The sequence below is a fragment of the Scardinius erythrophthalmus genome, assembly GCF_964197995.2.
Source record: "Scardinius erythrophthalmus genome assembly, chromosome: 9".
Lineage (NCBI taxonomy): Eukaryota > Metazoa > Chordata > Actinopteri > Cypriniformes > Leuciscidae > Scardinius > Scardinius erythrophthalmus.
This window is the reverse complement of record NC_138229.1, coordinates 32,239,985-32,312,073: the sequence shown is the minus strand read 5'-3', so window position 1 is coordinate 32,312,073 and position 72,089 is coordinate 32,239,985. Positions and strand designations below refer to the sequence as shown.

General features: G+C 37.8%; 3 protein-coding genes across 11 annotated transcripts; 1 reads left to right on the top strand and 2 right to left on the bottom strand.

The window, feature by feature from the left end:
* Positions 1 to 13,240: 13,240 nt before the first annotated feature.
* On the bottom strand, positions 13,241 to 17,967 carry bambib (BMP and activin membrane-bound inhibitor homolog b). Its single transcript, XM_081374086.1, has 3 exons — positions 17,545 to 17,967; positions 16,407 to 16,688; positions 13,241 to 14,782 (listed from the first exon to the last, which is right to left on the bottom strand). The coding sequence occupies exons 1-3, from the start codon at positions 17,618 to 17,620 to the stop codon at positions 14,367 to 14,369; spliced, it is 774 nt and encodes a 257-aa protein (XP_081230212.1). The 5' UTR covers positions 17,621 to 17,967; the 3' UTR covers positions 13,241 to 14,366.
* A 3,539-nt stretch (positions 17,968 to 21,506) lies between these two features.
* Positions 21,507 to 40,081, bottom strand: wacb (WW domain containing adaptor with coiled-coil b). Of its 9 annotated transcripts, none has more exons than XM_081373392.1 (13): positions 39,494 to 40,081; positions 39,248 to 39,281; positions 38,403 to 38,589; positions 32,929 to 33,005; positions 31,051 to 31,166; positions 30,859 to 30,971; positions 30,516 to 30,752; positions 29,028 to 29,150; positions 27,859 to 28,010; positions 25,403 to 25,500; positions 23,543 to 23,711; positions 23,299 to 23,426; positions 21,507 to 23,212 (listed from the first exon to the last, which is right to left on the bottom strand). In XM_081373392.1, the coding sequence occupies exons 1-13, from the start codon at positions 39,532 to 39,534 to the stop codon at positions 23,143 to 23,145; spliced, it is 1,545 nt and encodes a 514-aa protein (XP_081229518.1). In that variant the 5' UTR covers positions 39,535 to 40,081; the 3' UTR covers positions 21,507 to 23,142. The 9 variants fall into 9 exon arrangements, with proteins under 9 accessions (XP_081229518.1, XP_081229520.1, XP_081229517.1 ...); XM_081373394.1 differs by having other exon boundaries at positions 27,859 to 28,004; positions 39,494 to 39,995; XM_081373391.1 differs by having other exon boundaries at positions 23,543 to 23,708; positions 39,494 to 39,757.
* An 18,805-nt stretch (positions 40,082 to 58,886) lies between these two features.
* Positions 58,887 to 70,573, top strand: LOC308695626 (MAGUK p55 subfamily member 7-like; the record flags this gene model as incomplete). The annotated part of the gene is made up of 8 exons (XM_081373811.1): positions 58,887 to 59,069; positions 61,838 to 61,918; positions 64,121 to 64,261; positions 67,016 to 67,097; positions 67,786 to 67,871; positions 68,998 to 69,093; positions 69,184 to 69,380; positions 70,489 to 70,573. 8 exons carry the CDS (start codon positions 58,887 to 58,889, stop codon positions 70,571 to 70,573), a joined length of 951 nt encoding a protein of 316 aa, XP_081229937.1.
* Between the last annotated feature and the right edge of the window lie 1,516 nt (positions 70,574 to 72,089).

Genomic DNA, 72,089 nt, shown 5'->3' with positions numbered 1-72,089 from the left:
TCATTGGTTAGAAGGGTCTGGGGTACCTTTTATCGTCTGGACCGATCATAAGAACCTGGAATATATCAGAACCGCTAAAAGATTGAACTCCAGGCAGGCTCGGTGGGCACTTTTTTTCGGACGTTTTGACTTTTCTCTCTCGTACCGCCCGGGTTCCAAAAACATCAAACCCGATTCTTTGTCGCGTATTTTTGACCGTTCCGAACGCCCGTCTACTCCCGAGTGCATTTTACCCGAGACCCTATTTGTCTCCACACTCACATGGGAGATCGAGTCGAAGGTCAAGACGGCCTTAGAAGGGGTAACGCCTCCGCCCGGTTGCCCACCGAATCGTTTATTTGTGCCGGAGGGATTACGGTCAGACGTTATTCAGTGGGGGCATTGTTCCAACGTAGCTTGCCATCCAGGGGTAAATCGCACCAGTTTTATGGTCAAGCAACGATTCTGGTGGCCACTTATGGCACGCGACATTCACAGTTTTGTTTTGGCTTGCTCTGTCTGTGCCACTGGTAAGACTTCCAATCGACCCCCAGATGGGTTACTCCAACCGCTGCCTGTCCCTTCGAGACCCTGGTCCCACATTGCGCTAGATTTTATCACCGCCCTCCCACCCTCTCAAGGGTACACGGTAGTTTTGACCGTGGTGGACCGATTCTCGAAGGCGGCTCACTTTATTCCCTTGCCCAAATTACCCTCAGCCAAGGAGACAGCGGTGACCGTTGTAGATCACGTCTTTCGCATACATGGCCTCCCGATAGACGTGGTTTCCGACCGAGGACCCCAATTTGTGTCCAAATTTTGGCGAGAGTTTTGTAGATTACTGGGAGCGACCGTTAGTCTGTCCTCAGGGTTTCACCCCCAGAGCAATGGCCAGACCGAGAGGGCCAACCAGGATTTGGAGAGAGTGTTGCGTTGTTTGGCTGCCAGGAATCCTTCCTCCTGGAGCCAACATATCTCTATGGTGGAGTACGCCCACAATGCATTACCAGTGTCATCCACGGGCCTATCTCCGTTTGAATGTAGTTTAGGTTACCAGCCACCTATTTTTCCCAGTCTGGAATCCGAAGTCGCGGTCCCCTCCGCTCACGCATTCGTCCAGAGGTGTCACCGCACATGGACCAGAGCCCGTGAGACTCTACTCCAAGTGGGGGCGCGCACCAAGGCTAAGGCCGATCGCCACCGGTCGAGGCCACCCGTATACGTCGCTGGTCAAAAAGTGTGGCTTTCTACTAAAAACATTCCTCTCCGTTCCGTCTCTAATAAGTTAGCTCCTAAATTCATTGGCCCGTTCACTATCACCAAAATTATTAGTCCGGTGACAGTCCGCCTCAACCTTCCTCTTGCGTACAAGAGAATTCATCCCGCCTTTCATGTCTCCAAAATTAAACCCGTCTTTCGATCGCATCTTAATCCGCCTGCTCCGGTTCCCCCCCCGCCGCGACTCGTTGATGGGGAGCCTACTTATTCGGTTAACCGGATCCTGGACTCGAGACGGAGGGGACGCGGATTCCAGTACTTGGTGGACTGGGAAGGTTACGGTCCGGAGGAGAGAAGTTGGGTTCCTGCCAGGGACATTCTGGATCACTCCCTTATCGATGATTACAATCGACAGGTAAGGGGGCCTGGGAACGCCAGGCGGCGTTCCTAGGAGGAGGGGTACTGTCACGGTTCACGGATTCATTGACTCTCCCTCGCTATGTGTGTGCGTGTTGAATGAATGGGCGCGGCTCATCAGATGGCTCGTTATCCACTGATGAGCCGATCAGCGCCAGCTGTTCTGAATGAGGATGTCCTATATATTGTTTGCTCACTCGTCTTGTCTTTGTCAGATGGTTGTGGAGGTTCTCCTGGGTCTGAGCGATTGTTTCTCCTGTTCCTGTTCTGTTTCCATGACGCTTCATTGAGGATCTTCGTCTCTACGTTGGATCTGCAGTCCGCCCACTGAGTCCCTGCGTTGCCGAGCCTGCCCGAGTTGCCAGAGGATTATCTACCACTCCGACCCTGAGTTTCCCTGAGGACCTTCTTTATTCTTCTCCGTGTTCACTTGAGATTATCTGCTATTTTCACTCTGAGTCATCCATGTGGATGCTGCCTGTCGAATTGAGTCTCTTGTCTTCTCTTTTTGACTTTAATAAATACTTATTCACTCGCATCTGAATCCTTGACTATTTTCCAGCCTACCATGACAGTAACTACATGTAACATGTAACAATGACACTGTAAAATAAAGTGTTACCATAACTTCTGCTAATTAATCAGTTTAAAATCAAATTATTGTAATAGTTTAACTAACATATAACTGTGGATGAGAACAGACAAAGAAACAACTGAAAATGAGGGCTATGTAACACAGAATGAGGGTACTTTCACACGACAACGATATGCTTAAAACTGAGTTTTTCCTTTGAGTTTCCGCATTCAGACGACACCATTGTTAAAACAATCCCCATTACACGGATCTGTGAAAACAACTTTAAAAACTGTATTCTGCTGCCAGGCCAGTAGATGGCGATGAAACACTATTGACTGAACATGTAATACGCATGTGCATGACGTCATCATCTTCAGAGATTTGTGTTTTTATTGTTTACATGGAGACCGTTTTCAAAAACGTGCACTTTGAAACCCGTTTTCAAAGGTTTGCGTTTTCAGGCAAAACGCATAAACGGCCAAAACGCATAAAAAGTTTTGTCGTGTAAACAGCCCCTCAGTGAAGTGTGAAAACAAGGAACAGGTGGGATTAATCAATTAGCACATGAGTAACAAATGTGAACATACCTGGAAACCATGACAACTAATGAACATGGAAAAAAGAAACAAGAACTATCACAAGTAAAAAAGAGACCTCATGTTACAATGCTAGCTTGCTTATTTAGCTCAAGAGAAAAATCTGTTTAGACCCACATTACACTATAAGTTATGGAAACATTATTTCTGAATGTTCAATGTTTTTTTTTACTGTGGCAACAGGGCAGGGCAGAGAGCCGTGGGAACGGTGGGAAGAATGTTAAAAAGCAACACCTGAACAAAACCAGTCTCGAGTCCCACATAGGAGCTCTGGAAGGATAACAGGAGGAGTGACGACACTGGAAGACAAGAGAGGACCAGGGGCCTGTACCATGATGGTAGTTGAACAAACTCAGGGTTACAGGATTTGTTTTGAGTTGACAAAACCAAACCAATCCAGCCAGGCTTTGTTAGTACCATGATGATGATCATCAACTTTCTCTGTCAGCTCAGGCTTTGATCCTGAGTTTAGGAGTTTAGATGTGACATCAGTAGCGAACAGCCAATCACAGGCTGAGAAATAGTGGACCTGCGATTCATTTCTCGCCAGAGAAGCAGCGCGATTCACTTTTCTCTTCTGCAGAATATTACGAGATTGAAAAATATTAAGAATTTAAACAAATTTACACAGCAAGAAGAAAATGAAATGAAACACAACAACTAAAAGAAAAAGTCTTGTTATATCGGTGCAAGTAAAAGTTGTGAAGTTAGTTTATGCATTTGATAAAGGTATATAGAGAGAATTGAACATTTAAGCTCACATGTAGTCATTTTATAGCTTTATCTATTGATTCTAAAGTGTATTTTATTACCTTCATATATTTATTCATTTAAACTGTGCATAATAATAACTGATAAACTAAAATTGTACATGTGTGATCGGTTAATAATTACATAAATAATATATAAATCATACAAAATTATTATTTGAAATAAGCGTTACTAAAAATCATTTGCTATGTAGTGACCTTAAATTTGGAGTAGAAACATGTGGAGTGACTTTATCGCATCAGACATGTGTCACTTTGCTCACAGCTGATTGGTCCAAGTTCGGTTTGCAACCTCTTACCTGGAACATAACCTGCCCCGGACAAGGTTAGCCGTGGAGCGTAAGTCACTATGGCGATAAACACTGCTAAAAAGCCAAACCACTTTCATGGTGCCTAAAACCCAGGGTTGGCGCAAACTAAACTGAAACACACCTGGCTAGCCACCTAAACCGGCTTCATGGTATAGGCCCCAGGCCTGGGAATCTATGTTGTTTTTTTGTTTTGTTTTTTGTTTTAGTTTACGCTTTACTTTCATTTTGTTGTTCATGTTTATTTTATTATTAATAGTTACGTTCATAGTTTGCAGGTTCCCGCCTCCTTCTTCCCTTGAACCTATAGTTACTTTTGAATGTTCTGCATTATGAAACAAGCAGTAACATTGAAAAAAAAAATGTTAGATGAACATCCAACTAAAACTTTTTTTTAAAATTCCATGAATGATATATAAACAATGTTTTTGTGCTAACATTTTGAGAACATTATTTAAGGCCAGAAAACACAAGTTCTAATAACATTACTGGAGGAACATTTGTAATTACTAACTTTGATATAACCTTGCTGAGTTCTGAGTATGTTCCCTTGTAACTTTGCAATGCTGTTGTATGTTAGAACTATGGTTTTGGGGAAATACCAAATCGCTGAGCTATGCTGCTAACAACGAAACTTGTGTCCATGGTTGGCTAACAATGCTTTTGGGGAAAAAAAAGGACAGGGACGTTTTCTTCAGAAATGTAAAGATCCTGTTATTTTTTGTAACAAATTTTCACCTTAAATCTACATCCAAAAAGCCTGCCAAATGGAAAGCCAATCATTTTATTGTTTGTTGTTAGGCTATTGCATTGATAACTCCTGTTAATACATAATTCTGTTAAATTTAGGCATTTGTACTGTAACTCTTGCAACACCCACCTTAAAAAAAAAGAAAAAAGAAAAAGACTGCGGGATGACAATCTTGCATTTCGAGCACATCTAAATACAGCACTCAGCAGAGAGTCTGTTTCCCCATGTTCTTTCTCCAGCACAAGCACAGATGCAGCACTGTAATCTTGGCTGGCCTGTGGAGATGACTTCAAACCCTACAATCTTCCGGCCCCATAATTAGAAGCACCGGGTGCTGGCTTGACTTAGCTTGACTAGAGAGGGAGAGCGAGAGAAAGAGGGTGGGAGAGAGAGAGAATGCTCAGCACATTGTGGTGGCTTCAAAGCTACTGTAATGCAATGCAGCACAGGGTAAGGACTAGTCAGGATGTATTTCAAAACCAAAATTACATTTTATTTCACCGGTTCTGCTGCGTCATCCCATTATCCTTCTTGTCCAAGTCATTTTGATTCATACTCTTTGATTTGTTTTTTTTGAGTCGTCTTGAGGCACACTCGCTCTCATAAATCTAGGACAAAAACTGCCTTGAAACATTGAAAAAAAGTCCCTTAATCTCATCAGCGGCCTGATTCCATGTCTTCCTGTCATGCAATCCAGCTAGTCTACATACCAAATATGTCCTATCAATTGTGAGCTTATTCACTGTGCTTCAAATCTTAAAATGTTACTGTTCATTTCTTCAACTGAAGACTGAAAATTATGTTTTAACCCTACCTCTTCTGATTAAATGACACACAAAACAAACAGAGTAACAAGAAATAATAACATCACAAGACACACTTTTATTTAATTAATATTTTATTATTTTTAAATGTTGTATAATCTGTAAAGTATACAATTAACCAAACTTATTTTTTGCAAGGGATATGATCCTTTCTTATGTGGAACGCAAAAAGAGAAATTTAGCAGAATGTTCATGCTGTTCTATTCCCTAAAATTAAAGTAAGCGATGGCTGTTGCTGGTTTTATGTGAACTGGTTTCATCTGTGCCTATGTGTCATATGAATACATAGCACATATTTGTTGTCTGTGATATCATGGTGTGCATTTAGGACCAGATGGTGTATAGTGGTTTAGGATACATCTGTTTGGTGTTGGTCACTGGTAGTCTTTTGCCATAAGGCAAAGTGACATCCTACGTTCAGCAACAAACATCCTGACCTGTTATTAAGTCCTCAGCCACTGGAATACCCTCCATCTCATGTGACTAGGAAATAAAGTTTAACGTCAAAGATATGTGGAAGTGTGTGTTTATCTTCTCAGTGTGTATCTTCGAGAGAGAGACATGATAGCGTGGAGTTTAAGGGCTTGGTTCAGAAGAAGACAGCTTTGTGTAATTACGAGCATGACAGGACATGATAGGAGAAGATCTGCTGTCGGCTTCAGTAAGCCTCTATGGAGCTGTGTGTTCCTTTGATCACCTACTATCACCCTATACTACACCTCCCAGAAGTCAACATAACAACTATTGACAGAAAGACATCCAGAATATAGTACAATGGAGGGGAAAAAAGCCTGACTACTAGAGCTAGTGACAGTACAACCTGCAGGTTTTGTTTTTCGGTATATCAAAAGATGACTTTTAAATGTGAATAAATTTTTAATGTGTAATAACAAATGTCCCACCTAAAAGCAGTTCCTGGCTTTTGTGTTCCAATGAACATTAGAAACACAAAGGGGAACTGATCCTAGATCCGCGCATATACTCTGAGACACTGCATGATAAAGATAATGAAAAAAAAATCGCATGATTTAAAGATATAAAAGTAAAAGATTATACCAAATTAGTTCACATTGTAGTTTGGTTCTCTCGGTTTCTTTGGTCTGAACCAAAAAAGAAAATGATACATTCAGCCCTGGTTCGCTTAGCATTCACACGTTCATTTGAACACTGAATCCAAAATAAAAAAATGCTTTTATGATGTATATTTTACAATGGAACTTACGAAACATCCAAAACAATGCTGTGTGGAGGTCAAAACACGCTCGTTGTATGTGAAAAAGAAGGTATTTTTACCAGCTGAGAACTCACAAAGATCTTATAAAATGTGTACAGAAGTCAATACAGTGCCAGCGAATTCTGGCGTTACACACACAAACAAAGATCTGCTGCAAGAAGACGCCATTCTGATGCCTGTAATGAACAAAAATTAACAACATTGCGACCATGACAAGAAAAAAGAACAGGTATGATTGAGCATTCTGTCCTTTTTAGGGTCACATCTTGTGACATCATGTCCTGTTTTTGGTTCATTTATGTCACGTATGGTCTGTTTGTGTTTTGCTTCAGTTGGACTTTGAGTTAGATTTGCACCGTTCTCAGTTCAGCTTCCTGTGTTTTCTTAGTTCTTGCTCATCTGTTGCCATGGCTTTTGATCTCACCTGTGTCTTGTTAATTATGTTATTTAGTCTGTAATGTTTCCTTGTGTGTATATTTAGCCCTCATTTTCAGTTGTTCTTGGTCAGATCTTGTTTCACTATGGGTGTTGTTCTGTGTCCTGTATTTTTGTTTCCAGATAGCCTGAAAAAGTGTAACTTTGAGTTTTATTTATCAAAGAACTGCCTGCAAGTAGATCCTTCCATTATTTCTATCATTTTTCAACCCCACGCTGAAAGAAGAAATGGCGGCATGCCATTTGTCGTACAAGGAGATCTCTCGTAACTCTTTGTCTCTTTGTCTATTCAGTTCTTCGGCCCTGTCTCTTCTGGCTCCCTTCAGCCCTTCAACTTATCCTTCTCTGCCTCCACCTAGCAGCTCAAAACCGCCTTGGGCTTCCAGTTTGTCAGCTTCACCCTGGTGTGTCGACCTTCTAGCTCCACCACAAACCTCCAACCCCGTCACTCCACCTCGGCCCGTCAAATGGTCAGCTCCACCTTGGCTCCTTGTTCCCTCAGCTTCACCTAGGACAGTCGTCCTTACGGCTCCACCGGGCTTCCTCATCTCTCCGGCTCCACCTTGGTCAGTTGTGGTTTTGCCTTCGCCATGGACTTCCGGGCCTTTATCTGCACCTTAGACCTCCACCCGCTCAGCTCTGTCGGGCTCCTCCTTCCCTCTGGGTTCACCTCAGTCCTAAGTCGCACCAGCTCCGCCTTGGCCGCTTGTCCACCTTGATCTCCAGGTCCTTCAGTGTCATCTGGTCTCTTCAACTCCACCTAGGTCTCCACCTTCACCTGCTCCATCTCTGTCTGTCAGCCCCTTGTTCTGCTTGGCCGCTCCACCATGGCTCCATCGGCTCCACCGTGGGCCTTAATCCTGTTATTACTGCTTGGGGTCACTCCCTGGATCCTCCCACCCCTGATTTCTCCCTCAACCTGGCTTGTCCTGTTTGCCAGCTCTGTGTCCTCCTCTTAAGTGCCCTCCTCTGTTGTCGTTGTGCATGTGGACGTGCCTTTTTGAAGAGGGGGAAAGGGACGGGGGGTGGTTAGTAATGTCACTGGTCTGTTTGTCTTTTGCCTCAGTTGGACTTTGAGTTAGTTTTGCACCGTTCTCAGTTCAGATTCCTTTTTTCTTTGTTCAAGCCCATACTTTGCCATGGTTTTTAATTGCCCTAATGTGTCTCACCTGTGTCTTGTTAATTACCTTGTTTAGATCTGGGCTGAATCCAAAATCCTAAACCCTCATTCACTATTCTCTACGTTAGTCCACAAATACAGTTCACTTGAAGGAGAGAATGAAAACGAGTCAGCGAATTCGAACAGCCGTTGACCATACATCGACTGTACACTTGTTATTGCGGAGTATTGTGGGATTGAATGAGTGCCCTCGATAATGTCCACTATGGTTTATATTTATTACAAATGGCTGTCCCCTCAAATGAATGCCCTATTTTAGGGGAATAGGGGGCAATTTCAGACACCGCCCTAGTGTTTCCCTGTGTATTTATTGCCCTCAGTTTCCCTTTGTCCGTTATTGTCTATATTAGTGGTTGTTCTGTCCATGATTTGAGAAAGTAGCCAGAGTTTTTGTTTTTATTTTGTTATTAAAACAACTGCTGTGCATAGATCCTGCTCTTTTTATTTATTTTTTTCATCTCTGCTGCACCCTGCAACCAGGCTGTGACAGTTTAGACCAGGGGTGCCAATCCTGTTCCTGGAGATCCAACCCTTATCCAACACACCTGTCTGTAATTACCATGTGCTCCTGAAGAACTTAATGAGCTACTTCAGTTGTGTTGGATCAGGGTTGGAGCTGAACTTTGCAGGGAGGTAGATCTCCGGGAACAGAAGTTGGTATTAATCGAACTAAACATGTCAAGTGTCAACTAACCCATAAAAAAAAGTTTTTCCTTTTTTTGATATCAAGACCAACATGAAATTTAATCCAGAAATTAAAAACATGCTCATCATAAAAGAGGTGTATTCAAGTATTTTTATGTTTTTTAATAAAAATAAAAATAAATCAGCTGTGCCACTACTACACAATAAATGCTCTTTCCTCAGCTCAAAACCTTATACCAAATAGCCAGTCTTTAACAAGGCCACAAAGAAAATGGAAGCCAGGAAGAGAAGTGCTTTTGGGGGAAAGGCGGTACTGTTTTACAGACAATACTGCTCAAATAAGAGGCTTCTCTGAGAAACCCATCATAGAGTCAATTTCAGTCTTCCCTCATCTGTTGGTTCAAAACCACCTTTATGAATATTGTTTTTCAGACGTTAGCATAAGGCTTTGATAAACAAGAACATGGTAGTTTCTGTGGTGCTGTGTGTCGCGGCTTTGTGAGATCTTTCATTTTCAAACTTGCACTCAAAACTTTAATCATCGTTCTGAAAATTACAGTTGTGAAAATCACCCCCTCGCTTAAAGAGGGGGCAGAAAATAGCTAGTCTGAATACAATTTGGTTTTTCAGTGCGGCTCCAATGTCTCCGGTTGTTTATTAGCTAAACACAATAAAAAACTTTTTTGCGATGCTTGTGTTGAAATCATATAAGATATGACCACAGTTACAGATCACTAGTTCTGACTAACACATAATCTTGTATGGTTGTATCCAGCTATATTTGTGGTTGTATCCATCAGTGTTATAGGAATGCTATATTTTTATTTCACTGCAAATATTCAGGAAACGATCCAAGTATTTGCTAGAATACAACAGATTATAGCTCCAGAGTTTCATGAGTGAACTAAAGGTTATATATGACTCCCAGTCCACATATCTCTCTGTTCTCATTACTTTTCATTTCTTGGGATACCAAACTTTCATTTTGAATCATAATTCAGGTGCAGATTCTAAATTATTGTTCTACTCATACAGTCCCTGCTTTGCCAGCATAATCCTTATCTTTCTATTGTTACATTGACTTCTATGTTATCTTTCTTAGAATATTATTTCTTCGTGTAATACAGAACCTCCAACCAATATTTTGACTGCACCCACCTACAAAACAATAAAAAAGTAACAAATATGCTTCAGCTGGACTCATACATGTAATAACAGTTGCTTGCTTATTCGGTCAAATATCTTATTTGAACCACCAAAATAAAATAATAAAACAGTCAAGCAGTTAAAGTTGAAAAATTACAGTAGCTACAAACTTTAAATGAGTTTCCCCTCTGCTCAGTGATGTAATATTTGCTGAATGTCCTTTGATTTGAGGATCAAGAGAGACTGAACTGAAAACAACATTTTTCCTTTTACTTTCTTGACTACTACAGTCAAAAATCAAAAGATGGACATCAAAAAGTTCAAGTGTGAGACCCCTTGGGTGTAGAGAGTCTGCTATTTCTGAAGTAAACATCAAGTGACTAAGTACTTCCTGTCTGTTGGCAGAACTGGCATGAGTGAAGGTTGGAGAAAAAAGGTCACCAAACATACGCCAGGTTTAGAAGCTGGTCCAGCTCTCTTTGAAACACCTGGCACAGGTTTTGCTAAGAAAAATCTTTCAAAAACACATTTGTACAGCTCCAAATTTTGAGATGATAGTGTGCTACAGAGATAAATTTGGGGCTTTTTTTGTTTTTTGAAAAACAGACCTGTTATGCAATCTGTCACTTGATACTCAGAACATGATCTCTTCTTAAACTGAGCTGCCCTGTTGTCTACAGTCTACAAAGTCATCTACCTTTCAAGGAAGCATCCAAACTGAAATGGAACCTCATAAGTGACTGATTTGAAATATTTTAGCTGCTTTAATGATCATTCATGCTCCTCACGAGAACCACATTGACTCCAACACTCATAGTTGATTCCAGTATAGTTTGCCATTAAACACAAAACACTATTAAACACAAAATTATACATAGCACACTAAAATTTTGGGTGAAGTCATCCATTTATGATTTTATATATATATATATATATATATATATATATATATATATACACACTCTATATATACACACTCTATATATACACTTTGATATATATATAATGTAGATTTATAGTTTACATTTACCATTTTTCTCCACTGTTCTGCTTCATCTTGGATGAAATTCTTTCAGTTTAAAATTATATTTAATTCAATTATTTATTTGTATAATTTATACACTGTAAAAAATTTCTAACCCTCCCAAATCAAAAATTTCAAGTGACTGATAACATCTAAGTTTTTCAATTGGCCCAAGTGAAATTCTGTAAATTATAAAATTAAATTTACAGATTTTCACTTGGGCCAATTGAAAAATGTAGATGTTATCGGTCACTTGAATTTTTTTATTTGGGAGGGTTAAAAATTTTTTACAGTGTAATTATTATTATTTACAATATATATTTTTTAACTGGGATTTTACAATCTAACCTTTCTCACTTCCACAATATACAAGGAGAAGCTAAATTACATTTACTTTTGGCCGTCCAGTATAAGTTTTTATCCGAATAATTCAATTCAGAGTTTTTAAAGCTTAGTAATTAAAACTTAGGCTAGTTATTGGTTAATGTTTATTTCTTTCATTTTATTTGTCTGCAGGGACACATGGGCTTCCTCCAGCCTCACTTAAAACACTTTGATATTATTTGACATGTTTGAGCAGGCACACTTTAACAGCACTTCACAGCATGAGAATGTACTGTAAGTATGACATGTTGTTGGCTTTTGTAAACAGGTCATAAAGATTTGCAGTACTAATGAAGATGTGACATCTGAAAAAAGTCTCCACTGACAAGTTTGTTTGATGTAAAATGCATGTAACAAGTAAAAAGTGTGTAAACACAGATCTTATTATAAAAAGGATCTGGTAATCATATACGTATCACAGCACAGCACATGTGCTCAAGGTATTTTTGAATCTTATTGAGAAAATAGTCATATTCAAGCATTTTTATCCTTTTTTTTTCCGGTTGATAATATAATTTCATGTCTACACCAGCCAGATTGAGCTCAATTGGACTGACTTTCCCGTAGCTCAAACAGTAGAGCGTTGGTGCTTGCAACCAAGGCCATGGGTTCGATTCCCAGGGAAAGCAAGAACTGATAAGAATGTAAATGTGTACCTTGAAATGCAATGTAAGTTGCTTTGGAAAGCTGCGTAAATGTAAAATGACTGGGGTGTTTAAGGCTTTTCAATCCGATTACTATTTTAGATTATTTGGGTGCATGTAAACGTACAGTAGCTCCTGTGCAATAACAAAATAAATAAAATTGCAAATAATAAAATAGCACCACCAAGAAGGCAAAAGAAAGGTTTATTCTGTTCTGATGTTAACCTCTGCAAAAATGCACATCAACGAATATTTGAGTATATGTTTTAAAATATGTGTGGGCCACAGAAGAAGTTCCCTGTTATTACTGTCAGAGGAACATGCCTTTTATCCTATTCACTGCAATAACGCTTGCATTCTTCTCCAGGGCCAACAATAACTGTTAACTTCTTGTGCGTTGAGCCAGAAGCCGAGTGAGCAGTGCCGCGATGACTTGGAAAGTGAATGGGGACAGATGTTTGGGGAAGCGTATGAAAGAGGCTGTTAAGACTGTAAGTGTAAAATGACAGTAAGTGGAATTACTGCAAAAGAAAATGGGTAAAGGTGCTGTCACAAGGGATTATTTGTAAAATGATTGTAGGATTGTAGGACCCACTGCACTACCTGTTTGCAATACAAAAGGAAGAAGCGAAGAGACTAGCATGAAATCAAATTTGCACTGGAAACCAGTGTCAACCGCACCTTCAGTCCAGTGGAATTAACAATAAGTAGTGTGAGATGGAACGTTTACACAGAGGATCGGAATTCTTTCCAAAGAAGCCGAGCGGTAACTGTGAAAGAGTTTGAGGCTGAGTGATTGTGGCCTGGGGACTGAGTCAGTCAGTGTAGCGCTACTGTAAAACAAGACATGATTGTAATAGCTACCACACTACACTGCCATGCCCTTATGCTGCTGCTAATGATTCCAATGCCTCAGTCGAGCGCTTGCAACTGTGCATGTGTTGACAAACTGAAGCATTAGCCAAGACTTTTCCCTCCGGGTGTAATGAGCTTGTCAATATCGTACACAACACTGAGTACTTTCAGTGCTGTTCAGCTTCACGGTTCCACCCAATGCGATTTCATTGAACAAGAGACAGTAAAGATGAAAAATACCACTATGATTACTTGTTGAACATTTAATTACAGTGAACAAAATCTACATGCAGGTCAGAGGTGACTAGAGAATGTTACAGGGTTAGTTCACCCAAAAGTAATCATGCCGTTCCACACTTGTATGATTTTCTTTCCTCTGTGGATTTTGGAAGTATGTTTCAAGTCCATAATGTCCAAAACTTTCAATCTCTTTAACATCATGACCAAAGGACCAATAAGGTTTGATGGTACTAATGTACCGGCATATTTGATTTATCAATGATTTGATTGGATCTGTGAATAATTACCACTTAAATGTTGCTTGTTCATCCTATAAAGTGATCATATTGCTTTAGAAGACTTGAATGAAACCACTAGAGTTGTATGGATTATTTTTAAGCTTTCTTTATGTCCTTTTTGGAACTTGAACGTTTTGGACCCTATTCACTTCCACTGTACAGACTGAAACAGCTGCAATAGTAAAAGGTTGAGTTTAAAACACCACGAGGGTGAGTAAATTATTAAAGAATTTTAATTTTTGGGTGAACTATAACTTTAACAGTGAAAAGTCACACATTCACACACCAGCAGACATTCTTCACAGTCAGAAAAAAAAAATCAAATTTTAGGGGTACAACAGCTTGTCACTGGGGAAGTACGCTTAAAGACACAATTTGTACCTTAACTACCCCTGAAAACTGTAAAAACAAGTAATGTGTACCCTTAAGGTACTACTATGTACCTTTTAGGGGTGATTAAGGTACCAAGATCTTTTAAAAGCTGGTTTACCCCTTAAATTTTTGCATTTTTTTTTTTTTCTGAGAATGTTGACACGCTGGTCTTACACCACTACTAAAGCAAATCAACCGTAGTTTCTTTATACAAAAAGTGCAAACGTTAAAACCAAAATATATTTCTTGGAATCCTTCGGTTATAAAGAATACCAGCACGAAGCCACTCCTCGTCGCAGCCTATAATACAAGCAGTCTTCTCCTCAAGTCTCTAATTCAAGTAAAGTGCTTCTAGAGCGACAACCATATGGTTAGCGCTTTCAAGTGTTCTCTTCTGAGTTCATGTTTGCAGGTCCTCCGTTAGAAGGGTTGAAATAAAACAAGTTTTAGTCAAACAAGTCCCAGGAAAGAAGCTCATTTCTAAAGTCATCACACAAACTCCAGTTTGCCTCGGCTGCTGTATTTTCCCCAGTTGACCAATGATAGAAGTCGCTGGCTGCTACGATCGGACTGTCGAATCTTGTCGCAGGTCAAGCAGCAGTTCTCATGGCCTCCTACTGGAACCATGCACTCTAAGTCCAGTTTGGCCACATGACCCTTGGTGAGGTGTTGGCCGTGAAAGCTGTAATGAAGGCGAGAGAGCATTTCTCGCCGCTGCTGACGCAGTCTGCGGTTTTCGCTGCGAAGCATCCGCAGGGCCAGCATGATGAGGAGGACCAAGATGAGGCCACCGGCGATGGGTACGGTGATGACCGCAGCTCGAAACCAAACCTCCTTGGAGGAAGGGATTTCCTGCAGACGTGCGATCACCTGACGGCTGCCTTCAGTTTGATGTCGGTGTTTGTCTGAATAAAAACAGAGAATGTTTAAGGCGGTAAAAAAAACTTTAAAAAACGGTAACACTTTACAATAAGGTTCATTAGTTAACTAACTTAGTTAACATGAACTAAGAATGAACAATACTTCTACAGCATTTATTCATCTTAGTTAATTTCAACATTTACTAATAGATTATTCAAATCAATGGTTGTATTTGTTAACACAGTTAATGCACTGTGAACTAACATGAACAAACAATGAACAGCTGTATTTTTATTAACTAACATTAAAAAAGATGAATAAACTGTAACAAATGTATTGCTCATTGTTAGTTAATACATTAACTATTGATAACTAATGAACCTTATTGTAAAGTGTTACCAAAAATGGTAACACTTTACAATAAGGTTCATTAGTTAACTACACTGGTTAGCATGAACTGAAATGTACTTATACATGTATTAATCTTTGTTAATGTTAATTTCAACATTTACTAATACTTTATTAAAATATTGTCAACATAAGTTAATGCACTGTGAACTAACATGAATAAACAAAGAACAGCTGTATTTTATAAACTAACTTTAAAGGAGAACTCCGGTCAATTTTAACATTGAGCTAATTTTTTTGTAAATTTGGAGTGCTGTCAGTACAGAAAACAACGACAAAAAACGGTGTTGCCTACACCGTGTTATCCTCTTTTTAAAATTTGCACCCTGTTGACTTCAATGTGGAAAGTTTTAAACCTGCTTTTAGCCTCTTAACATCCTTGATGTGTCATTACAAGTGCCCAGCCATGTGAGTGATTCCTTCAGAGTGATCACGGGTGAATCTGACTGCAGTAGATGTGAAAGATATGAATAAAAATGATGTTATTTCAGCCAGCGCACATACCTGTATTTACATCCTGTTTTCGGTCGAAGTCCACAGTAATCGATTGTCGAGTTCACGCGCGTGATAAACCTATGCACGTGAACTCGACAATCGACTCAGATTCACCCGTGTTCACTATGAAGGAATCACTCACAATGGCTGTGCACTTGTAATGACACATCAAGGATGTTAAGAGGCTAAAAGCAGGTTTAAAACTTGCCCCATTGAAGTCAACAGGGTGCACATTTTAAAAAGAGGATAACACGGTGTAGGCAACACCGATTTTTGTCGTTGTTCTCTGTATTGACAGCACTCCAAATTTACAAAAAAATGAGCTCAATGTTAAAATTGACCGGAGTTCTCCTTTAACAAAGATTAACAAATACAGTAACAAATGAATTGTTCATGGTTAGTTCATGTAAGTTAATACATTAACTAATGTTAACTAATGAACTTTATTGTAAAGTGTTACCATAATAATAATAATAATAATAGTAATACATTACATTTTCCACAAACATTTTTATTATTATTATTATTAAGGAAACGTTGCACATACATCTCAAAATTCCCTACAATATCTAAAAACAAAAACTGTGCATTATCCATTGACATGGTCATTTGGAGATAATTCACAGATGTAGCCAAATTGGCAGATAAATTCAACAGACACTTCTATAAATTGGCCAAGTAGGCACAGTTAATGACTGAAATAAAATAAAAAATGGCTGATAAAAAATCTGGCCATCACTAGCAATAACTAAAGAGGACTCATACCATGAATTTCACTTCCTCTGTATGTGAGATCTTGCAGGCCTCTGTAGTTACACATATCCTCATGGCAACACTGAAGAGTGGCAGATCCATGAACGGTATCATAGGTCGACTCTGGATGGCACGTTTTCCCAGAGTTCAGCAGAGGGTCGTAACACCCGTGAGATAAAAGAGACTTGGTGCTCTGAGGGTCTAAGGTGCGCGTGAAGCAGGCATTCAGCTCCGATTTGCACATGTAACCGGTGGCCACACAGTGTGGAGCATCACAGTAACACCGTATTTCTCCTGTTACAACAAATGAGAAATTACCAATAGTGTTAATCCTCCAACTGAAAACAAGAACTAATTTTGGTTACACTTTATTTTAAGGTGTCATTGTTACAGTGTAATTATATATTTAAGTACTGAGAAATATTAAGTAACTACACTACATGTACTTACTATAGGGTTAGGGTAGGATTAGGATTTGGTTGAGGGTTAGTTGACATAATTATGCATACTGTTATTACTATGGTAAGTACATGCAACATAGGACACTAAAATAAAGTGTTACCCTAATTTTCACAACTGTTCAAAGATAGTTCCCACATTGATAGTCCATGTTTGGTATTTGGCTTTCAGACTTTTGGTTCTTGTAAAGATATTGCTCTGGATAATTGCTCAATAAAATATTTTGTATTAATTTGGACAAATATGTGCTCATCTATGTTGCAAAGTAATGCAAAACAAAGTGCAGCGAAAATCTAATTAAAATTAATAATAACAATTAGGTGTTCAGAAAACTTACTATAGCAATAACAGTAAATTATGCATAATTACATGCAACTAACCCTCAATCAAATCCTAATCCAACCCTAACCCCAGTAAGTATAGTAGCCTAACCCTGATCCTCTAGTAGTTAATTAATATTACTCAGTACTTAAATATATAATTACACTGTAACAATGACACCTTAAAATAAAGTGTAACCCACTTTACATTAGCGCTCATGTTACAATGTAATAACTATGTAATAACATAGGCTACTTATTGTAGCTTTTAATCACTTTTAGCTTTGTTAGGTGTATTACTAATGCAATTTGTTATATTTAAAAAGGAATTGTGAATGTATCAATTAGTAGACTATTCTGACTAAGCTCACCTTTAGTGAGGAGAACAGCCATCGCGCACAGCTCGAGCTGAAGCCAGATGGAAACGAGACTGCTGTTCCGCTGCATTGGAGAAAAACACTTTGCCTTTCAGATTCGCATAGACACGGACTTAATAGCCAAAAAATACTGTATTGGTGTCCAAAATGTGTTCCAACTCGCTTCGTTCAAAGCATTTCGTAACATTTTTAAACAGAAACGATCACATCGTGGTTCTGTCCTCGGTGCTCTCTTCAGGACTTCCAGATCAAATCATTTGTGCGCAGAAAAGCCGACGCGCAGTTGTTTTATTTTTAACAATAAAACCCCATATAATCCATTCGTGTTTCAATTCGGATGCGAAATTGTCAGACTTCACAACTATTCGCACGGATAATCTCTTGTGTTTATACTCCGCTTGAGTGCCCTTAAATGCTGAAGACTTGGGAATGAGAGAGCAGCTCCTCCTATAAGAGTCATCGAGCCGCTGGGCTGTTTCATTCACGCGCGTGAGTTTGGGACTGTTGCCTCCCCGTGTGCCCATGCAAGGATAATACAGCTTAACCCTCATCTTCTGAAGGAAAAGCATGACTTTACTTATGTGTGTTCAATAGCCAATAGTTAAGCTAAACATTTTTTTTAACCCTTAAATTGACTGCTGCGCACAAGTTTAAATTCATGAATTATTAGGATATACATGGTAAATACACGTATACATGCATATCCATATCCCCAGAAGACAAAACAAGTAGCACAACTTACCCTGGTAAGATACAATACTATTTTGTAATAGTATTAATCACTCAAGCCAAGCTATTTACCGCTTTATAGAGAGTTTCAAAGCAGCTTTACAGAGATAAACAGGAAAATAATGAATCAATTATGCATTTCTGCTGTAATAAAGCAGCTCTGGACAAAATAGTGATCATCGTTCAGCTAAGTTCTCATACAATTTTCACTGCAGTCAAATCTTGTGTTAATCTGAGGAAGGAAAGTCATGTAGGGGAGAGCGGGGCACAAAGTAACGCTTTTTGACTTTCTCAGTTTGTGTAAATCTACTTATGGTTCAGAGTATTTATTTTTTACCACATTCATTTCCCACATGTCTAGTACAATTATGTGGTTTTGTTTTATTAATACAGTATATACTTTTTTCTGGATATACCCCGAAAGAATGGAAGTGAAATGTGACAACATGCCCCATAGGTGGGGTACATTGTAACGTGTGGGGCACATTGTAACATAACATATGACAGCTTAAAATATTATCTGATCTAATAAAAAATATATACAAGACAAACTAAAATATTTTCTAAATAAAATACAATTATTAACTTTTTCATATAAAATAATGGCAATTGTTAATAATTAAATATAAACTCATTTTTGAGTTTTGACTAAGAGGAAAACAGCTATAAAACATAGTTCAAAACAAATAAATAATTAGTAATTTCTGAACATTGACTCTCAGTCTTTACTCACCTTTTTCTCACGTTTTCTCAAAAGAATTAATAAAAGTATAGAATATAATAGCATATTTCTAATAGGGGAACATTGTAACGCAGTGTGACAACAAACACTATTAAAATAAAATCAGATTTGTCTAATTTTAAATAAACACAAAAAATAGAGATGAAAAATTAACTCAAGTAAGAAATTTACTTTTGCTATGGTTTAATAAATGTCTATGGATATCTTCCAAAAAAAACGTTATTTTGGCGAATTTTTTTTTTTGGCGCATGTGTGGAAGAATTTAAAACAAGTGTGTTACAACTAGCCCCGTGTTACGTTGTGCCCCGCGCTCCCCTACATCTTGGATGGCATGAGGGTAAAAGATGAGAAAATGAGGACGTATTTCTGGGTGTACTGCATTTTCTTTTAATACATAACACAGAATAACAAGAGACATGATTTCATCTTCAGATTCATCCCTGGAAAGAAAGAAAAAGAAGAGGAACAAAAGGAAGAAGCCAAGCAAGAGAAAAAAGGGGGGACAAAACATGCTACTTTCTGTCAAGACTTAAGCATTTGAAATGAATTGATTTTAAACGAAAAAGAAGTGTTGTAAATCTGTTTTGAAAAGTTTTTCAAATAAAGGTTTCCGAGTCTCTGGTATAAGATTGTGTATGTTTTTTTAATGTACTTACCCTGTAACTACATGGAACAAGAGGGTAACAAGCCCCACTACATGAAACAAGAATATCTTTCCCCAATATTTAAGAAAAAGTTGCAACTGTTTTAGTTTTCAGTGCACTTTTGTTAAAAAGATTACTGTATAAATGAATAGATATGTACCCTGTAATTCTGAAAAAGCCTATACAGTATGTATTGGTACACCATTATTACAAAAAGGTACACAATGTTCTTGCTAAATTGCTCCCAAATGTTAGATTTTTGTATCATAATAGTAGAATAAGTACCCCTTAGTCCTATAATACTTACAGTATAAATACTTTTTTTATTCTCCTGGTTGTTACCCCTTTATTCCCCAAACTTTACATATTGTTCCCTTATATACTTACATGTAAGTACTATAGGTAGGTACACTATAATTGCAGAAAGTTACACTGTAAAATCGCTTTAATTACAGTGTACTTTCAGTACTTTCCGGGCTGTAATCTAAAGCATTACCCAATATTGCTTAATGTCTTTAGTATATGAAAAGATGGATCAGGAAGTCACTGATGGAAAAGGTTAAACATATGCAGAAAATGCTGAACACTATAAGAACTGTGGACAGTTTAACTGCTGAGGACAAAGACATCATTCATGAAACACTATCACAGAACACTGGAACAGGTGTGGATATAAGATAGCTGTAAGGTATAAAACACATGGTATTAAGAATCATGTAAACTTTTGAACAGGTCATTTTTTATTATTCAGCTAATAAACATATGTCGTGTGAAATAGCTCATTTCAGTGCAGTACAAAAAGTTTCTTTTTCGATAACGCCTTGTATGAATCCTTTTTTTATAATGCATGCATAATGCCAAACAAACAACCTTATATGTTTTACCATCTGATATATAAACAACAACAGTTACAATATATTATAAAACTAACCTGTTTGTGGTTATAACTTTTAAAAAGTACAATGCATTATAACACAAGATGAAGCCTGCATTTATTATGCATCATAAGGGTAGTGTCTTATAAACAACCTTATAATGTGTTGTCATCTCAGGAATAATTGTAACAACAGTAATAATACCTATGTGTGGATATAACTATTAAGATACAGAATGAACATCATTTTATCCATGTAAATTATAATGGATTATATATACAATAGTTTCATATCTTTTACTTTCCCAAGTCTCATATCTCATCTCATATTGTTTCCTTAAGATCTGCACAGTATCATTCTACATCTACATCTTATGAGTGGTCTTTTACTGCTTGAAGTAAAGTGACAAAAACAAACCTTCTTTTAAACAGCCATAAGATTATAAAACAGTTGAAAACAGGTTACAGTTGTTACGATTATTCATGAGATGACACACGACACTATACGGTTGTTTATTAAAGGTATAGCGGAGGATTTTTTTTACTTCCGGGTGGATCACCTATACTATTGGTCCTCCTAATTGTCAATCATTCTGGTGAATCAATCAAACTTTTCAAAAAGCGGAGAGGGCGGGTCTTATCTAAAATTCGGAAAGATCCTCCGCTATACCTTTAAGTTCATTATGCATGCATTGTAATGCATTAAGAACACCCTTATGATGCATTATGAATGCAGGCTTCATCTGGTGTTAACATGCATTATATTCTTAAAAATTATAACCACAAATAGGTATTATAATGTATATCAACCATTGTTACATCACATTATAAAGTTGTTTATAAGGCATTATGCATGTTTTATAATGCACTAGGAATACCAATATAATGTATTGTAAATACAGGCTTCATAGGAAGTGATAACCTACTTTCTACTCGTAGAGGATTTTCTTTCTTTTTTTTTCAAGCAGCAAAATTGACTTTACCTTTAAACTTGTAAACCCACCTCTTTTTCTTCAATAATTGAAATGTTTAGCAATTGCAAGTGAAACTCTTCTCCACAGGAGGGCGAACACGTACAAAACCTCTAGCATACGTTTCAAGCCCTTGAAAGGTACTTTGAGTTCTGTTAACTCTACCTGGGCTAGAACATGATTGCATCTAACTTTATTAAAAGCAGCCAATGCACAAAAGCAAACATGTACCAAAACACAATGTAGTAATTGTTTATTTCCCGTAGCTTTTAGAAACCATATACAAAGCAACATACCCATCATCTCTATTCTGAAAGTTCATTTACAGCCTATTGCATTAATATTGGTCTAAGTTCAAACCCTGCATTAGAGGGCAGTAAAGACAGAAAGAACAATGAAGCAAAAACTATGAATGACATTGCAAACATCAAAGAGGAATCACCAGTTTTGCCATATGTTCACATCCTTGTCAAATACAAATCGACAAGTTGACTAAATGCTTACAGATTCATTTTTTAAAGACTGGTTGATATTTTTTACGTGAAAGATGAGAAAAATGCGGTCATATCCTGTACTTCGCCATCCTCTTCTCCCGCTGGTCGGCTCGAGACAGTCCCATTGGTCCCCTTTCATCCTTAAAAGATGCATTTAGGAAGTGCAACCATAGCTCGTGTATAAAATACGGAGTCCGTTCATTGCATCCCCCAAAACCGGGCAATATGGGAATGACTAAACTCATTTATATGAGTAAAAAAAAAAAAAAAAACTGAGCAAATACAAACAAAATCAAAACAACATTAATACAAAAACAGTCAAACAGTGCTGGGGTGCAGCATGAATAGAAATCTCAGTTAGATGTGTAACAGCACTGCAAAGAAGAAGAAACATCGAAGGCAGATAGTGATGAAAAACCCTTCATCGGGGTCAGAAACTCAGAAAATGTGCGTCTACCACTTCGGCAAAAGCTTTTAAGTGCCACATCACCTGTTGAGAAATCTTTAGCACCCATTCGCTGTTCTGCTGTGAATTAATGAAGATCATTCATGTCTTATTTAATCTTCTGAGGGGCAGAGAATCAGCCAGTCACTCCTAACCTTTGAGAATGGGCACTCAGAATGATATTGGGTTTATTTGAATTGGTCACTTTGATAAACGCCAGCACAGCTGGAAGCGTCCTTGTGCACAGATAGCCCTTCTAACATCTTTCATGATCACTGTCAGTCACTGGAGGACGGGGGGGATTTTAAGTCTCCGGCGTGACAGTGAAATTTAGGATCCATTAACACAGGCATAACCTTGAAAAACCAGCACATGAATCGCCAGATCCACTGCATGATTCCTCACAGGTCAGTCTGGGTTGGAGAGCGCGTTCTCTGAACACTTCTCGAATTGCCCGTGGATCTGAGAATAGAGAAGCCGAGTATGTAAAAGGACAGTGAAATTAATCTATGATCTCAGGGCTTCGTGTTGCCCAAGTACTTTTGTAAGCTTCCTATCCCTCGGTCCCGTTTCAGGCATTGCGGCCTGTAGTTCGACTGTGGATCTGAGAGTGGGGGTCCAAACAGCCGGGGGGGGTGGGTGGGGGCTGGGCTTGTTCGGAGAGAGACCGCCATTAGCTCCATAGCCACCCTCTCAAACCATGAAGGAATTCTGATTCTTCAGCTTGTCAAGTTCTTTGATCTGCTGTCTCAGAAACAGAATCCTGCACACAAGCAAACGAAAAGTAATTCACTGAATACCATTTAGTTACACACTGTCGATAATTTGATCTAAATCGGAGTTACAGACCTCTGCTCTCTCAATGTGGCCTGGATTTCACATACTCGCACTAAAGAGCGAAGGTTCTTCAGCTCGGTGCAGATCTCTGACATGTAGAGGGTTCCCATATTGTGGATGTCCTCACGCATCCGTGACGCCTGGGTGAGTGAGAGAGAGAGAGAGAGGAAGGAAACCTCATTAGTTAGAGAAGTGATGTTTGATCTGTAGAAGACCGATAAACAGTTGAAGAGACAGTTGAAGAGCATGTTCACACCTGCTTCTCCACATGTTCTGCAGGCCAGCCTTGAACATGCTTGATGAGACTTTCATCAAAGTGCAATGCTAGAGAGGGAGTGAAAGTGCTTTGGGTTCGAGAGGTGCTGCCTAAAGCGGGAACGCTAATGCCCGCGCTGCCATTAGAGCTCGACAAGCCCTCTTGGCTGCTAGAAAACAAAAGAAACATTCATTAAAATAAAATAAAGAATATAGAACTAGAATAGTAGTATAATAATAATAAAGACACTAAAATGACAAAAATGACACTAAAATGACAAAGAAATGGCGCATGCATATATATATATGACTATGCGTTTAACTGTGTATTTCAGTGGAGTAGGATAAATGGTGACCCCCTCGGTAGAAATGTAATTTGGTGATCCTGGCGAGAAGGTGCGGCGTTATCTCGTATTATTACACGCCATACACGGCTCTGTGGAATACTTGACTCTGATTGGTCAATAGCGCCATCCAGCGGTATGTTATTCCCAGATAACAACCTCTCAAAGCAGATAACACAGGCTCATCTGGGTCACTGAAGTCAGCAGCGCAATAAGCCTGCTAGGAACGGTTTTCTTCATGGAAGTTTTGCGTTTGGTGAGTTAATAAAGTATTAAAACTCAGTCAAATCAATATTTTGTGTAGTTATTTAACTATGCCATCCAGTAATCGTGGACTCGCTCTCTCGTTTCACACAAATGCAGCTGCTGATATTTTGTGACTATTGTTTTGTACACTGTTGGATTATGAGATACAAACAGGTACGATTTTAAAACAGTTTAATCTGAAATCAATATTTCTTATCCCCATAATTATTTATGTGGTGAAATGCTGTGTAATAAGTGCTGTGACTGTATACCGAATCTCTTAAATGTCCATCTAGTTTGAACTTGCCGTACTAGCAACTGCTCTCTCCGTGGAAGCTTTGCGTTTAAAGACCTAATAAAATATTTCAACCCAGATCAATATTTCATGTCTAATTATTTACTTGTGTGGCAAGTAGCCGTGTAATGTGCGGGTTGTTTTCTCAAAATAACCCCCTAACGGGGTGATGAGGACCCCGATGCGAAGCGGAGGATGTACAACCGGCTGGATTAATCAGCTGGATTCCCTTACTAATATTACAAGGTATATATATCCTATAACAGTATATATAAAATTATAAATAAGTAATTTTCTGTCACTGAAGTTTTAATCAGGCTACTTGTATTCTGGTCTCGATACAACATCGAGTTCTTTTTTTCACAACTTACTGCGCATAATAATTTGATACACTCTTTTTGAAGATCCTCGTTAATTGTAAAATTGTTAATTGTAACACCATTGTCGCGTCTGAATTGCTCTCCTCTGTGCTCCAATATCCCGCCTTCAATAAGTGCAAGTTAATCGATTACAAATTGTGTTTGGATTTTACTTTTGTTCTCCAAAATAAACTATGATGAGATTGGCTACCTTCGATCATTAGGCTATTCTCACGTGACAGAAGACTACTACTCACTTTTATGATCACCTAGCAAAGACAATTTAAGAAAGAAGAAAAAGTGACTTTTTTGTTAGTCAGGACACTAAAACTAGAGCTAAAATACGGGACTGTCCCATGGAAAATGGGATGTCTGGTCACCTTATACATTTATATAATATAAACGCGTGTGTGTATAGATGGATTTTATATAAAACCCATTTAAAAGGAAATAGATAAAACCCATTTCTTTGCAATTGTAACAAACATACATACATACATTCATTTGGTTGCACTTCCACACTGAACTGGCAGATGGTGCTGTAAGAAAACATCTGATAGGCTGCTTCTACATTGCCAACAAACAAAAGAAAAAAGTTCCCACTAAGAGATCCGTACATTTGCCTGTGAAGACGGGGATCACTGAATTCCAGAGGTTTGTCAGAGCTGACGGACTGCTGGGACGTTGATCCTTGTCTCTGAATTGATGAACTTACCTGAATTTGAAGAACAACAAAGAGATCAGAGAATCTGAACAGAGATGTCAACTAAATAATGGCAAAGATACATAGTATAAACCTACAGTAGTACAACTATCTTAAATGTATAAATGTCACTGAATAGATAATTATCAAACAAAAGTGGCATTTATTTAAAAATGATAGCAAAAGCACATTTTAAACAAAAACATGATCAAATATAAGTGTTTTGGGACTTTTATTTCCCAGGGGATGATTTGTATTGAAAATAACAAATTTCTTATCTTTTTTATTTTTTTTTATTATTATTATTAAATGTAGATCACATTAAAGGAGGTAAAATCTTTAAAAATGCCTTTCCTATATAAATCGAATTGTTTTACCCTTGTCCAAGACCCAGATTTTCAACCTTAAACTACACAAATCCATCATAAAAATAAAATTGCCCCAAATAAAGTTTCGAAAATATTGAATAGTTTGTCTTTAGCACACGCTAACTGTAAAGTCATCCTCCGCAAGACGTCATTTTATCCCAAAAATATTAAAATGGAATTGACGATCGCCATCACAGAATGCTAATCTGGTAGAAATCACACTGTGGTGGGAATTTTTGACTTTCAGAGGAAAAAAAAGACAATTCTGGTGTGATGTAAAAGTCAGGAGGACCATAAGTGTCTGTAGTTGAAGAAACAAACATACATTCTGGTTGTCAAAAGTCCATAACTAATGTGATGTAGCATAATCACTTCCATTTGTTTTATTAATAAAATTAATATAGGAAGATGGAAGTAAGTTTGTTATGGGTCATCATAAATACTTTGCTTTAAAAGTACCAAGTAAAAAATAAATAAATAATAAATCGGTTATCATTACCCTCTGAATCGTAATCGAATCGAATCGAATCGTGAGGTGCCTAGAGATTCCCACCCCTACTAGCGTGACACTAAAACAGGTAGTAATGGCTACTTTATACCAAGTACGTCAGAGCCCATACTTCTTTACTGCAGTACTTCAACTTTTACCAGTCTTTTTAAACATGAGTATCTGTACTTCTACTTGAGCGAAGATTGTGTGTACATTTGCCATCTCAGGTGTATGATGGCCAAAACATTTTTTTTTTTAGCAGATGCCAGATGGTTTTATATCTTGTTGTCTAATGCACACTCAGTCAAATTACACTCTTAAAGGGGTCCTATTGTGCCCATTTACGAAGTCTTGATTTTGTTTTTGGGGTGTACTAGAGTGTCTTCATGCTTGATCGTTTAAAAAAAACGCATCATTTTTCACATATTTTACATTATTACAGCACCTCCCTCCCCACTCTGTCTCAAACACGCAGAAATCGATGAAGCCCCTTAGCAAGTGTTCGGGAAATGTCCCACCCCTCCATAACTGCGAGTTCTTCTCTAGTGTAAATATTACAGATGGCGTCAATTTCAAACCAATTCGAGCCCGATTCAGACCCTGACAATGTTAACGAACAAGAGGATCGTGCAGAATGGATTTCATGCACAGACTTTGCAAGCTTGGATTTCACAGGACGTTCACAAAAGCATGTTTCATTTTCCTAAGGAGCGGTGAAGCGTCTTACAAAAGCGAGAGCTTACAAAAGCAACAGAAAACAAGCTGTTCTCCATTCTCCGATACATGTTGGGGTTATAATGTTCAGGAACAGTGTTTAAAAACAATTTGAACCACTATCGTCAGCCTTGGGAAGGTCAAACAAATGAGTTTTGGAAACTTAAGATGACGTAACATTAGAACAGCCTTCTATCTGTACCGTTTTGACTTCTTTGCTCACTGTTTTGCAATTATTCTCGTGCACTGACTTGTTCACTAAGCTAAACAGCCAATCAGAGTTCTCTCTCTCACCGACGGTCCAACACCGATTCAACATGTCGAATCGGGCGAAAAAAAGCAGATGAGGATCAAATTCAGCCAACTGTGCTGAACCGTGCGGAACACACTGAGAAAACTTAGTTGGCTAACGCACAAAAACTGCCCGACGGCCGACCGCCGGCTTGGTGCGTCTTGGGCTTAATGCAACTTAACCAGGTCTCGTCCCCTTTTTGCGTATTCTGTGGGCGTGGATTACTTAAACAGGAGGAACATTATGACTTCATAAGAATCGGAAGAAACATATAGTAGTCCAAACGAGGCGTGTGTTGTAGTTCTTGGAAAGTGTATTCTGTTAAATAAAATATCTCCCTTTGGAGTGGACTCTTTTTTATACTCAAACAGCAACCTTACACTAACTAAAGTTGAAAAAGTGGAAAAGCATATTAGGACCCCTTTAAATTAAGGGTGGCTTAAGTGTCCAAACACTTTCTGATGCCACTATAACAAAAGTTTATAAAATGACTAACTGCTACTGACCTTTGGTTGTGAAGAGAGAGATGCGCAGCTGAGCAGGGGTTTAGAGACAGCGTTGGTCTGAGGCGTGCTGACTCTAGGAGACACGTATGACCTCGGTGAAGAGGCATCTGATGCTAATGACATGGGTGACTGACCGGACTGTTGAGCTGTTCCTTAGAAACACCGTTATAGACATGGAATCCAGTAAATAATCTTACACAGCTATACTGTACATACAAATAGCAACATGATAGGTGGTGTGAGAACAAAAGGACTTTTTAAAATGTGTCCATCTGCCAGTTTTGATTTGCTATACTGAATCCTACTAAATTAACATTATTTAAAAAAAATAAAAATAATAATAATTCTACACCAAAGTCTGAGTTTTCCCATGTAAAAAAAGTGGATTAAAGTGATAGTTCACCCAAAAAATGAAAATTCTGTCATTATTACTCACCTTCATGTCGTTCCAGACCTGTAAGACTTTCGGTCATCGGTTATGATCTTTTTGATGAAATCTGAGAGCTTTCCATCCCTCCATTGACAGTCTACACAATTACCACTTTTCAAGACTCAAAAAGGTAGTAAAGGCATCAAAAGTATTCCATATGACTATTTACCACTTTATTTACAAAATACTAATCTCCAATGCGCGTTCATGAGAGCACCCCGACGCATGCATGAGAGCAGACGTTGTGTGAATGCGCTGGAGATGTTTTTTGCGCAAACAAAGCACTCGCTTCGCTTCATAAAACTGGGGTTAAAACTCATGGCACATGAGACACATGGATTACTTTAATGATGTCTTTACTACCTTTCTGGGGCTTGAAAATCGTAGTTGCGTAGACTGCCAATGAAGGGACAGAAAGCTCTCAGATTTCATCAAAAAAAGATCTTCATTTGTGTTCCGAAGATGAACAAATCTCTTACAAGTTTGGAATGACATGAGGGTAATGTAAGAAGGACAGAGCAAGTAATGACAGAATTTTTATTGTTGGGTGAACTAACCCTTTAAAGAATTGTTCAGCATGTTCTTGGGTGTGTATGAACGACGAACAGCTTAAACACTGGTTTAACACAGTATTGTAAAATATGTTCACATAGTTCCATTATAAAAAAATGGATTAGTTGCACTGCAGCACAACATCAGTTAGGGGAGTTGTGAAGGGTGACTGGGACTTCAGCCGTACCTTGTGTGGAAAGCTGAGCAGCTTGGGAAAGCAGAGTAGTGACGTTGAAAGCGGACGGTCCGGCAGTGAGAAGCTTATGAAGCATAGACTGTAAGGAAGCTTGTGTGACAGCGGCTGTGAGGACTTGGAGGAAGACAAAGACAGAAAAAGACACACGTACAGTCAAAGCAGTCCTACACACTGAAAAGCAATCTGAAAAAAGGCTCTAGCCTTTCGGCTTATGGTATGTTCACCATGTGGAGAGAAGATGCCGTATATTGTGCAAAAAGCAGTAGTCAAGGTGTCAAAATGGTTAAAGCACAACTTTTCTAGCAGTTTGGATGAAGGCCAATAAGTATTAATTGATACAGGAAAGTGCATTTGTATAGATCTTTCATAGGAATAAAAAAACCCACGTCACAGGTTTTAGGATTTCACTTAAGAATGTATTAGCACAATATGAGTTATGACAACATCCTACTGGTTCAGATGGGTTTGAAATCAGTAAACTTGCAGAGACAACTCAAGAGAATGCACCAAACTGATCATTCAAGAATACATCAAGGAAACAGCCCTGCAAAGTTTAACTTTGAACCCGTAAACTAGCAAATCAAGTCATTCAGGCCTATTTGAAAACTGTTGGAACAGGGTTGAACTAGACAACAGGGTAAGGTAAAATATAGATTTTTCCAAATAAATGCAGTCTTTAATTGAACAATCCGTATTTTGATTCTTAAAATTCCAAGACAACTTAAACTTGCCAGCATTTTTACTGTACCGTACATAACTATACCCAAACGAGTAAGATCAAACTAAATCAAAATAGGAATCGAATGAAATCAGGAGCTTGTGAATCAGAACTGAATTTGAAAATCTGTACCCAGCCCAACCTGAATAATAACGCTCGGATCACATTTGATCAACAGGAAATTTAGACTAGATTAGAGAGAAGAATGACAGTGTAAGCAGCATGGAAAGTAACAGGACCAGAAAAAAAAAGTCAAGATCTGATATTTTGACTTCAAAGAGATTTTTGCACAAAGAAGAGTTTATTTTAATAGGCGCAAGATGACAAGAATGATTGGGGTGATTTTGTAGGAGTGCATCTCATAGAAAATAATCATCATATTAAAATTACTTTTTTACTCTGAAGACTTTGAGTGCAAACCATTCTTTTAGTGCCAAACAAATTTGGTAAAACCTGAAAAATGTGAAAACCAGTAGACACCACGCAATGACGTAGTAATTTAATGTTCAAATATTTTAAAGCACTGAATCGCTATCAGACCGTTATTAATTAATTCAATTCCAAGCATTTGAAATCGATTATTGATCGAAATCAACGATTCAAAAATACGAGTTTCAAAATGGATGCATATGCATCGTCAAGATTTGTAATCGATGCATTGAGAAACCGAGTGAATTGTTACACCCCTATAAAATATCCATTTAATTTCCAAGCGTATTCTCACAATAAAAACAAAAACGAGTTAACATAGCGATTAATACCTTCATTAATTTTGCCCATGTCCACATTGCTGTGGTTCATCTGCAGGGTGGCCTGCAGCGCGGGCAGAAGCTGTCGGAGGAGTGCTGGATCCTGAAGCAGAGTGGAGGCTGAAGCCTGCAGGGCAGGAGACACAGGCACTGTGGAGGACGAGGACGAGCTGGACGTGCTGGAGGGGTTAATGGACAAAGGCTGAGAATAACCAGAGTTTGACGATGGCTTCTCCGCTAAAGTAGATTCTGGGGAAAGAAAGGGATTTTTCAAAAACAAAACGTGTTCAGAAACCATCAGCAAACCTTCTTTCAACAAAATACAACTTTAAGGAACCAAATGTGTTTCTGTTACTTGTACTACTGAGGGCACTTGTGGCACTGGCCTGCATCGCCTCTTGTCTGTAGTCTCTGTCTTTGGGAAAGCTGTTAACCGTATTCTTGGCACCTTCTCTTTGCCTCTGTTCTCTGTTCACACAGGAAGTCTGGTGTCAGTTGATGGTTGAAGAGGAGTAGAGGCAGTTACAGGGGATCTAAAGCAACTCACCTTTCCAGCCAATCTTTAGGCTTCTCCCACTGAGAGACTTCTGTCCTGCAGTTATAGTAGTACTTCTTCCCAGATGAACTGATATGCTCTGACCAGTCATCTGCTGGCTCACGGGGCTGAAAGAGACAGGAAATATGTTGATATATCAAGAAGGACAGAGCAGGGAAATCTGTCATTTGAGAGCGCATTGGGAATAGAGATGAGATTCACAATGATTTATTAGTGAGGTCAGCTCCTTTGTCTTTTTTTTCCTTCTTTTTGTGGCATCACCATGTTTAACAATGACCGATAACATTTTGTTCGTAAAATGTTTGGATTAGAATAACATTTATAATTGTATAACTCTGCTGGGAATGAGTACATTTAGTTATACATTGGCATATAACCAGAACAACCTGTAAAGAGACTGATTTAAGTATCCCACACACTAAAGTATACATCACAGAAATCTTGCCTCAGACTGACGGCAGAAAGTCTGGACTACATCACAGCTTTAATTGGAAAAAGGTCCACTCAAGAGTCTGACCGACATGTAAAGCAACCAATCACAGTTCGTTTTGTTCCACGTCATGTTTAGGGGTGTGAAAATGTAAAGTCGATGTCCCTGCGATAACAGACCGGCGTGCATCTAATAAATTATTCATTCAAGAACATTTTGCAATTTTACTGCAACAATGGTGCCCTGAACTTCACATACTTTTGGCAATCTAGCGTTTAGTTGATCCTGATAAGCGCTGATTGTCTCAGTTGTAAATATGACGGCTTTCTTCTTCCATGAGGGGGTTTGGTGTCACGACAGCTTTGTTTCCAGGCGGACCGATAAAGAACGCGGCGCGCGCGTCTCCTGGAAATCCTGTAGAATTCAACCAATCAGAAGACGACTTTGAAACTTCTGAAGTGTTTTCCCATTTTGTGTGCATTATGCATCAGCCAGAGATCCATGGGCGTGACGTCTGAGGCCGAGACTAATATCACAGTAACAATTCTTGGTTTATTTGGGATCAGACATTCAGTTAGGGAGTTAGTTATGAATTTAGTAATAGCTCTAAACAATTCACACGTGAGTTTTTGTGAGGTGTAACTTTTTGACTCAAAAAGAAACAAGTCATTTGTTCACGAATTGGACATCACGCCTCATTAAGTTTTAATTGTTGAGTGCTGGAAACTGGTGCACACTCTAAAGATGTAATTACTTAACGGCACCTTATATAAGATGGTATCAGACAAAACATCACAAGGATGAACAGTTTTTTCAAACATTTTTGTCTCCAACGCCAACTGGATTTTTCTGAGAGGACTGTGACATTGTTGTTGTCTAACGGCTGCAACAACTAATTGATAATAATCTATAATAAAAATGATCAACAACAAATGTGATTATTGATTAATGACACCTGCACGAAAAACATCTACCAGTCATGTCACTAGTGAATAAAGCAGTTCTAAGGATAAAATGAGTATAGTGAAGGAGAGCTGCTGCAGGAAAAGTGCAAGACCCAAGGTATCCTAAACATGAGAATGCTTTATATTAAGCGCATAGCCTATGGTTTAACGGGGCTCTTCCTGCCAGATGCTTTGATTGACGTGGATGCCGCTTAATGCATTTAATACATGTTTTGCCCGGCGTATACCATACATTTTATGTTTATTTCCTTATCTGTAAATGTTCAAAAGCCATGTGAGTATTTCCATTTTCCACAAAGGCTTGTCCTAAGATTTTATTGAATATCTGTTCGCTCTTTTGCAGGGCTGTGCTTATACGGCTTACAGACTCATCTGATTTGTGTTTGGGTGACATGGCCCTAAACCAGCTTAATTATAAAGGGCTTCCTTAACACCGACCAGTTGATCAAACAATCCACTGGCTAAACAACTTACCATCTCTGAAGTTCTGTTTGGATGAGGGTGAGAGCTGGATGCATGATGAGAGTTTTCTTGCGGAGAAGAACTGACACCTGAAACATAATTGAGACGATCAGAAACAAACTTCCATGCATGTAAAAGTCTTTGCAGAATATAATTCACTGAAACAAAACGGTTCTCTGGATATCCATTTAACACATTGGACTGTTAGTATAGGCTTGAGTTGACAGTCCTGTGGCTGAGCCTAATTTAAAAGTCTTAATCATTTTCAGTCCAATTGATGCAAAAAAAAAAAGTTATTTTTATGCCACATCACCAATATCTGAAAATAACCAAGTTGAAAGTGTGGTATAAACATCTGCAACAGCCAACATCTGTAACTTCCTATTAGAGAAAAGACCAATATCATAGCGCTAAGAGGCCTGTGATGAGTCGAGATCATACGATAAACAGCACTGTGCATCTGCTGCAGACACATGATTGTGGCAACGACAGGAAGTAAAACAGTGTAAAGGAGAGAGAGCACAAGAGCGCAACTCCTGTCGTGCTTGATTTACAAAAATCTGCCATGCAAATCCATTCCATGAACATATCAAGCCTATTATCAATATCAATTTTCTCAAATGACTTCATGCCTAAAATTTATTTTAATTTTATTGTATAACATGTCCACTTTCAAGAGTAATTGCAGTAATTATGCAGAATTCTGAAATGCAAGACTGCAAATTAGGGATTCACAATATAATGTATTATATGAGATATTCATACAATATTGTGTTACTTCTTAAAAAAATCAACATATTACTTAAGTTACTTTTTTGCAAAGTAATGCGTTACATTAATTTTGCATTACTTTTTCTCATCTGGACTGCGCTTAATTTGTTTTTTTGTTTTGTTAAAAAAACAAACAAAGTTAGATTTTTGGCAAATGTTCAGGTCCTTTCACACCAAACGTGAAATGAATAAGCCTCAGCGTGAAGGAAATGCAATAAGCAATAGCAAAAAATCCACCACAAATGTGATGTTTAACTAGACATTTTTGTTTATTATGATTTAAATAGATCATCAAAGGCATTGGTTAATAAAGTGAGATTAAATACAAAGTATATTTGTGTTATTTTACATTTAATTATTGCAGCTTTGCATAATATTCTGAGTTTGCATTTCACAGGTTTTATTCATTTTGAGAAATACTAAATTTGTGAAAGTGAGATGGGTACATGCATGCTCACATTTAGTCTTGAACTAAAATACCCATCATGTTCACACAACGCCTCTAATTACTCACGATTTCTCTCAACATGGGGACAGGAGAGGTGTCAATCAATAAATGGGAAAGCAAAGTAACTTGCATTTACTTATTTGAAAAAGTAACTCAAGATATTTCGTTGTAAATTTATAAGTAATGCGTTACTTTACTAGTTACTTGAAGTAATCTGATTGCCTTTGATCTGCACATTACAATGCTGTGATGGTTACATTGAAAAAAAGTAGCATTTTAAAGTGATTGATTTTAGTTTTGGACAAAACTACAGATATATAGGCTAGGCCTTAACATGAAAATAATTATTACATTGTTAAAAATATAGTATCAAGTGGAATTTTTACTCTTGATGCACCCATATTAAAAATTAAATAAGCAACAAATATTTAAATACAGAAATAAACCACATGACCAATTTTAAAATGAATATATATATATATATAAAATACACATATACATATACATATATATATATATACATTATATATATATAGATATACACACACTCACCTGAAGGATTATTAGGAACACCTGTTCAATTTCTCATTAATGCAATTATCTAATCAACCAATCACATGGCAGTTGCTTCAATGCATTTAGGGGTGTGTTCCTGGTCAAGACAATCTCCTGAACTCCAAACTGAATGTCAGAATGGGAAAGAAAGGCGATTTAAGCAATTTTGAGCGTGGCATGGTTGTTGGTGCCAGACGGGCCGGTCTGAGTATTTCACAATCTGCTCAGTTACTGGGATTTTCACGCACAACCATTTCTAGGGTTTACAAAGAATGGTGTGAAAAGGGAAAAACATCCAGTATGCAGCAGTCCTGTGGGCGAAAATGCCTTGTTGATGCTAGAGGTCAGAGGAGAATGGGCCGACTGATTCAAGCTGATAGAAGAGCAACTTTGACTGAAATAACCACTCGTTACAACCGAGGTATGCAACAAAGCTTTTGTGAAGCCACAACACGCACAACCTTGAGGCGGATGGGCTACAACAGCAGAAGACCCCACCGGGTACCACTCATCTCCACTACAAATAGGAAAAAGAGGCTACAATTTGCACGAGCTCACCAAAATTGGACAGTTGAAGACTGGAAAAATGTTGCCTGGTCTGATGAGTCTCGATTTCTGTTGGGACATTCAGATGGTAGAGTCAGAATTTGGCATAAACAGAATGAGAACATGGATCCATCATGCCTTGTTACCACTGTGCAGGCTGGTGGTGGTGGTGTAATGGTGTGGGGGATGTTTTCTTGGCACACTTTAGGCCCCTTAGTGCCAATTGGGCATTGTTTAAATGCCACGGCCTACCTGAGCATTGTTTCTGACCATGTCCATCCCTTAATGACCACCATGTACCCATCCTCTGATGGCTACTTCCAGCAGGATAATGCACCATGTCACAAAGCTCGAATCATTTCAAATTGGTTTCTTGAACATGACAATGAGTTCACTGTACTAAAATGGCCCCCACAGTCACCAGATCTCAACCCAATAGAGCATCTTTGGGATGTGGTGGAACGGGAGCTTCGTGCCCTGGATGTGCAACCCACAAATCTCCATCAACTGCAAGATGCTATCCTATCAATATGGACCAACATTTCTAAAGAATGCTTTCAGCACCTTGTTGAATCAATGCCACGTAGAATTAAGGCAGTTCTGAAGGCGAAAGGGGGTCAAACACAGTATTAGTATGGTGTTCCTAATAATCCTTTAGGTGAGTGTATATTAGGGGTGTAACTGTTCTTTTCGTTGTTAAAAAAAAAACTAACCATACCGTTCTCCACCCACGGTTCGGCATGCACTTGAACCACGGTTGATCTCAAATCTGATGAAGCATCTTTACTCTGGTTTGTTGAAAATAATATGTAAAAAAGACAGTTCCGCTAATGTATGTTTCTGTCGATGGATGCACATACTGGCTCCCCAATAATACATTACAACAGCGATAATCAAAAGAACTTGAACAAAACGGTTACTCTTTGTCAATTTTGTTTAATGCGAATGCTGTGTCCTCAAACATGTCCAGTCATTTACGCACGGGTGTTGATAGCGCGCGAGCACAGGTGAGACCTGAACTGAACACGTTGCTATCAGAGTTTAAACTAAACTCAAAATTGTCAACATGTCCGTCTTAATGAGTATCCTAGCAGACACAGTCTGTTATGCCTTAAGTGCACTATACGGCCGAGAAAGACAACGCATGTGTGCAGTATCAGTGTACTGAATCTGTGCATTATGTCTTAAAGTGACAGCAGCCTAATAGTCTTGCTGTCTGTGTTTTTAATGTTAATCAAAAGACAAGGAAATCACTCACAGCTCTAGATTGAATACCTTTTGTAACTTAAATAAAGTATTCATCTTTAATTTATACAGTCAAATTTGCAATGTTATTTTACATTTGATTATTCAATTTCTGTACCTGAAAACTAATGTTAGACCTACCTGAAAAACCTAAAAAGCACTGTTTCTTTTATTAGTATCTTTGCTCTATTGTATTTATTTGTGCTGTTGCTTGTAGTTAGAGTATTTTTTCTTATTTTCTTTATTTTTATTTGACATTGCACATACCGAACAGTACCGAAACCATGAACCTAAAACCATGATACAAACCGAACCGGGATATATATATATATATATATATATATATATATATATATATATATATATATATATATATATATATATATATATACATACAATGCATCAACACAAACAGTTCTGTTTTACTAAATGGTGAGGAAGAAAATAGCGTCTTCTGGACATGAACTAGGGCTGGGCGGTATATCGAGTTTGTACGATATATCGATATATTTTTTTGAAACGATATGGAATGAGGCAATATCGTTTATATCATACAGTAGTTTGATACGAGCACATCTGAAAAACAGCGGAAGACGCAGTGTGAGCTGCCGCAGTGAAAGTACATAGTACAATTTGTCCTAAACATGACACAAGCTTATATTAAGGGCTTCAAAATAACTGGTAAGATATAGTTAACAAGTTTAAAGCAGCTTGCCCTGTCAGATGCTTACTGACAGATACTGTTGCTGACTGACAGATAAATACTTGCGCTGTTTAATGCGTTTGAGATGTGTTGCTTTCCTCAGTGCTTAACTTACATTTCACAGGTATATTCTCCATCTGTAAATGTTAGAAAGTCAAACAAATATGTCCATTTCACTGTCAGGAGAGGACGAGCTTCTGCAATTGAATCTCCGCTAATATTCAAGCTTCCGTGAATGAGCGATGCGGGCCAAACAGATGGAGCACAATAGAATAGTAGCGCAATAATTCTGACTAAAATATACATATTGCTAAAATATTTGTTGTTGGAAACAATAAATATGCCATATGGGGAATTTTAAACCTACAAGTATATTTTTATGAAAGTGACCATTATAACGGGGTAATCAAACGCAGGCTAATAGTTTTAAGTTCTTTTGTTTTTGTTTTTATTTTCATTTTTAGTTTAGCCTTTAGTCAATTAAAAACAAAAGCATTATTTTTGTTAGAATGTAATGTGATTTTAACCACCTTTTTGCACATAATATATTGCATAGCCTACATTACATTCACTATATTTGTTTCCATATCCTCCAATATCAACATTGTTTGTAGGATATCATTGGGCAGGATGAAAATTGCATGTTTTTTAAATAAATACAGATTTTCTTTATCCAAATGGAAAAATGTAGAAAGTACCGAGATATATATCGTATATCGCCATTTAACCCAAAAATACCGAGATATGATTTTTTGGCCATATCGCCCAGCCCTAACATGAACCACACTATTCCAAGCCTCAGTTACAACTACAATGTTTGAAGGCAGGTCAAAGTAGACTACGAAGACCATAAGATGGCATTATACAAATCTGTGACAAACCTACGTAGGTTTGCGCAGGAAGTAAGGCTGGAATGACTGAATCGGTTCAGAATCGGTTCTTTCTTTTGAGAGACAATAACTCCATTTATTGTGCACTTTAAAGCTTTGCAGACCTTTTGCTCAAAAGCAGCTATATTACACACTGCATGAAAGTTAATATCCGAAAACGTACAAAAGGCACTTTAAGATTTTAATAAGCACTAACTGATAACTGTAAATTATGTTTCCCAATATAACCCACTAATAAATAGGATTTTAAGGTTCTGGGGAATTAGGAACAATATGTAAATGACATTAACCATTTGCATGTTGAACGTCTTCTCGCTCATGTTCTTACCGCTGTCCCTCTCACGGGGCCGGTGAAGTGCTTTCGCTTGACTGTGCCCTGTTCCGTCACTGTGCTTGTTGTCGGGACTGTCTGATCGCCGCAGCATTTTAGTTGGTGGCGTGGAGTCTGACGAGTCTCGCATCTTGTCATGGCGATGGTCATTTGCCGAGTGACTCTTTGACTGATATTTGACAGGCTGCAAAATACAATGCATAAAGAGAAGGACTACAGACAACCTTTTTACAAAGACACCTGAACTTTTACTCCTGAGGATAAAAGCAGGTGTGGATGATTTCAATATTATTAAATAACTAAATGAACTTTTGGAAATTATTTCACTACAAATGCTGTTAAAGAAACCCTGGTGCTTTTGAAAGAAACTCAAATAGGATGTTCATTAACCAAAACTAGACAGGGAACCAAATGATCTGCACTCTTATCTGTCTTTTTAGGCTCACCAAGTCAATTCACAATAACACGTAATACTATATCTGATAAGACCTAAAAGTAAATAAGAATTATGAGCTATTATATAGTGGTTGTGAAACCAGTAATTAGGTTAGCTGACTACAAAACAAGCTAGCGAGCTACGAGACGTAAGCTCTCTAATCAGACTATTTATAAGCTATAATAGACTAGTTAGTATATGGATTAATTTGCCAAATGCAGATAATTGAAAGCGATAACGTACAAAGTATGGCGTGTAATGTAGATAATAGTTTCAGTTAGCAAGCAGGAACTAGGCCTGCGAGCACTAGTGTTATGCTAAAGCCGGCTAATCCAATTTTGACACTATTTCGGCTTCTCTGCCAAATATACAACTACTTTCACTGACAAAATACTTCTCTGTGTACCTGGTAGGCTTGAGGATCTCTTCGATCATTACACCTGTGAAAGACAAAAAAAGTTAATGTAACGTTAGTCAGAAACGCGCTCTGCTAGCCAGCTAAAATGCTAACGTAGAGAAATAAAAACAACTTGCTAGCAGAGGTATATATAAAAAACAACTTTGAATACATTCCTTCAAACGTGATATGCAGTTATTTCAGGCTTTAACAAATTAGCTGAAGGATTTAAACTGGAGGTAAATGTTTGTTTACCCATCATTGAGTCTGGATGGATTCGTTGCATGCATTACCATTAATGCTGCAATGATGTGGAAGTGAAGTGTTACTACTGAACCAGTTATGTTGAACTACAGCTCTCTTTACTGCTGCTGTCTGCAAACACACACTGTTATGAAGGTAAAGTAGCTCTGCTGCAGTGCTGCTTCGCTATTCGGGAAAGAGCTGACGGTCCATCTCTTCGTTTTGCTCGCGACTGCGCCCTGCAAGTGCACGAGCAGATCAGCACGCGACGTGCACGAGCAGATGACTGCAAAAACTGTGCTCGCGGACCGACAAACGGAAAATATTTGCTAACCTATTTAAATAATGAAATGAAACCTATTTATGCAAGTAAAAATTAAATTAAATTAAATTAAGCAACGTTCGGCAGGTTTATGTAACCGTTATTTGAATTTCTCCATAGATAGCCAAGGTCCAAGATTCAATAGTAATCTATACAATGTATCTATACAGAGTTTGACGCCATTCCAGTTGTATAGGACTTCCTGATACAAGCAAACTTAGTACGCTTTACTAACGAGGAGGATAAAGCCTCTGATAAAGCGCATTTGATTTAGTTTTCCTCTTAACCTCTAGATGGCGCAAAAACTCAACGCAGCACTTTACTGTACATCCGCGTTTGTCAGTGGCGCATGTCGATTGAGCTGATCTAATATATACATTTTTATAATGTTACAGATTTATGTTGCAAATGATAATCCTTGGAATTACCAAATATATTGTGAAACAAAGGCCTTGTTAATGATTTTCAGTTTTGTTAAATATAATTAAAACTTGTATATGTTTTTTTTTTTTTTTTTCAATAAATGAAGAAAATGTAAAAGTATATTTGGGGTAAAAACAAAAAGGGCCCCTTCTGTCAGGGTAAGGCATTGCTGACTTTTAGTTATTGACATGAGACTAGTATTATTTATCAAGTTGAGTATCACCTTAGAGATTATCGCAATATTTATAGACTAATGAAATAAATAAAAAATAGCACATTCATAAAATATCTATTTCTTAAATAGGCAAAATATCTAATTTATTGTTATTAACGTAAAGCCATATTAAATTATCTCATTCGATGTAAGAAGTTTATTTTTTAAAGTAATATTTTCTGCATTTTCAAAATTAGCATTTTAATGAAGTGCATTGAGTAAATTAAATAATTGTATTTGTCAAAACTTTGATTCAATTATTGTTTTGAACAAGTATTAATTAAGATATTTTGCGAAATATTTTACTTTAGCTATAGTATTTGTCTATAGGGGCATATTAGGCTACCCCATATGTTGGTGAGCCTTTTTACCACCTCATACATTTATTTGATTTTTAAACTAAACAAACTACTTATATTATTTCTATTCTCACAAAATGTGTTGCTCCCCGCCTCACGCAATCACACCGTGCACGTACCAGGGATGAAAATAATCGGGGGCTTGGGGCAAAAATTACCCCAAATATAAAGATATGGGGCAAAAAAAAGGTCCCTGTATGAGTTCTTGTTTTTAATATTAATAACAGGATATAGTTAAGTCAAGCCAAGTCACCTTTATTTATATAGTGCTTTTTACAATACAGATCGATTCAAAGCAGCTTTACAGTGATAGCAGGAAAATCTAGAAGAAAATAGCATCATATGTTAACCGTCAGTGATGGTTAACTTTTGTTGTAAAAAAGTTATTAATTTAGTTAATTTATATTTACAGCCTCGCTGGAAAAAAAACAGTGATGTCATTGTCCAGCTCAGTTCATTACATTTACATTTAATCATTTATTTTAGCAGACGCTTTAATCCAAAGCGACTTACAAATGAGGAGAACAATAAAAGCAGTTAAATTAACAATAGGACAACAATATGTAAGTGCTATAATAACCCCATTTTTTTATTTTATTTTTTTAATATTTAAAGAAGAGAAGGTGCTAGTATTAATCGATCAAGTGTTGCCGAAAAAGATGCGTCTCCAGCCGTTTCTTGAAAATGGCCATGGACTCAGCTGTTCTGGTTGAGTTGGGCAGGTCATTCCACCAGCAGGGAATAGACCAGTTAAAGGTCAGAGAAAGAGATTTTGTGCCTCTTTGAGATGGCACCACGAGACGACGTTCACTTGCAAGTTTCTGGATGGCACGCAAGTCTGGAGTAATGAGTTTAGGTAAAAGGGAGCAGAGCCAGAGGTTGTTCTGTAGGCAAACATCAGTGACTTGAATTTGATGCGAGCAGCAAATGGAAACCAGTGCAATTTTGTGAGGAGAGGAGTGACATGTGCTCTCTTCGGCTCGTTAAAGACCACTCTAGCTGCGGCATTCTGGATCAGTTGCAGAGGTTTGACAGTAGACCGTACCATAGTACCGAGGCAGCTCTCATTAGAGTCACAATGATTTGCTCTTATCATCCGATCGTGGTTGTATCTCTCTATTAGTGTTACTCGATCTTAGAGCTGCATTTGACACTATTGACCACAACGTTCTTTTAAATAGACTTGAAAATTATGTTGGCATTAGTGGAATTGCATTAGCATGGTTTAAATCATACTTATCTGACCGTTATCAGTTTGTAGCAGTAAATGATGAGATGTCTCATCGATCACAAGTTCAGTATGGCGTACCACAAGGCTCAGTACTAGGACCGCTGCTGTTCACTCTGTAAATGCTACCGTTAGGAGATATCATTAGGAAACATGGCATTAGCTTTCACTGTTATGCTGCAATACTCAGCTGTATATTTCTTCAAAACCTAACGAAACTTACCAATTCACAAAATTAACGGAATGCATTGCTGATATAAAAAATTGGATGACTCGTAATTTCCTACTACTTAATTCTGAAAAAACAGAGAATCTAATTATTGGACAAAAAAACTTCCTCACGTAATAATCTAGAATACTGTCTAACACTTGATGGCTGCTCTGTTAAGTCTTCGTCGTCGGTTAGGAACCTGGGTGTGCTCTTTGATACCAATCTTTCGTTTGAAAGTCACGTGTCTAGTATCTGTAAAACCACATTTTTCCATCTTAAAAATATATCTAAATTACGCCATATGCTCTCATGGACAAATGCGGAACAATTAGTTCATGCGTTCATGACCTCAAGGCTAGATTATTGTAATGCTCTACTGGGTGGTTGCCCTGCACGCTTAATAAACAAACTACAGCTGGTCTGGTCATACTGGTAGTCATACTTCCTTGATCTAGTAAGAACTCTAGTTTCTGCATTTGGACCAGCTGGAGTTTGTATATTAAGCATGCAGGGCAACCACCCAATGCAGTTGAGCATTACAATAATGTAGCCATGAAGTCATGAACACATGAACTATTCCGCATTTTTCATTGAAAGCATACAGTATGTCGTTATTTAGATATATTTTTAAGATGGAAGAATGCAATACCATACGAGCAAGATTGCTGTTTTACCGAATATCAGCATGTTTTCAAATGTGATAATGACTTTATCACAGTTCAATGCAGGGGTGGAGCTATGGTGTCCAGGGGTGGCACCAGCCCCCACTTGGCCACCCCAGATGCTTCCCTACCAAATGTCGTGTGATTGGCTTGTTTTTACACAAGTCTGTTTCTAGCCATTTCTGCTGAAATTCACGATTCAAAGAAGTTCATTGCTCAAATCTGGTGACAGTCAGTCATGGATGAACATCGCATGGAATGTGTAACTTCATTACATTACGTTATCAAGCTTGAAGAAATGCAAAAGCAAAGTGTGGTTTAATATGTAAAAGATAAAGCACAACCAGCTATCGCAGCCAGCTATTCGGTGTGTCTTGAATTGAAAGGGTTTATTTTGCGATGATGACTATGTGACTACATCAGGTTATTAATTGTTTACTCATCAAATAAATTCCTGGACATTAAATAATAATACGAGTTTAAATAATTTAACGTAAAAACTCTAAGATTGTTATTTACGTCGGCGCTAATGATGTCCGACTTGGTCAGGGTTTTGTTAAAGAGGTGTGTGAACTCGCAAGTACGATGTCAGACACGGTAGTATGCACTGGCCCCCTGCCTGTTTACCGTGGTGATGGGATACACAGCAGACTGTCGTCGCACAATGGCTGGATGTCTAAGTGGTGGCCACAGAATATAAGATTCATGGAAAATGTGACAATTTTTGGGGCAGATCTGACCTGTTAAAAAGAGATGGTCTTCATCCCTCCTGGGCTGTTGCCACTCTTCTTTCTAGAAATATGTCACATAATCGTTGAGTTGGTACTGTTGTAGCAAATTCAAAGTCCTCCAATCCGGTCTCAAAGAAATCTCTCAAGAGTCGAAGTTCCAGGTTTCAGAAGAATTAACTTTATTGACAGGCAACAAAGTGAGATGCAGCTGTTCATCTGACTTGCAATGGTCGAACTTCAGGTCTTATACCTTTTCTTATCACTAGGTAGCTAATCAGCTATCTTTCTCTTTTTGCTCCGCCTCAAGATCTCGCTACCGTTAGAATCATCTTTCCTGGAGACATCTTCTTATTGGTGGAAAAATCTTTGGCCACACCCATTTTTACAAAAATATCAGGTAACATGTTTATCTGTACCTGCTAATTAACGTTTTTAGTACCATCTTATCAACTACCTATAAACATCTTCTCTCTGAGCTTGTTTATTTAACCTGGTTTCTGACTGAGACACAGCAATACAGACTTTTACATGAGGCAAAGGAAAATCTCCAACAGTACTTGACTAACTGGGGCCCATTTCTACTAGCCTCCTCACGTCACAGGAGTCATATAAATCTCAGCACATAGAGACTCTTTCACCTAGTTATTATAATATAGAGACTGTGTCTGCTCCCCGAACTAGTAAATACAACAACAAAAAAACCCTCCTCTATAAGAGTAATAATTTAATTGATGTCCAGAATCCAGAATCCAGAATCCAGAATCGGTCTGTCTTCGTCGGCCAAAAGTGGTCAGCGCAGACCACAACCATCTGCCCAGGTCTGTCGGTCCTGGGCGAGCCTCATCCAATTGTGTCCCAGATCTTGTCGTAGCGAGTCGCGCCATCGTGTTGCAGGGCGTCCACGTGGCCGCTTGATGTCGATCGGCAACCAGACGGTGACTTCGCGCGTCCATCTTTCGTCCGTCCGCCGCATCAGGTGCCCGGCCCAGCGCTTCTTGGCCTTATTGGCCAGGTCCACCGCGTCGTCCACCCTGGTCATGGCCCACAACTGCTCGTTGCGGACGTGGTCGGTCTGTTGGACCCCGATCATGCGGCGCTCGATTGCGCGTTCAGTCACGGCCAGCTTTAGCTGGTCGGCCACCGTCATTGTCTAGGTCTCAGCCCCATAGAGCATGGCCGGCAGGACGGTGCTGTTGAATAGGGCAGCCCTGATGTCCGGGTCAATGGCTCTGTTGTTGGCCGTCTCGGCAATTGAGCCGAAGCTGACCCAATTGATGTCCAACAAATAAAAAACATATAATACAGATAAACAAATGATAAAGCTCGATTAGCTTAATAGTATTAGATCCCATTCTACAAAAGCACTTTTTTAAAATGATATAAGTGCTCTGTTTGACACAGACCTGGCGTGGCAAGCAGAGCGGGCCAAGAGTTGTGAGAAGGCCGGTGGTTTGATTGATAATGAGCGCACCTCACCAGTTGTTAATTCCTATCAAATCCTTGAAAATCGACTGCGGGTGGTAGATCCTTTTCCTATTTAGTGCCCAAACTCTGAACAGTCTTATTTCCTAGCCTTGTTCAGGAGGCAGACACACTCTCTCTGTTTAAATCTAGATTAAAGACACATCTCTTAAGCATATAACACACTGTCACATTCCTAAAATCCATTAAAGGACTATTAGGCTGCATTAGTTATAGGTCAACTGCAACCAGGAACACGTCCCATGACAACCAATACTTGTTACATTGTAAGAAGAATGGCATCTATGCTTATATTAGTCTCTCTATTTGATCCTTATCCCGAGGTTACCATAGTCAGCCAGATCCGGTCCGTATCTAGATCAGATGGTGGACCAACACCTTGATGACCACAACATCTCTGAATGTCAGCTGCGACCATGACAACTAGTTGAACCCTAGAGACAGATTCCTTATGAAGACCTTGTCGACACGACAGCCATCGGTGCCACAGATCCTCAGAAAAGACCACAAGAACCAGACAAGTCCTCTGCACAAACCCTATGGCCAGCTCCGACTCCTCCCCACCATATGCCGGCAAGATCAGGGGCGGTGTTTTACGTATGGCAGAGTATGGCAGTTCAGACAAAACAGGGAAAATAAACAGCTCATGATGCTGCTCGTTAGTTCTGTTGCTTGAGTTGGCCTTTGGAAGAAATTGCAGCTTTGAAAAGCAAATTTAAACAGCCTAACACTATGTCCTAACCAGACGCGATGCGATAAGATTTCCAGCGGCAGACAATTTATCTATCCAAACCAGACAAAAAAAAGTATTTTCCTAAGAATAAAGTATATATGCAATCAACACCTTTATCACAGTACATTATAATATAAAATAATATTTCTGCCTCATTTTGTGATAAGAAGTCACAAGACACATCGGATCACAGAAGGTTAACACTCGACTGACGTTATAAAGTGAGTTTGGAGCAAATGGTTTAAAGGGGTGGTATAATGCCCTTTTCACAAGATGTAAAATACGTCTCTGATGTCCCCAGAGTGTGTATGTGAAGTTTTAGCTCAAAATACCCCACAGATATTTTTATATAGCATGTTAAAGTTGTTACTTTTTGAGGGTGAGCAAAAACGCACAGTTTTTGTGTGTTCCTTTAAATGCAAATGAGCTTCTGCTTCCAGCACAGAGGGCAGACTTTCAACAGCTTGTGTTCTTTTATCTCACACAGACATGCACTGAAAATTTCAAAAACTTTTAGCCTTTTTATGTTCAAACCGAAGTCAGACAAAGATGGAGAGACTCAAGAAGAAGTGACAACATGTAGACAACATTTCTGAATGGTTAGATGATGAATTTATGTAGCTTATGTGTAGTTATCTTCTAGTCATTGATTAGCATATTCTGTCATGATGATAATCTATAAATCACATTACCGGGGGCGGGGTTTATGTCAATTTTAGGGTTAGTGATGTCACTAACCCTGGAGGAATGTCTTGTAGTCCATACCAGCCGTTTGTTGTAGTCAAAGCAAATATATCCCTTTGTTTTGAACTTTGAGCGTTGTAACTTTGTAGGTGTTGTTTATGCTCAAACAGCAACATTACACACTAACTAAAGTTAGAAAAGTGAAATCATATTCAACCACCCCATAAAAGTTTTTTAAGCTGTGCTAAGCTAACATGCTAGCTAGCACTTAGGCAGCTTTTACCAAGAGTGATTATGTTTTATGACTAATTTTGAAAAGCAAAGATTATTCAAATGCCTCTTTTTTTTTCAAATACATTAGGTTAAACCAACAAAATTAAATTAGCGGTTAGATAAAGTAGAAATATTTTAAGGTAACACTTGCAGCTTAAATGAATGGTAATGTTGTTATACTGGTTGAAACTGTTCACAATCTGTCCTACCTGCCTGTAAACGTATGTATTTGCATACTAGTGATGGGAAGTTCGGATCATTTTACTGACTCTGATCTTTGAGTCTCCTTCAGCAAAATGAACAGATCTTTTTTTCAATCAATTTCTTCAGAATACAATTGAAATGTTATTTTACTAGCCAACTTCTCCATTTAAATTAGAAGAGAGAAAAACTAATACGGCCAATAGCAAATCATGAGAAACAGAAAGTATTAATTAATTGCGTAGCTAGGTCTTCAGTCTGTTAGTTTACCTCACCTCCCAATCCGAGTCGTTCTTTCTTTTGTCACGTCACATTCCCATAGACTGTATGCAGTCTGTACCGGACACAGAAATTATTTCACCTCCAAGTCGAAGACTTATTGGCATAATTATTGGTAAGCCAATAATTATGCTCACATTGGTTTACATAAGTAAATATGTATACTAAAAATGATAATATTAGTTTAGTTTCATAATATAGTAAACTAGTCCAGCACAAGAGAGACATGACTCCAGTTTCTGGAGTTCTTCTCTAAATGTCCTGGAAGGCGCTACAAGTCCACATTATCAGATATCTACTTGAAATAGGTCAGTCAATAAATGTTGTTGGATTTTAATGTGCCTGTTTGTTTGATGCAGAAGATTTATTTGTGCTACAGTATGTGTGGGGACAACTAAATAGGTCAAATGCTGCGCTGCATTATTGAGTGTTTCAGCTTGTCTGCTCCATTCAGGTCATTGTTGATGATTACCAATCTGCCTGATAGTGTGTGAAATGTGAATGAGCCATTCTCACTCTTTTTTCCTTCATGCAGAGTTTAGAAGTGAACTACCAGACAAGATCATTGTTGATACCTCATTCTGCAGGCCAGGTAAGCTATTGAATATTGCAGTGTTTGATTTCTGATACAAATAAGAGTTTTGTGACAATCACAGTCAATCCTGTTTATAGGGTCTAGTGAGAGATGTCTGAGCAGATTAATATAGGAGGATAATTATCCTAGCATAAACGCAGTCCATACCGTGTTGTTTTATATGTTGGGTCACACTGCAATTTTCAATCCAGTACCAAGTGAACCGAGCATTGATACAACAGTGTAGGAATCCTACAAAATGAATAGTGTGCTATTGCAGTTTTCCAATATTGACATTAAGTGATGTTCTACTCTTTTACTTTAAAGAATATGAATGATCTCACAAAAGATGATGTTTATATTAGTAAAACTAAATAATAACATGGCATTGCAAAATGATATTTCTTTTTGAGGCTGAAATTGAATAAAAGAGTTGGTTATTTATAATAAGAAAAGCAGAATGAATTGAAATGGAGCTGAAAGCACAAAAATGTGTGGAAAAGCAAAAAACAAGGAAAAGCAGCAAAGATAAAAGATATTTGTAAAAGATATTTACAATCAACAAAGGAGCAATATGTATTGTTCCAATTACAATATTGTGAAATTCTTAGTATACAAAAGTTTGGTTTCAGTAAGATTTATAATTTTTTTTTTTTTTTCAATAAAAAAAGCCTTGTATGCTCACCAAGGCTGCATTTATTTGATCAAAAACTGTACAGTTGTGAAATAATATTACCATTAAAAAAAACAACTGTTTTCTTTTTGAATATATTGTAAAATATAATTTATTCCTGTTATGCAAAGCTGCATTTTCAGCATCATCACTCCAGTCTTCAGTGTCACATGATCCATCAGAAATTCTAATACGCTGATTTGCTGCTCAAGAAACTTTTATTATCTATGTTGAAAGCAGTTGTGTTGCTTAGTATGTTTGTGGATAAAGTGATTCAAATCTTTTGTAACATTATAGGTCTTTACTGTCACTTTTAATGCATTTAATCCTTGCTGAATGTAAGTACAAATATATATATATATATATATATATATATATATATATATATATATATATATATATATATATATATATATATATTCATTATTTTCATATTCCACTTAAAAGCAAGAGGAGAAATATTTACCACTAGGTGGAAGTATTATCATATGTGAAACCACTTGAAATTACACAATTATAATCTTTAGGTTTGGTTTATTTTGAGATATTATCATGAACTTCATATATGTCTACTAATATCAATCTATTGCTTTAAATGTTAATTATTTATTTTTCTCTTTGTAAGCAGGGGCTTCATCTTCTGTCCAATAATACCATCACCAAACCACAGAGTAATGATAAACTCATCGTCTGGATCAGGAGGTGAGAAGGATGTTTAAGAGTCATGAATGCAGTTGGGGCTTGTGAATACTTTGGCTGCAGATTTCAGACTGCAGAGTCTGTGGGATGTGGCTTTATATCAGAGGCGTTATAGAAGGTACAGTGCTGGTCAGAATTATTTGACCCCTTGGTAAATATGATCAAAGGCGGCTGTAAAAAAATCTGCATTGTTTATCCTTTTGATATTTTATAAAAAAAAAAAAAAAAAAAAAAAAAATCTAACCTTTTATTGAAGTAAAAGAATTGAAAGTGAGAGGGAAATCACATTATGAAATAAATGTTTTGAACTGAAGAGAAGAAGCAACATGGATCTGGGAATCTGAAGGATCTGGAGAGATTCTGTATGGAGGAATGGTCTCTGATCTCTTGTCAGGCGTTCCCCAAACTCATCAGGCATTATAGGAGAAGACTCAGAGCTGTTATCTTGGCAAAAGGAGGTTGCAAATAATTGTTCCCAACATGTTTTGGAGAAAAACATTTATTTCATAATGTGATTTTCCCCCCAATTTCAATTCTTTTACTTCAATGAAAGGTTAGATTTTTGCTAATTTTTTTAATAAAATATCAAAAGGATTACCAATGCAGATTTATTTTTTACAGCCATCTTTGATCATATTTACCAAGGGGGCAAATAATTCTGACCAGCACTGTATATGGAAGTAGTTCGTCAATTCAGCTGTTTTAAATGTTGTTTCAAGTCTGGTGCACCTGGTGCAAGTTAAGTTTAGTGAAATATGTAAAAAGCCAAAGAAGCTATATACTATTTCTGAATTTAACCATCATGTTTTAGTTTCAATACAGAGGGTGAGAGTTGCAAACTTTTACTTAATACCAGTAGAGGGTGATATTTGAATGAGACATATCATAAACATACTTTATTTACATGTCTGTTTGCTCACTTAAAGAGATAGTTTTTGTTTTTGAGTAATTTTTGTCATCATTTACTCACCGGCACCCTCAGTTTGTTCCAAACCTTTGAGTTTCTTTCTTCTGTTGAGAACAAAAGAAGATATTTTGAAGAATGTCGGTAACCAGAGTTTTGACGTAGCCATTGACCTGAAAGAAAATACCATTTAAGTCACTGGCTACGGTCAACTGTCATTCTTCAAAATATCTTCTTTTGTGTTCAACAGAAATAGAAACTCATACAGGTTTTGAACAACTTGAGAGTGAGTAAATGATGACCTAATTTTCATTTTTGGGTGAACTATGCCTTTAAAGGAAAGAAAATGCATAATGATAAAGATGAATAGTTCAGAGAATAGTAGAGACTAATAGATTGTTTATCATATTCCTCTCCTTATCTTCAGGTGTGTGTAGGTTGCTGGCCTCTTTGCTTTATGGGCTGGAGTCTCACATGGACACCTCAGAGGACAGCACTTTTCTACAGGACATGCTCATGGGCAATACTCTGCATCTGCTTATTAAGGTCAGACTTTATTTAAGTAGCCACCCAGCCCACTTTAGTGACTGCTGTTTGCCAGTGCTACGACTCGAATTGGGTGAAATTATTTAGATCAAGTTGTTCCATTAGGAAATACACCTGCACCTACACATTTTCTTAGTTTGCTTACTCGCTTTATTGTTTATTTTTACAGGGACAATGCACAATTAAGAGTAATTGCACCAGAGTTAGCTAACAGCTAATTTACATGAGAGAGAGAGAGAGAGAGAGAGAGAGAGAGAGAGAGAGAGAGAGAGAGAGAGACGAGACGAGACGAGACGAGACGAGAGAGAGAGACCAAAGAGTCAGAGACAGCTTTAGTTGCCGTGACAGGGCAGGCAGAGGTTTCAGAGACGGCCTCCTTGGCCGTGCCAGGGCAAGGCAGGCAAAACAGAACTGAACAAAATACAAACTGACTACAACATGGTGCTGGAAACTATAATTTAACTAACAAACAAGGACCATGTTACAGGAGGAGTTACCATGTAACTCTAGTTGTAGAAAGTCAGAGCCAGTCTTCAGGTTGGGCAGTAGCAGTTGACAGATTTAATGGAAAATACTAAGTGTATGATGCGTAGTGTATGATCTTCAGACTATGATTCCATTCAGTTGGAGGACGCGTTTGGTTGTTTTAACCGGTTTTAGAGCTGTTAGGGTCGTCTAATTTCCTCTGTTTGTGTTTGCTTGAGTTGGACTTTAGTTTCCATTGTCTGAGTTAATTGGTTTCCATGGTATTTAATTGATTGATTGAGTTGGATCACCTGTGTCTCATTTCTTTGATTTAGTTTGCTTGTGTATTTAAACCCTGTGTTTGTCCTGTTCATTGTCTGATCTTGTCTGTGTGTACCGGTTGTTCTGTTCATGTTTTTAAGTCTTAGTATATGATTTCTTTGTACATATAATAAAGTAACTGCTGCGTTTAGAGTCTTCTCATCCTTGCTGCAAACGTTTGTGTTAAGAGCACATATTGTTTTCATATCTGTCACGTGTCTCCTAGCAATGAGGTGCATGTTTCCGAGTTGGTTTGTATTCAGAATTAGCTGGAAGTCTGCTAGTTTGTGACCCTCAGTCGTTTAGTATACGCTTTTTCTCCTTAACCATTTTCAAAGTCAGCAAGTTTATGATGTTTTAACATCTGTATGATTTTAAGTAATGTAGTGTATACCAGCCTATACTCACACATTTATTCAATAACTTATTCATACGTTCCCATTTTTTTATATTTCACTCATTAGCTCACTCATTCGCTTTTTTCACCTTGTTCAGTATTATATAACTCGTTATTTAAAAATTCGTTCCTGTTCATCCATTCATTCAGTGACTGAGTCTCTCACTACTACACTACTTCTTTAATCACGTATTCACTCACTCACTCATTCACTCACTTTGTTTAGTTATGGGCACTGGGCACTGGCATTTCTTCAGGATGAAATCGTTTGCAAGCTGAGTTCTCCAAACACAGTGCACACCCAGCATCATATTTTGCTGGCAGACGAGTCTAATGAATCCAGCACATGCTGTCTGCGACACTGAGAGAGGGGGAGTTGAGGAGAGGTCGAAGGGGAAGGGGAGACTGTGATAAAAGCCCAAACACAGCTCAGCTGGACTGCTGGTGCTCTGTTCCATGAGTCACGTGGAGCTGTTAAGTGTTCAGTGCTCTTGCTCCGTGTTGCTCTTTTAATGCTAAGAAAGGATCAGATTTTCCAATCAATCTGACTTTTTACTTTCCTTAGAGAAACTACAGAACTACTCAAGAAAATAGTGCTGTCATACAGAAAATACTTGCACAAATGCATGCCACAATGATCATTTTAATGCACTATATTAAATACCAGTAGCATTTATGAATACTGCTTCATGCTATATCATAAAACATGCTCATACAAACATGTGCCGAGGATATAAAACACATTTATGATGTTTTATTCTTATTCAAGATTTTTGGTATGAATAAACGAGAGAATGAATGAATGAATGAAATGCACTAATATTTTATTTAGCAAGGATGTGATCAGTGACAGTAAAGACTTTTATATTGCTAAAAACTATTTCAAATAAATGCTACTATATATATATTTTAAATTATAATAATATTTTACCATATACATTTTTATTGTATTTTTTTTATAAAATAAAGGTCCCACTCTATATTAAGTGGCGTTAAGTACTATGTACTTACATCAAAAAATAAGTGCAATGTACTTATTGTGTTCATGTTGTATTGTAAAACACTTTTGCTGCTATTGAGGTGTGATACGGGTAAGGTTAGGGACAGGTGTGGTGGATTGGGTAGGTTTAAGGTGTAAGGGAAGGGTCAACTGTGTAATTACAAATGTAATTTCATAAATTAATTACAGCTGTAATTACATGCAGGAATTTTTCAAATGTAAGTACAATGTAAAAACATGTAGTTACACAATAAGTACATTGTATCAAATTATTAATTTCAATGTAAGTACATGTAAGTACATAGTACTTAAAGCCACTTAATATAAAGTGGGACCAAAATAAATGCAGCCTTGGTGAACATAAGAGGCCATAATAATTTTTAAAAATAAATTTTACCAACCTCAAACTTTTGAATAGTAGTGGATGTATGTAACTAAGTGCATGTATTATGTTCTGTACTTTTATAATCTTTTTTCCTTCCTTCCATTTCAAATAATGAAAAATTAAAGTGGTTTTAAAAGAACAAATATTCCATGTAGTTTTAAAATTGAAATGAGATCATATAAACCTGCAACCATAATAATTATAACAGAATTCTAAATATTTTTAGTCACAATTCACTGCTAAAAAAAATTCTTGAAACTCCACCCACACACTGGTTGAGGGGCCATTAAAGCAACACTATGTAACATTTTTTACCTTAAAATAATGTTTCCAAAATCGTTTCAGTGGTTCATCAAGTCATAAAGGGTGAAAGGCACTTATGCCTCTGCTTTGCAGTCCTTTATCTGCTATAACCACACTATGTAAGATTGCCAGATCGGGTCGCGTTTCTGTAGTTCTAATGAGACATAATAAAACTACAAATTTGACTAGCTTTACTGCAAGCGTTACAATAGTCATTATTTTGTTTTTCTTCGTTTCAATACATCATAATTTCATAAAATCATGCATCATACTCTGCCTTGTCTGTGGACATCGTTCATTCCAAAGCCGGTGCTGGATAAACAGTGTTGTAGGCACAACACGTCTACTACAGCGTGCGACAGTAGGCTGCGGTATGCTAAATGATTTGCGACAGCGGTAATGGACAATTCCGCTTCCAACCTGTAGGGGAAAAGTTCCATAGTGTTGCTTTAAAAAAAAAAGTGTTTGTTACATTGCAAGGTATCCCCCAATAAGCAAGCTATTCGTTTATTTTGTACAAAACATTTCTGCATGAGTCTGAAATATCTCAGACCAATTCTCACCACACAACAAGTTCCAACTAATGCCAGAGTCCCTCTCAGCAGCAGCGAACACAAACGTGCAACTAAAGGATTATACTAAGTACGCGCAAAGAGAATGTTTCTGCTTTTTCCAAGGCTCTGCCATTTGACTGTAAAGGAAATCAGAGCTCTTTTTCTGTTGGAAAATAAGCAATTATACTGCCATTACAAACAAGAAGAAACTTTACAAGAAATGTACCATAAAAATCTGAAATAAATGTAGCATGTGGTCTGAGTCAGAATACATCTCCATAAATTGTAGTTTTTGCATATCACTGGGTTGACATAATGGCAGTTCTCTTATTGTGGAAATAAATATTTTACATATTTATTTAGACATATGAATTTACATTATTTTTTTGCACATGGATTTGCATTATGAAACAACAAGAGACATTAAGTGACAGCAAGTCTGTAAAAATACTTTGTGAAGTTTTGTGTAGAATGCGGCCCCAAAACTACAGGCCAAAATGTGTCTGGATTTAGTGTGTGATATCATCTTTTAAAAAATGTAAAATTGTTTTACTTAATACATCTGTTTTGAAACATGTTCCTCTTTATGAGTGCTGTTAGCTGTGTGAGGGCCGTAAATATGATTACATCTTTCTTGGCTGATATTCTAATAGCTTTCCCATTGCTTATGCCGCACATAAAGTGGAGCCAAGTGGATGGACAGACAGATAAACACCCAAAACTCCTTAGCCTTTAATGTTAGTTTGTATTTGACTGATATATTGCCTTTTGGTTACTTTTGCTCATCAGACTGTGTGATATATTACTCACAAAATACAGAGAAACATTTTGCTACTAGATGAATTTCAAGGGTGAGAGTCAAAGGGGTGAGCACTAACCCTCTGGGCATTGGACGACAGCCTAACGCCACTTCTCCTCTTCTCACAGGTCTATGACAGGCTGCAGAAGTACAGGGCCCAGCGGCCTGCTCCGCTGCTGGATAGCACACAGGGCCTGGCTCAGGACGTAAGTTCTCCTCTGGGGCATCTAGTGGGACGAGATTCAGTTGCAGGACCTGTAGTCTGTTTAGTGTTGTCGGTTTGAAGTGTACTGGAAGGGATTACTATAGTGAACACTCCAGAGTCACATAAATATTTGTGCTGCACATGCAGCCTCACAGACACTCACTTATTTATTGTGTTATTTTTTTTAATGAAATAATTTGGCAACTCCTAAGGCCAAAACTGCATTTTTGTGTATAAATGCCCAAAATGACCTGGTTTTCCCTTAACTCTTTAAAACCGCAGTGTATAACCACCAACATGATGAAACGGAAATAAAAAAAAAAAAGTTTCAAAGAAGTTTCCCCAGCACCCCTTTTATCTGCCCCTGGTAGGACAAACAAATAGTCCTTCCCTAAACTTGCACCATTGGTTGAGCCAATAATGCTATGTAATGCTGGCCAGAGGCCTGTCTCAGGAAGTAGGGAAAGATTGGGAAACAACTCAGATTATTTATTATCTAAAATGTATATTATTTCATGCTATATACACTCACCTATAGGATTATTAGGAACACCTGTTCAGTTTCTCATTAATGCAATTATCTAATCAACCATTCACATGGAAGTTGCTTCAATGCATTTAGGGGTGTGATCCTGGTCAAGACAATCTCCTGAACTCCAAACTGAATGTCAGAATGGGAAAGAAAGGTGATTTAAGCAATTTTGAGTGTGGCATGGTTGTTGGTGCCAGACGGGCCGGTCTGAGTATTTCCAGCCCATTCTCATCCTAGGGCGTCATATATTGACGCTTTTGACATTTCGTCTACATCGAACGCACATGGCACCCTTTAGCGTCAATACGAGACGCAGATAGAAATGGGCCAGAAGGCGCCTCCTAGAGGTCTAACCCTAACCCTACACCAGACCTAAACCTACCCATAACCGAACAAAGCTCTGTGCGTCTCATATTGACGCTAAAGGGTGCCATGTGCGTTCGATGTAGACGAAATGTCAAAAGCGTCAGTATATGACGCCCAAGGATGAGAATGCGTTGGTATTTCACAATCTGCTCAGTTACTTGGATTTTCACGCACAACCATTTCTAGGGTTTACAAAGAATGGTGTGAAAAGGGAAAAACATCCAGTATGCGGCAGTCCTGTGGGCGAAAATGCCTTGTTGATGCTAGAGGTCAGAGGAGAATGGGCCGACTGATTCAAGCTGATAGAAGAGCAACTTTGACTGAAATAACCACTTGTTACAACCGAGGTATGCAGCAAAGCATTTGTGAAGCCACAACACGCACAACCTTGAGGCGGATGGGCTACAACAGCAGAAGACCCCACCGGGTACCACTCATCTCCAGTACAAATAGGAAAAAGAGGCTACAATTTGCACGAGCTCACCAAAATTGGACAGTTGAAGACCGGAAAAATGTTGCCTGGTCTGATGTAGTCTCGCGTAGCAGCTTTCTTTGGCCAAGGCCCGCCCATAAGGCCGTTTGACCGACATGTCAAACAACCAATTACAGTTCGTTTCGTTCAGCGTCACGTTTCGGGGCGTGGAAATGTCCCCACAACAACAGACCGGCGTGCAACAAGTCAGTCAGCATAGAAAATCAAAGAAGGAGAAGAAAAGAAGCAGTAAGTCATTGATCTGTTCGTGCACGTATACTTTTGAGAATCCTACGTTTAGCTGATCTTGATAAATGCTCATTTTCACTCATGTAAACACAACAGTTTTTCTTCCGCAATCACACGTCTGCGCTTTGTTTCCCGGCTGACCGAAAATAAACGTGACACTCGCGCCCCCCGGAAATCCGATAAAATTCAACCAATCAGATGACGACTTCGACATTCCTGAAGTGTTTCCAGTTAAGTGTACCATATGCATCAGACGTTTAGCCAACGTTCCGTGGGCGTCTGAGGCTGAGACTAGGTCTGATGAGTCTCGATTTCTGTTGAGACATTCAGATGGTAGAGTCAGAATTTGGCATAAACAGAATGAGAACATGTATCCATCATGCCTTGTTGCCACTTTGCAGGCTGGTGGTGGTGGTGTAATGGTGTGGGGGATGTTTTCTTGGCACACTTTAGGCCCCTTAGTGCCAATTGGGCATTGTTTAAATGCCACGGCCTACCTGAGCATTGTTTCGGACCATGTCCATCCCTTTATGACGACCATGTACCCATCCTCTGATGGCTACTTCCAGCAGGATAATGCACCATGTCACAAAGCTCGAATCATTTCAAATTGGTTTCTTGAACATGACAATGAGTTCACTGTACTAAAATGGCCCCCACAGTCACCAGATCTCAACCCAATAGAGCATCTTTGGGATGTGGTGAAACGGGAGCTTCGTGCCCTGGATGTGCATCCCACAAATCTCCATCAACTGCAAGATGCTATCCTATCAATATGGACCAACATTTCTAAAGAATGCTTTCAGCACCTTGTTGAATCAATGCCACATAGAATTAGGCAGTTCTGAAGGCGAAAGGGGGTCAAACACAGTATTAGTATGGTGTTCCTAATAATCCTTTAGGTGAGTGTATGTGTGTGTACCATTGTGAATGTGAAAAACAAAAACCTTTTTTTAAAGCTTATGAAGATCGTCCCCATTCCCTGAAGGAGGGAACGATGACGTTACGTCAGAACGACTGACGAACTGGGATCTCGCCTGAGAGCCCAATTACCTTCGAGTGGTAACAGAACAAGCCAATGCACATTGGCAAGTGATATTTGCAGCCGCTCCGCTGCTTCTGGGTATATAAGGCAGCGTGCGAATTCTCACATTAAGTTTTCCGCTGAAGAGCTGAGACTGGGTCCCGTCTGTGCCAGAGGAGGTACAGGAATTGTGGCGATGGGGCGTAACGTCTCTCTTTCCTCCTTCCTCCTTCCCTATTAGTCAGTCAAACTCTACGTTATGTCTAAATGATTGACGAATTAGGAAGACGCCACCACTGCTGCCCCTTCCGAGCCCCGAGCAAGCCTCCTGGTCCCCCCGCACCTGTTGTGACAGAAGAAGGGACAGGGCTGTGCACGGAGAATGTCAATCTCTGATGTTTCAATTGATTCTAACTTCCTCAACGCCCTTGGTGACGAGCAGGCGGGGCGGGGGGCAGCCTCAGACTGACAGGGCAGGATGTGTTTGATCGCCTCCGTCTGCTTCTGTACTGCCCGAGAATTTCCGGGCAAAGTTCTCGACAGGGACGCCAAAGAGGCCAGCTTGGAAGATGGGGGAGTCGAGAAAGCGAACTTTGCCGACCTCCTTCATCTCTGGCCAGTTTCAGCCAGAGATGGTGCTCCTGGCCCACTAGGGTGGATATCGTCTGCCCCAGGGACCCCGCAGTGACTTTCGTCGCCCGGAGGCTGAGGTCCGTCGCTGTATGCGTATGCTCCTGCATCAACCCGGGGTCAGAACTACCCTTGTGCAGCTCTTTTAGTTCCTTGTCCTGGTATACTTGCAGGAGGGCCATGGCATGCAGGGCGGAGGGGGCCTGTCCAGTGGCACTGTAAGCCTTGGATGTGAGTGCAGACGAGAACTTAAAGGCCTTGGATGGGAGACGTGGACGACCCCACCAGGTGGCAGCATTTTGCAGGCACAATTGCACCACAACTGCGCACTCTGCCAGTGGGATCTCCACGTACATTTTGACCGCCCTCCCATCAAGAGTAGTGAGAGCGGAGGAGGCAGCTGAGCAGTTTCTGGCAGAAAAAGGTGCCTTCCATGACTTCGTGACCTCCTTGTGCACTTCCGGGAAGAGGAGAAGGTTCTGGACATGGTGAAGGGTTGGAAAGCATGGCAGTCAGCTCCGGGTTGGACTCGAACAATGCTACTCTCCCCGAAGGGGGTAGCGCAGCCAAATCTTCATCCCCAGAGGACTCTAGCCCACCCTTCGAAGAGAGCCCCCACTGTAATCCTCAGATCACCCTGAATACCTTTACTAATCAATTAGTTCCTTTATGGGCAGCCATTTCAATGGCAAAAGTGTCCCAAATTACCTGAATTCACTTTTTTTTTTTTTTTACATATCTTCACTAATTATTTATTAATTATTTGTTCATGTTTTTGCAGAACCTAATCTAAAGTTGAAACTGTTAACTGTTACAAATCATTAAGTACCTTTATGTGCATTGGATTTTAGCTGTAACAAGGTTTGCGTAATAGCTAAGTTTAGCTAAATGCTAGCTAAAGACACATGGTTTAATTTGGGTGCAAAACAAGTTTTTATTGCCTCAACACTTAGTATACTATATCCTTAAACAGGGGATATTCCTTGAATCATACATCAACAGAAGAATTTTTTTTTTTTCAAGGAAAATCCATATATCGAAACAATGTAACAGTTTGAACCGTGTTCCCTTATAGTAATCAAATTGACCACTGTGCACTGTTTATCAGTTTAGGGTTTATACCCATACACCAAACCTGAGTGTTTTGGAATAGTACATGAACACAATAAGTAAATTGTATCTAATTATTATTATTATTATTTTGGCATAAGTACATACATAAGTGCATGTTAAAGACACCTAATACAGAGTAAGACCAGTCATTCTTATATTGTTCAATTTTCTGTTGAATCCAGATCACTCATAGCTACCAAACACCTTTTTGCATTTATACATTTGTAAATCCATTAGGTACTATATGACCTGAAGTTTAATAATGACATTTGTATATTTTCAAGAACTGCATGATCATGAATTGAAAGTTTAACAACATTTGAAAGCATTTTAAAAATTGACATTCATCAGAAGAGAATTTAATCACACTGACTTTCTTCTGTTTCACATGATGTTCGTAAATGTCACACTTCATGTGAAACACTCATTATGGTTAAGTAAGGGTTAATGCCCAACGAGGTGTCCATTATCAGGTATTAATGGACGACGGCGAGGCGTGAACCGTCCGACGCGCAGCGGAGGCCATTAATACCTGACAATGGACACCTCGAAGGGCATTAACCCGCTTATACCATGGTCACTTGCGAAAGAAAGAAATATTTAATCAATTAATAATACTTTAATGTGTTTTAGAGTAAAAATCGTGAGGGTTTTTATTTATTAAGTCGAGCGCACTATTTACTATCTCCCGTATATAGGCGTTGCCAAGCAACGTGGCCACAGCGACCCGACCGCAGCAGTTGATCAGTGAGTTTGAGCCAGCGCAATCATTTAGAACTGTCATCAGGCAAATTGACGGGACGCCTTTCCTAGGTGTACATTATCACTTTTTAATGGACACCCTGCAGCCAATCAGAATCGAGTATTCACCCATACCATGGTATAATCATAGTTAACTGATAAATCAGGATCAAATCATTAGTCATTTGTGAGTTTCCTCAACCTGCTTTGTGAGACACGCCTTGGGAGACTAAACCAGTGTTTTGGAGAAATGCAACATTAATAATGGGTTACTGTTGACTCTGCTTATGAATCTGAGAAAGGAGAAAGCTGCACTCATCAATAAACATGGCCATTGCTTCATTGCTTGTCACATTGCTTTCACTATGAAGCCGCACTGGACAAGTAAATGTCTTCCATGTCATATAATGCAAGAAACACACTACTGCAAAGACGCTAATTTCATGTGTTGTGTTCCAGTAAGTCATGGTAATATGAGCTATGTATCATCTGAAGACTTATATCCAGTTGTCATTGGATGCTTCATTGGATTGGAAGTTTATGTTTCCATTTGATAATCTTGGATGCATCATGCGAATCAGTCATTTTTGCACCATCATTTTATGGCAAAAAAAGCAGAATTTTCAGCATCATTACTTCAGTCTTCAGTGTCACATGATCATTCAGAAATCATTCTAATATACTGATTTGGTTTTTACTGTAAGTTTGATTAAGTAAAAGCAGCCAAAATGCAGTTTTGATATTTTCAAAAACATTAAAAAATCTTAATGATTTCAAACCAACACAGTATTCCGACATAAAAATAAAAATAACTACTAGCTCAACAAGGCTCACAGAAAAAAAAGAAATAAAAAACTTGAATATTCTGCCCTGTAAAGTAAAAATCGCAAAATCATTAACTTTACCATTTTTACGTTATCAGTTGGATTACACTTCAACCTCTTTCTTTCTTCATTAGAGTTATCTCCCTTTAACAGTATTCAAATTTCTATTAGCCTGTAAAACTAAGTTTTCCGTCTTCCTTGCACATCTTGCAAAAACAATCAGCCCTGTCTTTATCAACTCAATTCTGCAGAGACTCTTAAAACAAAGATTATCTCCATCTTTTGACTGTGCATGCTGTATTTCATTAAGGCAAAGAGTGGTTTTGAAGTGATATCGATTTCCATCTTCTCTCCGACTGAAAACGAGGAGGACATTTTGGAGCATTAAGCCGTTAAAAGCATTTTCCTTACGTTGCAGCTCAGTGTAAAATTTCAGTTTTGGAGATTTAATGTATGTTTAACGTCAGGTCCGGTGTTACTCACAACCACATTCAGTGTAGTTGGTTTTTGCTTGGCTGAACCACAACAGAAACAGTTATTTCTCCAGGGCTCATGGTCATGTGGCTTTTTGACCTGCTATGTAAACACTCGCATAGTATTGTCAAGTGGGTTGGGATAGATTGAACCAGACCACCAAGCATTGCCAAAGCAAACTCTTACCAGATCGGTTCATGATACTTGAGCAAAAACTATAAGCCAAAAGGGATGGTCAGAGACTTTTGCCTGTTATAACATGTAGACATTATCACATTTTGTTGTTTTTCATGTTTCGTTCCAGTTGGCGGAAGAGCTGCGTGGTGTTGTCACGAGCGCAGAGACAACAGAGTTGTTACACTTGCTCTCCAAACCTCATGTACAGGTGAGAAGAGAATGTACATGTGGGTCAAGATTTGGTCAAGATCTCAAGAAAGGTGGATTGACATATCTGACTGACTGAAAACAGAAGCAGATAAAAGTATTCCTGCTTTTATGGTGGGCTGGTGTCATAGAGTACATTAATAGTATTTGGTGTAAAATCAATCCAAGTTATGAGTATTTCTTTCTTTTCACAAGTTGTCTGTTGTAGGCTTGCATATTCTTCTTTTGGAGCAGATGATTATATGCAACTGTTAAAATATCGAAAATGTACATTACTCTTAAAAGCATGAACTGGACATAAAAAGAAAGAAAATTCACATTTAGAGCTGTTAAAAAACAGACCCACACATTAAGTTTATAGAGTTCAGGAGTTTTACTTATGAGGGCCCTGACAGCTTTATTTGTGATTGGTCTAATGATATGTTGCTTCTTGGATCGTTTGTTTGGCTCTCACATTTTATAAGGCAAAACTGGGTTGCCTCAGTGAGGTGATATTCAGTGTGGAAAGATACTTTATCAGGCCAAGTGAGAAGACCAATCAACTGTGTTGATTGTTGACTTACTTGATTTGCTGGGAATATTTTTTACCCTGGATATATTCAATGGTTTGTGGTCTGTAAAATTGTTTATTTCAAATTTATTTGAAATTGCAATGTTTTGTAACATTTTAAATGTAACATTTAAAAATGACACTTTTGTTCAATTTCATGTATCTTTGCTGAAGAAGAGTATTAATTTCTTAAAAAAAAAAAAAAACTACTGACCCCAATCTTTTGAACGCGATTGTATGGGATAAATGAATCTTTCTTCAATTCTTGCCATCTGCTATACTTGATTCTGATTGGTTAGTCATGTCATATATATACAATACCAGTTAAAAGTTTGGAAACGTTACTATTTTTAATGTTTTTGAAAGAAGTCTCTTATGCTCATCAAGCCTGCAGTTAAAAAACAAAACAAAAACAGTAATATTATGAAATATTATTACAATTTAAAATAATGGTTCTCTTTTTTTAATATACTTTAAAATGTCATTTATTTTTGTGATGCAAAGCTGAATTTTCATCAGCAAGTACTCCAGTCTTTGGTGTCTTATGATCCTTCAGAAATCATTCTAATATGCTGATTTATGATCAATGTTGGAAACAGTTGTGCTGCTTAATGTTTTTTTATAACCTGAGATACTTTTTTCAGGATTATTTGATGAATAAAAAGTTAAAAAGAACTTTATTTATTTAGAATAGAAATCTTTTGTACGGTAACAATATACACTACCGTTCAAAAGTTTGGGAACAATAACTATTTTTTTTTAAAGAAATTAGTACTTTAATTCAACAAGGATGCGTTAAATTAATAAAAGGTGATGGTAACGATTTATATTGTTAGAAATGTTTTTATTTTGAATAAATGCTGTTTTTATGAATAAATGCTGTTAACGTTTTACTCATCAATGAATCCTGAAAAAAGTATTCCAAAAATATATATTAAACAGCACAACTGTTTCCATCATTGATAATAACTGAGTATCAAATCATCATATTAGAATGATTTCTGAAGGATCATAAGACACCAAAGACTGGAGTACTTGCTGATGAAAATTCAGCTTTGCATCACAAAAATAAATTACATTTTAAAATATATTTAAAAAGAGAACCATTATTTTAAATTGTAATAATATTTCATAATATTACTGTTATTTTTTTTTTTTTTTTAACTGCAGGCTTGATGAGCATAAGAGACTTCTTTCAAAAACATTAAAAATAGTAATGTTTCCAAACTTATGACTGGTACTGTATATATATTTGTATCTAAACAGGTATTTTCAAACTAAATAAATATAATAATAATAAATTGTTGTTTTTTGACCCCCAAAATATGTATTTCTTTCATGGGCCCCTTTTTTGAAGGCATATATTGTTATATATAAAGACCCTTTCACAACATAAATCTATGAATAATAAAAAAAATATATAAAGACAGTATTGTAAAAACCAAAGTTTTTTATTGTCTTTGTATTAAAGCAAATTTTATAAATAGTTATCGGCAAAACGTTTTTTTTTCTACCCACTATTATAGTAATGTTAGATAAAATTATAAAATTGTAAAAATAAATGCATTTTTCCCAACATTATACCATAGAAATACTGCTAACCGAATTCCCGACCAGATAATGTCATACCTGTGCTCTCATTGTCCTCTTCAGGCTTTTCTCTCAGTGCATGACATGGTGGCCCAGAAAGAGTTTGACCCTCGGTTGCCGCCTCTGCCTCCACTCCCTGATAACGATGAGAAAGAGGAAGATTCGATCAAGATTGTTTGCCTGATGAAAAACCAGGAGCCATTGGTAGGTCCCTCTGGATAACGTGAGTAAAACATAGTCCATTTATATCATGCTGGTTAAAAACAGGTTACAGTAGTAGAAGCTCAGCAGTTAATTCATTCTGAGATCTGCTTCAGCTTTAAATATAAAGTACATTGGACTCCCTTCAACCCTGTCAACTATCAGAAGCCTTTAAAAACATATTTTTGAAGAATAATGTTTTAAAATCATCCATAGGTCAACTTTCCATTCCTCATGTTTAGGTAAAGGTCATGGCTCTGAAGTTGATTAGGAATCAATTGAAATCAACTGAAATTGATTACTTCGCTGAATTGTTTTTGATTGTAATCAGCAGAACACTAATAAGGCCAGCATATTTAGAGGGAAGATTTGGATTATCCTATAATGCTAGAGTATCAAATAGCAACCTGGATCAGTTTTGCCCTCAACTCTACCTCCAGAATCATATTTTCCATCACTGAACAAAACCATCTGGACTTACAATTGTGTTAGTTAAATGGGATGCTTTGAATACAAATAGGAAACACTGAACAGCACTCTGCATGTAAAACGCATGACTTCAGATTGAACCCTCTCAAACAAGGTTTATCTTTTTACTGTGGGTTATCCTTCTACTTCTGACGCACTATGTGGCTGTATTCCCATTCACAATGCATAGCTTGTAAAATGGCGATTTTCTCCATTATTACTCCTTTTGTCTGTAACATCTGGCGAATAATGCCGAAGGAGGCAGCCATTTGAATGAGGCTTTATGAATTGCAGAGAATGAATGGAAAGAGCATCATCAGTTTTTGGTACGACCGTGACGAAGAGTCCCTCCTTGCCTTCCACTCACTAAACTTTTTTTTCATCTGTTGTCTACCATGATTGTGAATAGTCTATGATGAATTAATCAGACGACAGTCAAATACACAAAATATTCTAGAAGTCTGAAGGGAACAAATAGATGCAGTTTCATCAAATAAAAATCTGTCTGTATATATGCCTTACCTAATTATATACACACTTTTTTAAAATTACTTTTATTCAGCAATAAAAATCGATCAAAAGTGACAGTAAAGACTTTTACGCTGCTTCAAAAACAAAATTCAAATAAATGCTGTTCTTTTGAATTTTCTATTCATCTATGAATCCTGAACAAAAGTGCATCATAGTTTCCACAAAAAATATTAAGCTGCACAACTGTTTTCAACATTGATAATAATAAGAAATGTTTCTTAATAACTAGATCAGCATTTCAGAATGAAGGATCATGTGACACTGAAGATTTGAGTAATGATACTTAAAAATAAGCTTTGCCATCACAGGAATAAATTACATTTTACAATATATTTAAATAAACATTTTTTTTATTAAAATATATATATATATATATATATATATATATATATATATATATATATATATATATATATATATATATATATATAACATTTTTAAACATTACAGATTTCACTGTATTTTATAAGAAATAAATAATATAATCTACTGACCCCAAACTTTTGAATGGTACCTATCTACACTTTCTTTTCTTGTATTATTTCAGTGGTTTGTTTCTCAATTTCTTTGCATATAGTGATCTAATCAGAGTTGCCAAGTCTGCGGTTTTCAGACCAGGCAGATGGGGTTAGTGATCACTGATTAAACCATTAACCTTAAATATGATCGTTTTGTCTTGGAGCAGAACCCATCTGTTTTCTCTGCACCATTAGTAGTGAGCTATAAACACTGCGTCGTGGCTTTTCCGTGTTCTATTTATGTGAAGAAACTAGAAAGTTCTCCACAATCCAGAGATCTTTTTGTGCTTCTAATAGGGGACCTGAGCCCTGTGATTAAGGACTACAGGCCATTTTGGCTTCTGTGGTCAAGGAACTATGCAGGGCCTCCTAACTCCTGTATCAGTGTCCCATGTGGCTTGACTACCATCATTGTCTGCTTCTAAACAGGCTTGTTAAAGCTTGGTCTCCGGGTCATGTCAGAGGCCCTTTGAGGACTAAAATGTTCTTTTAACCGTAGTTTGGACTAGTTTATTTCAGGACCTCTGCAAGTTGTTAATATATTTTGGAGGGTTTAACCTATACAGTATTAGTGCTTGTGGTGTGGTGGCCATGGTTGGTGTATTGATTGTCCTGGGAGATGAGGCATGTGAAAACAGAAATGATTTTCTCTCTAAGCAATGTGAGATGGTGCTAATGAAAATGGACTTGAAGCAAAACACAGTTGTGAATAATTTAGAAAGGTCAAACCTGATGTCTGTTTAGATCTAATGAACCTGAAAGATTCATTTCACTGGCTGCTGATTTTTTTCCCCCCTTTAGACAAATGAAGGAAAGACAACTGATCTGATGTTTGACATATGTCAGCAAGCTGTGTGATTTAAACAAAAGGTTTTTTTTGTCTTAATTTGAGCTTTCATGAATAGAGTTTTCCTCATTAAGTTTGACTTATTCGTCATGGTTTCATGGAACATTTAACACTCAGCTCCCACTGCATAACATGTTTAAGATTCCTATTGTGATATTCACACCTGTATTGCCCTTTCTAAAGAAATTTCTGTCCAGATTTCTACTTGGACTTATCCTGACAGTCACATATTGATTTATAAGGCAAACTGGGATTGTTTGCTAGAAATTGGTCCCTCCAGATATATGAACTTGTGCTTTACAGTCGATTTGCTTTGAATGAATTTTAAAACCTTAGACTTGTATTTCTGAATGACAGCCTACAGAAACCTCAACAAACATTTCTATGTTCCAGGGAGCCACCATAAAGAGAGACGAGTCCACTGGTGCTATAGTTGTAGCTCGGGTCCTGAGAGGAGGAGCTGCTGATCGGAGTGGTGAGATGCACTTTAAATGTATTAATATTATAACCTCTTTCACCATTGTGTTCTTGATCAACTCTCTTATAATTAGAAACTAAATTTGTGTATAGATTGATGCCATAAAATAACCCTTTATGTCGACCTGAAATGGAAATTTCCCATCTTATTGTGAACAATTTTGTAACATTTAATCAAGTGAAATGACAGACTTTTTTCTAGTGATGTATGCTGGACTTCTCTAATCATTTAGTCAGATTAAACCCCGCCCCTTTCTTTCAAAAGACTGCAAGCTCACATTCAGATCTGCAAGTTTATTATCATAAATCAAAACTAAGACAAAAGCGAGTAGTTTCAAAACATGTAACTTTTTTATTTTAAACTTAAAATATACATAATGTAAAAAAACAACAACAAACCCCTTAAACTAAACTAAATACAGGCTCTCTCAAAAGTCTTGCTTATTTAAGAGAATTCTGAATGCTACTGGCTAAAGAAATTATTCACATAAGACAACAGTGTAATACACGCCCCAAACATGTTATAGTTATAGTTATGTTTATAGTTCCTGAAGCTGGATTGTGAGTGGTTAGTGAATAAGGCACACGGAGCTTTGTACTGAAATAACTGAATTCACCTCACAATGTTCGACGTAATTCTTTCTGCCGATTCTTTCTTCTCATTGCTTCATTTGTGGATGCCACAGGTCTAATTCGTGAAGGTGACAAACTCAAGGAAGTCAATGGAGTTCCAGTGGAGGACAAGAACCCAGAGGAGATCATTCCCATACTAGTATGCGTTGCTGGTCAGTCGCCAGCGTGTTTGGATGCTGGTTCCCCGCATGGGATGCTAGTGTGCTGCTGTCCCCATCAGGCTTCTTAATTAGCTTAACCAGCAAACCTTTCTTGGTCAACACGGCTGAGCTGGCTAGACCAGCAATATCCAGAATAGAAACTGATGTTAGTCTAAGCTGCAGGCTTGAATGTGTTTGGGCATTTGGTGTGTCTGTGCTTTAATTCGATGTAGTGTGCATTGTTTGAGGGTTTTCTGGAGCCTTACAAATTTGCATTCTATCTTTGTTTATACACTACTAGTCAAAAGTTTGCAATAATTATATATATTTTTTAGAAATTGTTCTAAAATGCTGTGTTTTTAATGTTTTGTATGAATGTTTTGCTGCTTAATATTTTTGTGGAAACTGTTATACCCCACACTTTTGATTGGTCAGTAAAATAAATAATATTACTAATAATAATATGTTTAATCAAAAGGGACAGTAAAGTCATCCATAATGTTTCAAATGTTTCAAATTAATTATTTTAATAACTCTATATTAACTCTATTATTATTTTAACTCTCGTCAAAGAATCCTGAAAAAAAGGTGGGATGCCTTCCACAAAAAATATTAAGCAACAAAAAATATATAACAATAATACCCATTATTAATAATTAAGCACCAAAAATAATTGCTAATAAATAAGTGCCATATGAGCATATAAGAATGATTCCTGAAGGATCATGTAACACCAAAGACTATGTAATGATGCTGAAAATTCAGCTTTGTCATCACAGGAATACATTACATTTTAAAATATATTGTTATTTAAAATTGTAACAATATTATTTACAATTTTTACATTTTATGTACACAATATTAATATTTTTTTACTGTATTTTTGGTCAAATAAAGGCAGTCTTGATGAGCATAAGAGGAATATTTTCCTGTTATCACTGTAAAGCTGCTTTGCAACAATTTGTATTGTAAAAAGCGCTATATAAATAAAGGTGACTTTACTTCACTTCTTTCAAAAACATAAAAAAAACTTAATTATTCCAAACTTTTGACCAGAGTAAGTGTTACTCAATCTGAACCTTGTAATCTTTTCTTGAGCCTGTATGTCCTTATCACATCCTCTAGGCCCATTCAGAAGGAGCAGTGACCTTCACAGTCATCCCAGGCACCAAAGAAGAGCCGGAGACCATAGAAACCTGGTCCCTTGATGAAAATCTAAGCGTACATAGTCGTTTTCTGCATTGCATTTTACACTCCAGATAATTTAAGCCACAATTGGTGACATCAACATGTGTTTGTGGATTGTTGCAGATCTTTGTGAGGGCGCTTTTTGACTATGATCCTCAAGCAGATCCCGCTATTCCATGCAAAGACGCCGGATTGGAATTCTGGAGAGGAGATGTGTTGCAGATTGTAAGCCAAGAAGATGACACCTGGTGGCAGGCCAGACGGCACGGTGACGCCAACCTCAGGGCTGGATTGATTCCCTCAAGACAGCTTCAGGAAAGGTAAGAAAACTTTCATAATCAGACTGTTGCAAAGTTTCACTCCAAGTCTAGACTGAAGAAACTAAATCCTTTTGTTGTCAGAGTCATACACCGATGTTGTCAGTCAGACTCGGATCCTGTCATCATGTTCCCAATGTTGAATTAGACACAGTCAATGGCAACTCAGTCTGACACTCCCCTAGTCAAACTTTAAATCTTGTAAGAAAAACAATCAATCTCATCAACATTTAAATCAAATGTCTTTTGTCTGGACACTTTGGTGCCTGGAAAGACAATGGGAATCTATCAGCCTGCTGAGATTTTATTATTTGTATATCTTTCAACTGATGACATGACAGTGACATCATTGAAAGGTTTACTATAGGCAATAACTTGATCTAGTCTCAGCCTTAGATGACACGTTTACCACAGTCCGTTCACTGACTGTCTAATACGGCCCAAAATCATATTTAAAAGCTAGTTGATTTATGTGCATTTGAATAGTTTGCCAGATTAGTTAAACTGAATCGTTTGAGACACTTAGTTACAAATAAACTTGATATCAATGAGCAGAAATGTAAAAGAGAGTTTTGTCTGTGAAATAGTCTGTATTTATTACTTTTAGACATGCAGATCACAAATTCTATATCCACATCTTGTTTTTGTTTTTGTAGTATAATATTCACTACCATTGAAAAGTTTGGGGTCAACTTTTGGGTTTGGGTTCTTTAATCAATACTTTATTCAGCAAGGATTAAATTGATCAAAAGTGGCTGTTAAGACTTTTACATGGTTGCAAAAATGAATGCTGAAGAAATATATATATATATATATTTAGATAGAAAATATAATTCTACAAAATAGTAAAAACAGAAAACAGTAATAGTATGAAATATAATTACAGTTTAAAATATAACTAATTATATTTCATACTATTACTGTTTTTACTATTTTTGATCAAATTAATTCAGTTTTGGAGAGCATAAGAGACTCTGACTGACGCCAAACTATGTTTTGACTATGTGAGATTGAACTTCATCTGACTTTAAATAGACAGCTTTACAATATTTTTTAGAAATTAACTGGAGCTAACTGTGTTTTCAGCATGGTTTCAATGTTTTTCCTACAGGAGAGTTACTTTACAGAGGCCTGAAGTTCTGTTTCACCCACCCAGAGTGTCGAAGGCATTCGGCGGTAAGCTCAGAAATCCCTGACATTTACTAGACAGAGCTGTATTAAAACGACATGCAGATAAGACATTATTTGAAAAAGTATTATTATTTGAGTTACTCACTTAGATAGAAAACGACGGAGACGTGTCAATGAATGAACATCCAAAAGTGCAGAAAGGCAGTGTCTATTTCGTGCACACAAAGTAGCTAAACTCCAACAGCCATCCATAATCGCAGTAAGATCTGTACTTAACTGACACCTTTAATATGTCACTTTTAATGTGTTTGTTAATTTTAGTAAACAATTAAAAAACTTTCAGCTTTCAAATTCTGTCAATTTTATCACAAAATACATGCAATAAATGTTGTTTTGGTACTCTATAATGTGGCCTGAAAGATCACTCAATCAGCATTTCGACCTTGTAAAGAGCTTGTATAAAACAGCTTAAGAACAATCATGTCACGTAACGTCAAATGTACCTCAGAAAAGCCATTCAATACTTATAAACTTGTTAGTCAGCTAGAAAAATAACTATAGAAATGTGCATTTTGCTAAATATATCCACTATATCACATAAGCCTGATATTTTTATTTAACCTGTTGTCTACATGAGAAAGAATGGAAGGAGCTAAAAATGAAATTTCAACATCACCCATATAATTGCATGTGAGAGCTGCCTTTCACCAAATATATCTATAAGAAAAATAGATTGGGTGTGTGCAAGACATACAACAACGTTTATAGGATGCATTAGGAGAAGGCCACACTATACTCATTGGCCAAGTGATGCTGGCATTATTATGGTCTATGACACTGGTTCAGACTGTGTAAAGAACAATTCTTGTGTGACTGTATGTAGTTCTCAAGTTGGAAAAGCAATTCAGTTCCTACTTTGTCAAGTAAAGTCAAGTCATCTTCATTTATATAGCGCTTTTAACAATGGAGATTGTTTCAAAGCAGCTTTACAGAGATAAACGTATAATTTAAGGTAAGATTGTTTTGGCTTTACAGCGGTTCTTTAATAAAGCCATTTTCCAGCTAAAGTTAGTTTTGATTGATTCGCTTCCGTCGCAGCGATCATTTCTTATTAAATTAGGGGCCGCTAAGACGACACCATTCTCTCTACATAGACTTTAAATGCGAACCTGTGAGAAACGCTGATGGCGTTCACATGCGCATTAAGAATTGGTTCTATAGTTATGTGCGTTTGAATATGTGCGCAGGTTTGGAATTCCCTACAAACCAAGCCTAAACAAAGTACTGGTGTTTCCTTATAATTTTGATACAGAATTTTATTTTATCAATTCGGGGTAGATACGCGAATTGAGTTTTCCCGATGACGCTTTATCTGTAGAGTGGTAAAGGGATCCTCCATAGGGAGAGACTAGTTGGCACTTCAGTACTGCGTTGTCATCGGGTCTAGGAGAAGGTCCTTCATCAGATCTGGATCCGGCCTGGATCCGGCAGGCTGCGGGAAAACCTCGGGATAAACAAAGACACTAAAATTAGCATAGATGCCATTCTTCTCATGATGTAACGAGTACATCAGGATTTATG

Excerpts from the sequence above, each read along its gene's own strand:
- wacb (XM_081373392.1), bottom strand. The coding sequence starts at position 39,534 with ATGGTAATGCATGCAACGAATCCATCCAGACTCAATGATGG. Across the intron at positions 29,151-30,515 it reads CATGGGCAAAATTAATGAAG|TCCTCACAGCCGCTGTCACA; the intron begins GTATTAATCGCT and ends TCTTCCTCCAAG. Across the intron at positions 23,712-25,402 it reads CCCCGTCTTCACAGGCAAAT|CAGCCAAGAGGGCTTGTCGA; the intron begins GTACGGATCTCT and ends TTTGTTTTCTAG.
- bambib (XM_081374086.1), bottom strand. The coding sequence starts at position 17,620 with ATGCAGCGGAACAGCAGTCTCGTTTCCATCTGGCTTCAGCTCGAGCTG. Across the intron at positions 16,689-17,544 it reads GGCTGTTCTCCTCACTAAAG|GAGAAATACGGTGTTACTGT; the intron begins GTGAGCTTAGTC and ends TTGTTGTAACAG. Across the intron at positions 14,783-16,406 it reads CAGAGGAAGTGAAATTCATG|ACAAACACCGACATCAAACT; the intron begins GTATGAGTCCTC and ends GTTTTTATTCAG.